Source organism: Onychomys torridus, chromosome 4, assembly GCF_903995425.1.
Source record: "Onychomys torridus chromosome 4, mOncTor1.1, whole genome shotgun sequence".
Classification (NCBI taxonomy): Eukaryota; Metazoa; Chordata; class Mammalia; order Rodentia; family Cricetidae; genus Onychomys; species Onychomys torridus.
The window spans coordinates 83,157,631-83,229,719 of NC_050446.1; positions in this window are offsets into that span (position 1 = coordinate 83,157,631).

A 72,089-nucleotide genomic window follows, 5' to 3' on the forward strand; every position below is an offset into this window, starting at 1 on the left:
TGTTTTATTATTTCTAAATGACAGTATTTTCTTATTTTATTGCTTTGTTAAAGAAACTTGCTGGGTGGTGGTAGCAGACACCTTTAATCCCAGCCCTAGGGAGGCAGAGCCAGGTGAATCTCTGTGAGTTTGAGGCCAGCCTGGTCTACAGAGTGAGATCCAGGACAGGCACCAAAGCTACACACAGAAACCCTGTCTTGAAAAAACAGAACAACAACAACAACAAAAAAAAAAAACCCCACTTTATATTTAAATGTCCATTTACCAAACTTCAGAACATTTATTCTTAAAATTAAGTTCCCTCTTAGCATGTTATGTATGCCAAACTATTAAAGAATAATAAAGGGGCCACACTGTTGCCATAAGAGCCAAGGCACTTTCTGATTGTCTACATGATAAATTTCTTTGCAGCTCACTACTCCTTGTGAGGTACTGTAGGGTTAAATATAGTCAGTATGCCTATTACACATAAAAATATGGAAAAACTTTTGAGAGAACATCACCTTCCTTGGACCAGAGAAAACACATGTCTCCAACAAAGCCATACAGTACAACCCTTACATTTGCACATACTTTCTCTTCTCAGTTACAGTATTTTCCCCAAGGAATATCTGGTTGACTTAATTTTCAAGTCTATTGCAAAGCACACAGGTTGGATCTCTTATCATTTCTTTCCTGCTCCTTCCATTTATTTAAGATTTTGTCAGTCCATGTTTCACGACTTTTAGGACTGACTGTTGGTGTCATGGTGAATGTAGTATAGGCATGACGCTGTACTGAAACCCTTACCTTTTACTGTCGACTTCCCTCTACCTTTGACTAACTCTCTAGCCAAAAGCCACCTAAAAGCCAAGAATAGAGACTGAGTAAGAGGACTTGAGTTACTGATGGTGTTATTGAACCGTACATGTTCCTATGTCATTCCCAGGTTATATTATAATAAATATAAGCCTCTAAAGAAAAGAATTTCTGTACTTGCATTGGAATGCATTTCATTAGGGCCTAATTTATGTTTTCTGTGATGTTCTTTGATTGTCCCAATTGAGGTATAGGTACTTTTATTTTCTTTATACTATGCCCTTTTAACATTGACTATACAGTTTTTTAAATGTAAGTAATGTTTTCATGAGAAGCAAAATACAAAATCTACACAAGTCAATGAACAATTATAGATCACATGCTTATAACTCACTCATGAAACAGAATATTTATAGAAACCCAGACCACCTCTTTGCACTTTCTTTTTGTCGTCTACGTTTTCCCATCCTCTACAGTAACAATTTTGACAAAGGTCAACTTCAACTCATAATTTTTTAACTTACTGAAATATCATCAGGTTATTTTGTGTTTTGTGTTATGAATAGAAGCAGAAACTATTGTACTGAGTGAGGTTACCTAGACACAGAAATACAAACCTCACATGATGTTTCTTTTTTATGGATCCTAGTGTATAGACAGGAAAACGGAAAAAAGGTGATGGACCTTAACGGGGACAGGGAAAGGAATGGCACTGCAGAAGGAAACAGAGAGAGAAGGCATAAATAACAGTTTGAAAACCATAGAAATCTTATTATTTTATGTTTACTTAAATTATATGTGTTTGCTTAAAATTATATAAATGCATATATGTTATTTATATTATATTAAAATGTTTATATATATGAGAGAGAGGGAGAGAGTTAATTACACCACAAGCACACAAACACTAATTATGCCTCCCTAAAGAACCACAGACTAACAAAAATCTCATACACCAGTCAGTCATAGGAAACCTGTTTGGGTTGTTGGTCAGGAGAGTCCAAGTGACACCCAAAACAATATAAGCTATTGACATTGATATTGGTTGCCTCTATGAAACTTAAGGTAAGACCCTGTTACTGAAGACACAATGTACTTTGAACACAGGACTTGAATGAATTAAGCTTGGCCCTCAAAGCCTAATTCTTGAGTCCTAGCTCATACAGTACTAAAAGATGCTGTGCAAACTGCCAAGGGAGAAAAGCAATCAGTAGTCTTAATCACCTGTAACACCAATGAATCATAATAATGACCAGCATAGCAAATATTTCCAAAGGTTAAATAGTGCTATATATATCTTGGGGTTATCCACAACCACCTAATTGTACTTAAAGCCTGCTCAACAGGAAGAAATTCATATGACATAATGTAAACCTAGCCCATTCATTACCCATGTGAGTGTAGTGATCCTAGTGAAACCATAGACCCTAAACAAGAACCTACTACTGACTATGGAATGTCTATATACAACTGATACATGTACAACATAACTCCTACAGCCAAGGCTATGGAAACATCATGGAAGTAGGAGCTAAAAGAATCAGATGCCTAGAATATCTTCTGCAAGAATATGTCATATATATCAGGGATAATGTTTTCATAAAATCTCAAAAATATGGTTACCTAAACAAGACTCCTGAAATTGACAACTCTAAGTGACATGACCATGTGAGTACCAGAAATCTCACATTCCTATAGAAGAGCTATAGACTGCTAAGAGAGGGAGAATCAGTCTTCTCCAGGCATTAGCCTATTGATAGGTTATCCAATCCCAAGCTTTCATTCCTAGACACGTGTACATATTATCAATATTAAATGAACTCAACAGGTTGTATTTATAAATTTATAAACATACACATATGTATATGCATATAAATATATATTAGGGATACATATACATATCTCTAACAAATAATTAAAGAATTAGAAGTAAAAACTGAGTCATATCTTAGACTGAATGAAATATAATGATATTATGCTTGATTGACCACATTATTTCTAATAACAGAGCATACCCCAACATACTAAAATAATAAAAATGATGTTAAAAAATGATTGAAACTGATATGTAGTGGATAGCCAACCCAGCATTGGCCTGGAAGTTCCAACCCCCATTGAGGCTTCAGTAATTATCACGCCCACAAGGCGGGGCAGAGGAGGGAGCCGAAGACCGAGGATCAGGAGGAGGTCGCTCTCTGGGTTCAGGGACACTGGACGCTGGAGGTAGACCGAGCAGAGTTCTCCAGAGAACACCGCCGGACTGTGCTATACCTTTGCCAGACCCTGCAACCTACCCCTTCATTTGTAAGTTACCCCACAAAATAAACCTCCCTTTTAACTACGTGGACTGGCCTTAATAATTTCACCAATATCTGGCGCCCAACGTGAGGCACGAACCCACGACCCTGAGATTAAGAGTCTCATGCTCTACCGACTGAGCTAGCCGGGCTGGTTCCCTGACTGGGAATCGAAAAGGCCCAGGTGGCTCCCTCCCTCAGCCTCCTCCCTGGCTGGCGGCTGGCGTGTACCTAAACCTGCCTGCAAAGTTCCATTTAACCAGGGGACACCTACATGGTTCCATTCCCGAAAAAGGGAACAGCTAGTCCGGTCTCAGTTCCCTAGCTTAGCCCCACGTTGGGCGCCAGATATTGGTGAAATTATTAAGGCCAGTCCACGTAGTTAAAAGGGAGGTTTATTTTGTGGGGTAACATAAATGAAGGGGTAGGTTGCAGGGTCTGGCAAAGGTATAGCACAGTCCGGCAGTGTTCTCTGGAGAACTCTGCTCGGTCTACCTCCAGTGTCCAGCGTCCCCGAACCCAGAGAGCAACCTCCTCCTGATCCTCGGTCTTCGGCTCCCTCCTCTGCCCCGCCTTGTGGGCATGATCATTACTGAAGCCTCAATGGGGGTTGGAACTTCCAGGCCAATGCTGGGTTGGCTATCCACTACACTGATAACCTTTAAAAAGCAAAAAAAAAGAAGTTTAAACATAAGAAAGTGAATTATAGTTTTTGATCCATTTTGAATTATAGGTGTAAATGACACAGATCTAAATTCATTCTTCTGCAGGTGAACATCTGGTTTTATGGGCATCATTTATTGAGTGTGCTAACAATTTTCCATTGTAAGTTTTTGATGCTGTTGTCAATGATAAAGTAGCCATAGCTCTGTTAACTTATTTCCTTGTACTTTGTTCTGTTCCATTGATCTCTCTTTCTGTTTTTTTATGTCAATACTGAGCTCTTTATTATTTTAGATTTGGTTTATAATTTAAGATCAGTTATATTTCCAGCTGTGTTCTTACTCATTAGACTTGTTTTTGTTGTTAGTGGTTTTTTGATAGTTCCACAGGAATTACTATTTTATTGAGATCAGTGAAATAAATCATTGGAATTTGGTGTGTATTGCATTAAATCTATAGTTTCATTTTGGTTATGAAATCATTTTCATGATATTAGTTCTGCCAATCAAGGAGCATGAAAGCTATTTCCATTATCTAGTGTCCTCTTCAACTTCCTTTTTCAATGTCTTTCAATGTTCATTGTAGCAGTCTTTCATGCTTTGGCTACATTAATAAATTCCTAGGCAATTTATTGACTGATTTTTGTTTTAGCTATTTCAATTGAAATAGTTTTCCTAATTTCTTTCTCTGAAATTTCATTGTGTATTTTTTTAAAAAAACTATTGATTTTATATCCTGAAACTTTAATGTGTTTATTAGACCTAAGAATTTTCCAATAAATTCTATGGAGTTTTTAAATTATAAAATCATGCCATCTGTAAATAAGTATATTTTACATTCTCCCTTTCCTTTTGCATCTTTTTCTTCTATAATTGCTACAGCTAAGACTTTGAGCATTGTAATGAATAAGAAAGAGGAGAATGGGACTCCTTGTTTTATTCCTGGTTTTAGAGAAAATGTTCTCAGTTTTTCTACATTGGATTATTGGCCACAGGTCTAGTTCATATACCCTCTGTTATCTGGATGTTAGCTTCATCTGTTCCTTATGTCTCCAGGACTTCTCTCACGGACACTAGCTTAACTTTATCAAATGTCTTATCGACATCATTGAAAATTATTATGTTAGTTATGGTTGAGGATAAGGAGTTACTCCAGAAAGTTGAGATAAATCAATGAATTACATATGTGAGTATGAATTCATGATAGTCAATTCAGATTTCAGTTATATTACTTAATCTATACCTATTTCTTTTTCTTTCTTTTTTTTTTTTTGTTTGTTTTGTTTTGTTTTTTTGAGACAGGGTTTCTCTGTGTAGTTTTGGTGCCTGCCTGGATCTCACTCTGTAGACCAGGCTGGCCTCGAATTCACAGAGATCCGCCTGCCTCTGCCTCCCAAGTGCTGGGATTACAGGCTTATGCCACCACTGCCCGGATCTATGCATATTTCTAAACTGAACATTTTTGGATGCCAAAACCACTACTCATTAATATTAGTAATATCTGTGGCTTACATTGGAATACATTGCTGTTAGACTGAAGGACTAACTTCAGAATGATTCAGATAACCACCTTTGGTGCTCCTCTCTATACAGTGAGCAGGTTGAATTTATAAATATATATCAATAATGAAAGAAAAAGAGAATATGAATTTGAAAGACAGGAGGGGAAATATACAGGGAAGATCAGATGGAAGAATGAAAAAAGAAATTATATAACTATACTATAATTTCAAAAACTAAAACAAGTTTTAAAACAAAGAGATCCAGAGTGTGCTGACCACATGAGAGGAGTGATTAGCAAAGAGTGAAAACCAAAAAGTAATTAGACTCCAATGCAGGAAGTTTAAACGAATGTTCTGTAATATCACTCTAGTGATACATAGTACAAGTAACACTATTTTGAAGTCAGAAGTTGCAGATATGTTAATATTTTACAATAATTTTTCATGACTGTGTTAGCTTTTAAAAATTTTGATATTTGTGTTACACATAAAAGTATCTATTAGACTCAGACTAGCATAGTTTTAGAATATTCAAAATTGTGGTTACATTTTTGTTATCTATCAGTTATATTTTAAGGAAATAATTGGATATCTGGAGATTCAGAATAGAAAGAAGACCAAGAGACAAAGGGATTCATTCCTTGTGGACTAGGCATTAATTAAGGCAAGAGTTTACAAATGAGCACCCTGAAGGGAAGCATCAAGCATCATGTAGAAACTTGTTCAAAATAAGATTTCCTGGCCTTTTGCAGACCTACCGAAGCAGAAATTCTAAAGGAGATTTTAAGCAATATGCATTTTTAAAAACCTTTGGTGATTTCTGTGTGCATATAATTTGAGAACTAATGGGACTGTTGTAATTACAGAACCTGGTTGAATGATAGTTAAATGAACTTAGTCATCTGACACAAGCCCTCCTCTCTACCATTTAACCCCTTATAGATCAGATAAGTCTACCTTTAGTCTGCATTACTATCAGGACTAATCTTTTTATGAATGTACTAGACCTTGAGGTAACTAAAACGTGGATTCTGGCCCAATGATAACATTTTTTCCTCTCCTAAAATTGGTCCTATCTCTTTCTATAATGAAAAAGGTAGAGGAAAGTAGTTGTCCTAAACTGAGCTTCTATCATGTCTTAGTCTCTGTACAAAATGATATCTCTTGATCTTCAAAACCATATACAGGAAGCTGCATTCAGCAATGTTAAATATGATGTCCAATGCCACATAGTAGAGAATGGTCCTCTGTGTGTCTTCCTGGGTCTGTAGTGCCTTTGTTTCACTGACATGCTCAGTATTACACAATTATAACATGCACACTACACATACTCAACAAAAGTTTATGGAGCATATGAAAAACAAATGAATGGGCTGAATTTCCTTGTATCAGGAGCCAATACTTAGAACAGACATGCCTTGCACACACGTTTTACAGAACATCTAGAAATGATGGTACTCAGACTTAAATGATGGTCCACTTAACTGAGGGGGCAAAGAAAATGCTGGAGTCATTGAAGAATAACGACGTTATTAAAATGCTTAGATCTTAACAAGGCAGACATTTCAGTCACTATAAATTCAGTCCTGTGTTTCATCAGCACTCCTTGAAAACATTTAACAGATACACAATATATTGAAAGAAGTTTTACAACTTTTTCATTGAATTTGAATTCAACCCTTTCATCTACTTGGGAGTATCTCTGGTTCGTTTCATTTCACTTACCTTCTAGATTGTATCTTAGGAAAAAAAAAAGAACTCAATTTAATTTTAAAATCATTTCCAAATTACATGAAATGACATGCGGAGATGAATGCAATAGTTGCTAATGTTTCTTTGAGGAGCCATGGGGCAAGGGAGAAAAGGAAGCAGACTAAGACTCTGCAGACGTTTGTGATTTGAATAGCAGCAGGAATGGAAAGCGCATAGGGGTAACATTTTCAAGCTGTGTGTGGGAGGCACTTACACAAAATATTTTGCCAACAGCATTTCTGCGTACACCTCTCACACACTGCTTAGAAAATTTACCCCAGAATAGAGATTCTCGACTTTTTTTTCTCTTGCAAGCTGTCTTGCCTATCTAATTAAAGTCTGCCAGCAAGATAGTATCAGGTGCTGACAAGATAGATGGGTCCCTATCCTTTGCCATAGAGGGTGAAGAGATATGCATTTTCTTTTTACTCAACCACAACAGTAAAAAATAATTTTTCTCATCTCTGCTCTGGAACACTTTCCACTGCTGGTTTTCTGCTAAGTTTCACTGCCACCTCCAGATGACATTTTCCCTCTCTATTTAGCTTATAGACAGCTACACTATCCAAGCACATTTTTAAATATTTGATCAAATGCATATGAACATCTTGAACCCTTATTTATGATAATAACTTAAAAACATGTAAAGTTCTCTCAAAGAACATATTATCTGGCTGAACCTGTTGTGAGACTGAATTTTCCTGTGTTTATTTACGGGACTTCAAAATTCAAAGGCACTGTCCTGTACATACTTAATGGTCCTGTTAATATTAAAACACACATTTGCAGACCAATCGATTAAAATCTGATTATATGGGATTTCCCCAATGCTTTGATGTCACACATACTAAAGCTTTCATTGTAAAGTCTGCCTCAGACATGTCCCCTCTCTTCCAAAAGAGCTGCAGCATAGTGCCCTATCATTTGATGTAACCTATTCTCTTGAGTATTTTCTTTGGTCCATTGACCTCTGAAAGTACCCCTCCAAAAAACTGATGAATTTTGTGTAGGTTGTCTACTTTAAACACAGGCCAAGGGACAAAAAGCCCTGTTCAGCACTATCAATTCACTCAACATTTATCAGAATTGGAGGAAAACTGACCCTTCACTGAAATGAGGATATCTTAGCCTCAAAATCAACTTTACTGGCCACATATTTCACAACAATCTTTGTGTAGAAGTCCTTCATTGTCTATACACATCTCAAGTCTCTCTAGTCACATTCACTTAGCATTATAACTCCAATTAGACAAGAAATGTCTTATGTCCTCTGGTGTCATATGCAAAACTTTCTTTTCAAAGATTCTTCATGTGACCCATTATAGCACAATAAGGCAGATGCTTAAATTATTATATAGTCACACTGGGAAATTTTAGTGAAAAGGGTAATAATTATACCAGGCTCAAAATTGTGGAACAGAATTAGCCTATGTATTTATGAATCTGTTTCTAATCTCTGCTTAGCCTTCTCAATTTCTCACTAATATACTCACCTATTAAGGCAAAAACATTTATTGATTACATATAGTACTATAATATCCATGATAGAAGATAGGAAAAATTAGCAGAATAGAACTTATATTTTGATAAAGCACAAAATCTGGTAAAGATTGTTGAATTAAAAAATATGAAATACCAAATTAAACATTTATAATAAAAAGATGAGGCAGTAAATTGGTATTTGTATAAGAGGTACGAAACCACAGAGAAGGAAATCTTAAATGCCTTACCCAATTTTCATGTGTATGTGCTTGCATGCATAAAGGGGAAGCAAGCATGCATTTAGGGTGAGGGGCTATTACTTGGCTTACTGTAGAAGAGTAATAAGAGACATTGTAAATGAATCAGAAATACAAGACAAGACTCTGAGGTCAAAGACTTGGAGGATAACTTCAGAGTTTTATAAAATTGGGGCATGACAGGGGAAATAGCAAATATAAAATACACTTAACAAGTACCAAGTTATAAGTTATACAGTGTTAAAGGATAGATACAGCAGTAAAAGACTGAGTAATAGGCATTCAAACAAAATTTCAGTACTCTACTGAAATTCTTTCTCTCCGCTCCCTTATCAAACACACACATACACACCCCACATATGGATAAATATAACTTCTCTTATAGCTGAGATGGACATTTGTTTTTTTCAGGATAAGTTATTTTCTTTAAGTATGAGCAGAATGGTCTCCATTGCAACTTAATTTTCTTGTTGTAACAAATGAAAAATTGGATATGTCTGTATTTAAAAAACTTTGCATCTGAAAACAGACTGAGAGGGATTAGAGAGATGATTAATAGTTAAGGCCACCTACTGAACTGGATTCAATCTCAAAATCAAATGGTGATTCACAGTCCAGTTTCAGAGCATCCAATACCCTTTTCTGAAATCAACAGGCACCAGGTATAGGCATCCATGCAGGCAATACTCTCATATATAGAAAGCAAAATACATTAATCTAAAAAAATGATGAGAGAGACAGAGAGATATTTAGTGCCTTAAATCTACAGTTTGTAGCCCTTGTGTTAGAGACACCTGAATTAGTAATTTCTTCCCTCCTGGGTATAGTCAAGTAAGAAAATCTTAGCTGCTGTTTACAATGTGCATTTAAGGAATGCATTTTTCCCAGAGACAGTGTCATTTTATTTTATCCTAGGTCTCATGGATTATATTTCTATTGAATATCATGTGTCTGCCATGGAAAGATGATAGTTAATGTCTAATGGTTTCCTGCAAGCCTGAGTTGGTTTTGATTTGTTGATTATGACAAATAGATAATTTTTAGAAATAATGGTATTCTCACTTAAAAAACATTTTTATTATTGCTTAAGAAATATCTGGAGTAATGGGTATTATCAAAAGAGCACATTGAAACTCAAGTTTCTTCTCATTTTAATTTATTTGATAAATAATTTTATTAAAATGTTTTTAGTCTCAAGTTGTGGGGTATTTATCACTGTGTGAAGGTGTTTTTGTTGTGATTGGTATAATAAAAAACTGAACAGCCAATAGCTAGTCAGGGGGGTTAGGCAGGATTTCCAGGGAAGGAAAGGAAGAGGAGGAGAAATGTAGGTCTGGAAGAGAAGCGGGGAGACATGGAGAGGAAACAGTAAGTACAAAATGGAAGAGAGGTAACTCTATGTTATAGAATGTAGGTTAATACCAGTGGGTTAATTTAAGTTATGAAAACTATTTAGGAACAAGACTAAGTTATAGACTGAGCTTTCATAATTAATAATAAGTTTCCATTTATTTATAGGGCTGGCAGTGGAAAAGAAAGTCCATCTGCAGTCTGAGATATAGATTGGATACTTAGATACAATTATAAACAAAATGCTATCTTTCTCTGAGAGGAAGCCACAATTCAGGAAGAGGTTTGGATTCTTTGTATAGATTCATTGTTTTTAAGCATCTTTTATATCTTACAAGGTTGAGTGCCCAAGTGAACTATTATGAAATTGAAATTAGTTTGTGACCAATTCAGCTTACTAATAGGAATTTCTGCATTTTCTAGAATCTTCAGTTCCCCAAATTCTCAGTTATAAACACATTCGTGATTCTACTCATTGTTCTACTCATCTTGAATTGCTTGATCAAAAAAACAGAGAGTGAGGCCATTCCCTAAGAGACAAAGTCTGTTAACACATATTTTTGAGTAATTCTGTCTCCTTGGATGTCTCCAGTCCTCATGAGAGAAGGGTGAAGCTTCAAAGTGGCTAGAGGTTTACTAGAAGCCCACGCACTTCAAGAGAGAAGTTGATTTGTGCCATTTTTCTACAGTCACATTTCTTGCCTCTTCTGTTCTCTTTGTAGACTCACACCAATTACTTTAGATAAATTCTTCATGATATAAACACATAATTACCTCTTTGCTAGAAAAATTATCCGACAGCAAAACTTCTGGGGTCTCAGCACTATAATCATTTTGTGTTGTTTGGTTGCTTTCGCTCTTCAGAGACAGAGACAGACAGAGATAGAGAGACATAGAGAGATAGAAAGAGAGAGACAGAGACAGACCTAGAGATTGATTCCCTTCTCTAAGCAGGTACATTGTACTGATAGTATGGTAAATAGCAGTTCCCAAGTAATTCAGTGCCTAACCATCAATTTTCTTACCTTTATTTTTTCTCTTCTCATCCCTTCTTGAGACATTTATGATAAACTCTGGTGCTGGTCCAGAAGAACCTCCATCAGATAAGCTTTTATATTTTTAAAAATCAACTTAGGAATCTCATACACCCCTAAGACTTTGCTTAGCTCCTGCATTAGCTGCTTTTCTTATCACAATGAATAAATTCCAGTCAAAAAGCTCCTTAAACATAAAGTGTGTAGCATGAGTCCTAGAAGATCTGGAGCTGGGTATTGGGGTGAGTGCTGGAAGATCAGAGAAGCAGAACAAGCTGCAGCTACCTCACCTTGCCAATTCCTCAGCTGATTGTCTTTCCTCAGACTGGAAGCCTCTCAGCTGAACTGTGCTGCTCAAAAGCCTAAAAGTTTAACCAGACTAGTTACTGGTTTTCATGCCTTTTATACCTTTCTGCTTCCTGCCATCACTTCTGGGGATTGAAGGTTCTTGTTACCATGCCTGATTGTCTCCAGTGGCCTTGAATTCACAGAGATCCAAACAGAACTCTGCCTTTGGGAGGCTAGGATTAAAGGTGTGAGTGTCACCATTTTCTGGCCTCTGTATTTAGTGGCTGTTCTGTTCTCTGACCCCATATAAGTTTATTAGTGTGTTCAATATTTTGGGGAATACAATATCATCACAGAAGTATTTATTTTGATTCACAGTTCCAAGAAATTCAGTCCATGAGAGAAAGAAATCATTGTGGCAGGACAAGCTAGAACTATGGTGCCCACCAGGATGCTGAATACAAAAAAATACCCCTGCTTAGCTAGCTTTGTTCTTTTGCCTTTTCTATTCATTCCAGGACCTAAGATCCTGGGGTGTTATGACTCACATTTAGAGCATGTCTTCCTTCCTAGGTAAAATCACTCTGGAATATATTGCAAACACTCCCAGACATGTGTCTGGTCAATGCATCTATATTGAATCAAATTGAAAGTGAAGATTGAATATTAGATGCGAAATTTTAAAATTTCAAATAAATTATTTTTGGAGACAGGGATTCTTAACTTATATTAAGCAATTAGTTCCAAGTTCATTTCCAGGTATAGTTGTTAATTCACTTGTATTAAATAATTAGCATCATTAAAAATAGTTAAATTTCTTATAGAAAAGCACCCACTTGGTTACTGAGAGAACCCACATGCTAAACTGGAATAAAAGCTGGTTGGTAAAATCAGAACTTTTCTGGAGTCTCTCGAAGACAGGACTGAGGTTAGAACCAAAGAAAATGAAGTCAAGGAAGAACTAGCCTTTCCAAGGACAGACAAAGCACACTAAAAGTACATGTTCTCTGGCAGGTACATAGATAAAGAAAATGTAATTTCATGCACAGTGTCCCTGTATTCAGTCATTTTAGGCAAAAGGAGGAAGTACAAGTCCCAAGAGTCTTGACTGATATAAAGCACATTCCACTCCCCATAATAAACACATAAAACATGTAAATGAAGCATTCAAAACTGATGATATTGGGTGTTAAAATGTGAAATTTAAGCCACAAACTAACAAAAAGCCACAGACTAGGGGCTGTACATACAGCTCAGGGTGTCATAAGTAGTACAGTTATAAAGGAATACAAATGACAAGTAAGAGAATATCTCCTCTGATGCAACAAATTTTGAATCATTGTTGAATACATTTGGCTAAAATAGGAGACAGATGGAAATATAGACCATCACATGTCTATATTATAAAATGTGAGAGACAATGCTCTCCTTAATAAATCAGAGAAAGAAAAATCAAAAGAAAGTGCAGCCAATAAGACAAAGTACAAAAACATAGATTTAATAAACAAGCATTTAACAAATCAGATCTTTCTATAAAAGATCAATGATTATCAAGTCTTTATGATGACTAAAGCCAAATAGAAAGCTCAGAACATCAACCACAAGTCAGACAAAAGGCTGTGAAGCCAGACCCTAGAGACAGTAAAAAGACTTCAAGAGAGCACATGAGCTGTAGAATGTAAATAAATTTCAAAGCTGATATAATGACAAACATTTCAAAATACAAAATGCTAAGATCACAGAGGAAGTAATATGACAGGAATAATTTTATTTGATTAAAAAAATTTATCCCAGAACTAAAACTCTCTCATTACTAAAAAACTCCAGCCTGACATACGTTCAACATTATTTTTTTAAACGGATTTATTTCTTTATCTTATGTGTGTAGGTATTTTGTCTGCTTGTTTGACTGTGCATACATTGCCTGTGGAGGCCACAAGACAGCGGATGCCAAGACTGAAATTACAGATATTTGTGATCCACCATGTAAGTCCTAGAAATCAAGCCTGGGCCTCTGGAAGAGCAGAAGGTGCTTTTAACTGCTGAGCCATATCTTCAGCACCTCAAAAGTAACTTTACCAAACACAGGAAAATGTAGAATCAACAGTACATAAACTTTTCCAGCCAATACAAGGTGAAGGCCTAGAGGATATTTGCCAACCTTTGTACAAGACTGACATATGTAGATGTAACCGGCTTGTTAAATAAGAAACATAGAACTAATTGCAGAGTTAAAAACCACAAGGTCAGAGCAAGAGCGGAAAACCTTACCCTTCACTGCTTCTGCTGTTCTTCCTTTCTGCCTGAGAGCTACTTCTGTGTGTCCTATCTTTTTTATAGATGTTCTGTTCTGTTTTCTCATTGGTTGTAAACCCAGCCACATGACCTCCTCATCACTGCCTGTTTGTACAGACCTCCAGGTCTTCTATGGTTGCTATTGAGATTAAAGGTGTGTGTCTGCCATGCTGGCTGTGTCCTTGAACACACAGAGACCTACCTAGCTCTGCCTCCCAAGTGTTGGGATTAAAGGTGTGCACCACTACCGCCCAGTTTCTGCTCTGGCTTGCTCTGACCTCAAGGTAACTTTATTAACATACAAATAAAATCACATTTCAATACAAATAAAATATCACTATATTTCCCCTTTTCTATTTTAATAAAAAGAAAAAAAGGAAAAAGTTATAACTAATATACAAAAACTATATACAAAAGTACAATAACTATATATACCATATATAAAAAACAATAAATACCTAAACAATGTCTAGTCCATTTGCATTTGACAAATTCAGAGAAAATAATTCCATTATCTATCCTATTTTGGTAAGTCCAAAATGTACCTGATTCACTTTCTATCCTAACTTATATTGCTAATGGAACTGTCTTATAATGTCTTTCAAATTTATACACTTACAGCTCTTAGTGAGTTTTTCTGAAATCCTTAACAAAGATAATTATAACTTTAACTAACCAATCTTCAACTCCCTCAGAGACCCAAGAAGGAAATAATACTACCTAAAAAAAAAAAAAATAAAAACAGGAAATGCATGCAAGCAGCTTCCCCCCCCCGCCAAAAAAAAAATGTGAGTTGACAGAAACAGCCAGCTGCCTGGACAGTCACCTGAGGTTTCTCCACAGTGTTGGGGCATCATCTTCAGCCTATAGGCTTAGCGCACTGTTTTGTGAACTAGGATGTACATAAGGTCAACAGTTTGACCTCATATTTGGTGAGAGCAGTCCATGTACCAGAAACATCTGAATTCCATTAGTGTCATGTCATGATTCAGGATTTTAAATTCTGGAAATTATTGATGTCTTTTCAATTCAGCTGTCCATTTTTCTTGGCTGTGTATATGTGGCTTCATCTTGGCATCCTGTTCTTCTCCACATCTCTCTATTAAATGCCAGTCTACTATTGAGAGGGGTGAGCTTAGTTATTCTTCAAGAATAACTGTTTCATCTGCTGTTCCATTGCACATCAGAAGCCATTGACCCACTCCCTGTTCAGCTGCCTTCGAAGAAAAAGGGTATGGTACCTTTTACAGATTGCAAAGGTCATTCACTTCAGGGATGGTGCCATATTGTCCAAAGGCTTCAGAAGATGCCTTTTGTTAAAGCCACACCCACACTTGTTTTGGCAAGAATCGGTAGTCCTTGGTTTCATGTCCTGTCTGTCCTGTTTGTCAGCAGTTGATTCAAGGATACTTTGTTGTCCAGTGGCTAACTTTTGCCACAATGTAAGTTAACTCCATATGCAGTTTCTTCAATGCCCATATTTTCTTTGAAGTAGATTGGTACTGCCAGGAGCTGACATGTCAAGAGTATATGGAAAATAAAATTACTAAAGCAATGATTACTAATAATTAGATATTATCATCCAGATCCAAAATTGACATTGATCCTCCACATCAGAGCATCTAAAAATATCACTGGTGTTAGGCCGGGCTAGGCTGGAGCTACACCAGAGCTAGGGAGCCGGGCCCACCCAGGCAGGAAGCTGGACCCACTGCCAAGGGAAGCGGGTTTTTCAATGAATTCTTGCCCACATTGGGCACCAAATGTACATGTAACCAGCTTGTTAAATAAGAAACACAGAAACAATTACAGAGTTAAAAACCACAAGGTCAGAGCAAGAGCGGAAAACCTTACCCTTCACTGCTTCTGCTATTCTTCCTTTCCCCAGAGAGCTACCTCTCTGTGCCCTATCTTTTTTATAGATGTTCTGTTCTGTTTTCTCATTGGTTGTAAACCCAGCCACATGACCTCCTCATCACTGCCTGTTTGTACAGACCTCCAGGTCTTCTATGGTTGCTATTGAGATTAAAGGTGTGTGTCTGACATGCTGGCTGTGTCCTTAAACACACAGAGACCTACCTAGCTCTGCCTCCCAAGTGTTGGGATTAAAGGCGTGCACCACTACCATCCAGTTTCTGCTCTGGCTTGCTCTGATCTCAAGGCAACTTTATTAACATACAAATAAAATCACATTTCAATACAAATAAAATATCACTATAGACATAGACAATCCTCAAATACAGTACATGAAAAAAAGTAGAGCAAATCTTTCAAATATTCATAAACTGAATATAGTAAACCATAAACATTAATACACCATTATCAAGTGGGATCTAAACCCAAAGGATGGCATTAATTTATTATAATTAAAAGTCTAACATAGAAAGACTCAATTTTCTCAGGTACCTTAAAATAGGTTTGATAAATTTCAACATCCATTAATTATAAAATAAATCTCCACTTACCAAAAGTATCTCTGATAGAGATAAGTATACTCTGATAGAGTAAGTCTATAAAACATATCTATAGCTAACATTAAGTAAAAAGTATAACTTTATTGAAAGCTCACTAATGGTGGGAATGATGCAGAAATATTTCTCTTTTTACTTAGTACAATGTTTAAGGTATTGTGCATCATCAATCACATTTAGGAACATCCAACTATCAAGTGCTACACATATTAACAAATTAGAATTCATTGTTACAAAGGAACAGTAGAGATGGATGGTAATAGTCTGCAAAACGTCAACATTGCTGTGTAAGATGAGCCCTGTAAGTACAGTTTACATTTTGGTTATAATAATGATACACAGTAGGTATAAATTTGGAAAACCATAAACCTATTCATACTTAATGGACACTCATGCTGTGTTATTTTATTTCAATAAATCTAGATCTTTTAAAATAAATTATGAATTATATATATATGTAATCTTAATTTTAATAATTTGAGACAAAAAATGATCATGTAGCTTTCTGATTACATTTCTCACTTCCAAGATAAAGTCATTATTGAATGCTAGGAAAAGATTGTTGTGTTGTCCATTAAAAATACAGTTTGCCTCTGTTATTGCTTTTCCAAATGAATGTGTCAGGTAAGATTTTACATTGTTGGAAAAAAAATAGGCCAAGCTTGATTTTTTAAAAAATGTTGTTCAAAGCAATCTTTCAAGAAAAGCCCTCAAACACTATTGCCAAGGGATTATGGGAAAGCATAAGGTCAAGAAGGTTGGAATGAGATGAGCAGATGTACCACATAGTCTCTCCTTGTTGGGGATGTATGGAAACAAGACATACAGCATGTGTCATGAACAGGAAAGTTGACCCTCAAATGCAAAAGGTTCCAGTTTGACCCCTTGTCAAGAGTATATGGAAAATAAAATTACTAAAGCAATGATTACTAATAATTAGATATTATCATCCAGATCCAAAATTGACATTGATCCTCCACATCAGAACATCTAAAAATATCACTGGTGTAATCACTTTTTTTCTACATTTGATAGAAGTTTGAAAATTATCTCATGTCACATGTTTTGCAAAAGAAAAAATGTGATATTTGTATTAATACAATAATGTCAGTGTGGGTTTCTAGATTTGTATGTTTCCTCTCTAAGAGCTATTGACACCAGCATCTTGCTGGATTTTATTTATACATTGCTTAGAAAATAAACAAAACCTCTAAAGTCAACAAAAAGGAGCAGCAGCCATACAGAGATCAATTGAGCATAAAGCTTTGGTTTCTAGATATTAAAACACAATAATTACATTTACCGTGAAACTTGCTTACTTGGCACAGCCTTTTGCAGCAGGAAAAACTTTTTTTCTTAAATTTCACCATATTTTACAAATATTCAATGCAGTATCATGACAATTATTGGCAAAACGTGTCGACTCATCAACATAGAGGGAAAGTGTTGTTTTTCTTGTATTATACAAAATCTCTCCTAGGTGACATGACATGTCATTGATACATCACTCACTGTAATATGTGAAAATAAAGCCATCAATATTTCATGTCACAAACTGTCTAAACATTTTATTCACTTTAATTTTACATGTGACATTATTCATTTCTCACCTACTGCATTACTTTTTTCTTCTCTGAGTAGTAATTTTAGTTACTAAAATATCTTGATTCTTGAGGCTTTTTACTGAATATAACATTAAAAAATCTTTTATCTGGTTTGAGAGCACAGTGCTCATCTAAAATAATCTATAGTTTTATGTGTCTAATAACTGTGAATTTTGAATTTTCATGTGTCTATGCTTGTTGTATCTGTAGGTTGTATAATTCATTGTATTACATCTAATCAGAAATTCCATCAGCTTATTTTTTCATGTGTTGCCGTCTTCAATATCTTTATATTGAATGGTCAGAAATATTTTAGTTTGATATACAAATAAGGGCATAATAACTAAATCATAAATACATTTCTAATTCAATTTTAAGATCACATTCAATTATAACTCACTGAATACTTATTGTGCCAAAATTAAAAGTAAATACAACACAAATATCTAAAATCACAGTATATAAACACTCTTTTTTTAAATTAAAAAGTCTCTCAAAACTTCTTTTTCACTAATCAAGCTTGTTTAATCTTATAAACCATAAGCACCACATAGGGAAACTTTGTGGGAAGTAATTTAGAGGTAAACACTAGCCTGATCATATTGTCCCACAAGCCTCCCATATAGTTGCAGTTATGGATGGCCTTCCTGGCATGTATGAGACACTTAGGAAACACAGCTGTACATGGATGAGAGATATGTAAAACAATGCTGAGGGAAAGCTAAGTCAATATCTGCTACTTGCAGATGTTACAGAAGGCACTCACAATTTAAACAAAATATTTTCTCATCACCATTTCCTATACTGGCTATAACAAACCTCAAAAAATACACTGCTCTAGGATGTTTGGATAAAATCAATATAATACTGTTTTTGGTTAAAACAAAGAAGTATAGAACTCAGAATTGGATGTTGACATTAGCAGGGTATTAACTATCAAAACAATTATATTTAACTCCGTGAGTAAAACGTAGACCATTTAATGGCTAACTCTAGCAAAGCCAGGTAACAGTTCAAAAAAGAAAAGTAATATTAGCATTCTTCATAGATTTCCACTAGACTTTAACCCTGTTCCTTAGGAGGTAGAGGCAGGAAAGTCAGTGATGAAGATCATTTCAAGGACTTTCTGGGCTATATGAAATATTTCTAAAATAAAAAACAAAAGTCACCATAATTCTAAAATTTAAATAAGCCAAAATAAGTGACTAGCAGAAATAATGGAAATCAATGAAATTGAAGGAACTCCTGGCAACTGTACTACCTGGGAATTAGAAAGACCTTCTCAAATCAATGCTTCATGCTATAAAAGAAAAGACAAATATAGACATTAAAATAATTCTTGTAGAAATTATATCACTAAAATATTTTAAAAATAAAAGTAAAGACAATTGCTCTAAAAAATATAAGGGGAGTGAGAGACAATGGTTTAATATGAATCATACTCAATAACGTTTACATGTTGAATAGAACAATACAGGTTGATATGAATTGCTGGTGGCCATGTCAGAGGAGCAGCAGATGACAGTTGACTTCTGGGTATTAGCCCACCGGGAGACACATCTCTGGTGGGTGAATCTCGGATAGACAAGGCCCCAAGACCACAGACTCCAGAATGTCTTTTGCTTCTGCTGTGCCTTTACATGTTTGCTGCTGCCATCTGTCTCTGGTATCTGGCATGGTGTGAATGAGTGTGGGGAGATCCCCATTGCCTGTACTGTAGTGTGTTTATCTCTTGGAAACATCCTTTCCTACTGGGTACTTTTACCTGTGGATTATTATTATTATTATTATTATTATTATTATTATTATTATTAGTGGTTTTTCGAGACAGGGTTTCTCTGTGTAGTTCTGGAGCCTGCCTTGGATCTCGCTCTGTAGACCAGGCAGGCCTTGAACTCACAGAGATCTGCCTGGCTCAGCTTCCCGAGTGCTGGGATTAAAGGCATATGCCACCGCCTCCCAGTTTACCTGTGGATTATTATAAAGATGATTTCTTCCTAAGATGTACTGTCTAGGTTGGGGATTTAGCTCAGTGGTAGAGAGCTTGCCTGGCAAGCACAAGGCCCTGGGTTCGATCCTCAGCTCCACATTAAAAAAAAAAAATGTACTGTCTAATTGATAATAATGCTCATTTAAATAGAGTTTTGATGATAAAAAATAAAGCAAGGAAGTGTCCAACAGCTAGAAAACATGAGCTTATATTGAGGAGCCAGCCTTACAGAATGTGGCTCCTAGAGAAAGGAGAGAGTCAATATTCTTTGAGGGCATAGATATTTATATGTAGCTTATTTTCCAGTGAATGGTCCACCACAATGTTCTTACGAGTGACACTATTTTGGTTTATTGAATTATTTAAAAAATAAATCAAACCTAGTGTCACTCACTTTTTATCCTAGTACTTGAGAAGCAGAGATAGGCACATCTCTGTGACTGCTAGGCCCAGCCTGGTCAACAAAATGAGGCACAGGCCAGTGGAACTAGAGAGTGAGATCCTATTTCAAACAAACAAACATACACAAAAACAGAGTATCAGAACACAAGTGATCTGATCATGGCAATGAGAAAAGAGGCAGCTCTAATAAAAGAGGAAGATAAAGAGAGAAATACAGAAAGAGGGTAAAATAACAGGAAAATATCTGAAAAAGTCATCAGGAATCATATTATTTACTTCCCAATAAAAGAATTTTTAAAATCTTGTGTACATGTAAGTGTGTGTATAAGTATACATGTACAATTTAAATGAAGTTTTCTCGTTTAGGCTAACAAGAGTTCACTCTGAAAGCCTAAGACCAGTTAAGAAAAACCCCAACACCAGCCATAGGAAGCCCTCTTTGAGTTATTGGTCAGAACTGTTCACGAGACCCCCCCAAACATTATAGGTTATTGTCATTGTCCTTGGTTGCTCCCAATTGATAGAAAGCAAGTCTCTATTGCTGAAGATACCATGCACTTCAGAAACAGAGCCCAGAGGCCCCTGAGCTACAACTGACCTGAAAGCCTCCTACCTCAGGACTAGCTTTTATGGTATCAGAAGATGCCATGCAAACTTCAAAGGAAGTAACCTACAGTCCTAGCAATCTATGACACCTATGAACCACAACAACCAACAAGGCACAATAACTCTAAGCGTATCATAGTGGCACATATATGTTGGTGGTAACCAACAGATCTTTAGTTGTTCTTAAGACCTACATAACAAGAGGGAAATATGCATAGTATTGGAAAGCTAATCAATTACCCATAGCTAATGAAGTCATGGATAATAGTAGAAGAGAGTCCACAACAGCATAATCCCTAACTATATTCTAACTATTTGTCCTTATAACCACAGATAAGTGTAGTATATCCTCTCCCTCTAGGAAACTTCTCTTTGTAGTAGAAAAAAAATTACAGAAAACCAGAACAAATCAAAATTCAGAGTTCTGGAGCCTAGTCCCAATGACTCCTGACTACAAGACCTGAGGCTCAGAAACATTTGGGAAGAGGAGGTAGAAAGATTGTAGGAGTGAGAGGATCAGGAAATATTTTGTGAGGCTGTAGCTCAGAATGTCATGTCAGAAAGATGGGAGAATAAGGGATGGCTCTGATCTAGATATATTGTGTTTGTATGAAATTAAGAGAGAATTAAAAATATATAAGAAAATATGTAAATGCATTTAATAAAATGATCTGAACCAAGGTACTTTTTAAAGACATAATGAGTGAATACATGGCAAGAGCAAAAAATATTAAAAGTAAATACAAATTGAAAATAAAAAATATTAATTATCCCCTCAATAAATTGCCAGTTATTCTAATAAGAATAATGAGACTTAACATTGGAAACAGATCACTTTAAAGCTTAATTATATTAAAGAGAAAAAAATAAAATGAGCAGCCAGGAAATTCTGAGGAGTATTTGCAGAGTACTTTCATCATGAAAATTAAAACTAACAAAGATAGTTATTAAAAATGTTTGAAAATATTGCAGAAACAAAGGTAGATATACAGAATAAGTAGTCCTAGAAACCAACCCAAATATACATGATAGTGAGTGTCAAATGTATGCATACTACTTCAATCCAAAGGGCTGAATAACCTTTAAAAAATAAGAAAGTATTACACAATCTGGAAGAAGAATGAACTTGGATGTTTTTTGTTTTCCTTCCTACATAATGTCCAGAGGTCTCAAACAAATGAATATATAAAGTAAAACCATAAAGTATGATAGGAAAACATGAAAGTATTTAGATTATAATGACACAGAAGGAAATTCCTTATTATACACATGGTATTACATTGATAAATTTACATGATAAATTCTACTTGTGAAAATTGAAAGTTATTTGAATCCAGAGAACACTATAAAAACTAAGTAAAATTATAAACTGTAAAGTGAGAGGAAGTATTTTCTGTACTACAGCAGACAGTAAATGTTTATAACATATAAAGAGCCTTTGCAAATCATTAGAAAGATGATACCGATGATATGCAAGTAGGACTCAAAGCAGGGAAATAAAACTTGAGCATATACATAAGCCTTATGCAAACCCAGTGCTGACACACAGGTCTGAGAAAGTCTTAAATTTTAACCTCATATCTATCTAGTGCCCACCTGCTTTGTGGCCCTGCAAACTCAGGCCAGGTCACATGCAGAACTTATCTCTCTCCCCTCCAGAATAACCTATATAAGTCAGAAATGACATCTGTTCTTTATAATTAAAGCCCTTGCAGTCTTTCAAGATCCTATCATACTGCTTATAGTATGATTCGCTCACTCTTCTAACATTCGAGGAACCGAAGGGAATTGGGGGTCTATTTCCTAGGACTCAGATAATGTTATCCATGACAGTTATCTCTCCTCATTAAGCTCTTCTTTTAAACAGAAGGCTTATTCTCCAACTTCAGGACTTTATGCTAAGAATGATGTCATTTCAGCTTCAGTTCTGAGATATTGCCCTCTGTAAGTTATAACAATTACAAATGTGTGTTACATTCTCTTTATCCATCCAACCCAAAGGGGGTTGGCTTTTTTTCCATTTTTTGTCTACTCTGAATTGTGCTGCCATGAACATGGATGCTCAGGTGTCTCTTCAATATCTAGCTCTTATTTCATTTGGAGATGCCCTTTATTAGGATGTATGAAGCATGTGGTAGTTTTATTATTTTTGGAGGTTTTTTTAAGGAACATATGGACTGTTCTCTATGGTGACTGCACAACTTGCATTCCCACCAACAATAGCATGCAGTAGTTTTCTTCTTTCCACATCCCTGACAGCTCTTGCTAGGTTTAGTCTTTTTGATAAGAGCATTCTCATTGTGATTGATGTTAATGCATTTTACTTCTCATTTATATTTAGATGAGGGATAGTGATGATGATTCAAACCCATTCATTATTTGCATATCTTCAATTTTGAAGATTTATTTATTTTACTTTATGTGTTTTGCCTACAGGCTCATCATGCACCACATGTGTGCATTGTCTGAAGAGATCAGAAGACATAGTTAGATCTTTTAAAACTGAAGTTACAAATGGTTATAAGCAGCCAAGTGGGTCCTAGAAACTGGAACCTGGTCTTTAGCTAGAGTTGCGAGTTCTCTTAACTGGTAAGATAGCTCTTTGGGCACTTGAATATCTTCTTTTGACAAATGTCTATTCGGGTCTGTTAAACATCTTTATTCTTGTTAAATTCTTTTTTGTTGCTGCTTTTGAGTTTTTCGAGTTCCTTCTACATTCAGGTTACAAACTGCTGAACAAACTTTTTAATGTATTCTCATTTGTCTATTTTTGTTTGTGTTTAGTATGCTCTGGGGACTTATCCCAAAGAAATCCTTACCTACTCAGTGTTCTGAAGTATTTCCCGATTATTTTCTGGAGCTTCCTAGCTTTAAGTCTTTTTGGTTGACTGTGTAACTGCTGAGCTACAAAGATCTAGTTTCATTGTTTCTTATGTGGATATCCAAATTTCTCAGAACCTTTAATTGCATACCATTAATTAATTCTTCTTCAGAGGATGTATTATAACCCTGTTAATAATTAGTTGTATTTATTTAAATGAGTTTGTTATAAGTTCCCTATTGTTTCCTTCCTTACTCTATGTACATGTTTTAATACTTGTATCACGGTATTTTGATTAAAACAGCATTTTAGTATATGGTGAAGTCAGGTACCACTTGCTTTGTATACTTTGCTCTTTGTGGCTTTGTCTATTATGTTTTAGGGTCCCATAGAAATTTAGTTTTAGTTTTTCTACTTCTATGAAGAATACCAATGTTATTTTAGTAGCAAATATACCAAATTTGTATTAACAATATTGATTCTTTTCATCCATGAACATAGGATGTCTTTCTATTTTTCTTCTTAAATTTGTTTAATGGTATTTTATTCTCTTCATTGTAGATTATTTTTCCTCTTTGGATAAAATATTTTGTTTTTCTGTCAGTTATTTTACCTGGAATAGTTTTCTGAATTTCTGTTTAAGATAGTTTCCAATTATTATCTAACAATTTTCCATTGGTGGATGGTAATACTACTAATTTTAGTTTGTTGACTTTACTTCTTACAACCTTGCTAATTTGTTTATTAGTCCTAAGAATGCTTTGGCAGTTTTATCTTTTCTACATGTAAGATATGAAATATGCAAACATTAACAAATTTGGTTTCTTTTTTTAAATTTAATGCTCATTGTTATGTTGTTGTTGTTGTTTTTGTTGTGTGATTGCTTAGGATAGGACTTCTTGAATTGGGTTGAATAAAGTGGAGAAAGTGGCCATATTTATCTTATTCTAGACATGAGAGACAAAGTGTTCTGTTTTCCTCTAATCTATACTGTGATAGTCATTGGATTGTATACAAACACACATACTCACACACACACATACACACACACACACGACTGTTTTATGCTGAAATACATTTCTTATTTATATATTTTTTCATGAAATATGTTGAATTTTATCAAATGCTTACTCTGAACATAACATGATCATATGGCTTTGATTTTTCATGCTGTTGATGTTAATATTACATAGCTTTAGATATGTAAAACCACCTCTAACTCATTGTGATGACCATCAGATGGGAAAATCAAATTTTATGTATTCATATAAATTCATTCATTCACATAATATCCTAAAACTAATATTATAAACTGGTAATGCTAGCCTTTAGGGAATGAAAATAGATAAATTATTAAAAATGAAAACAGATTATTTCTGAGGTTTACATTTTGCAAACATAGAAATGTTTGTGTATAAAGTAAAAGAATAACTAATAAAAATAAAGAGTAGTAGTTTAGCAAGTCCTTTCATCAAGTTAAGAAAGCTAAACTCAAAATAAGATACATATATTGTACTTTGAAAAAATAAATGATAGTTGCTATGTAGAATTTTTATTTTTATTTATTTTTGGTGTTTTGAGACAAGCTATCATATGATTTTTATGCATGAGTTACACTTATACCATCAATGACACATGCTTACATCCTTGATAAAAGGATCTGTGGTTTGGAGAATTTTTATTTCTAATATAAAGGCAAAATATTCATTCCACTATGGAAGCCACTAGATATAGTCATGTCAGTTATTGATACTTGCTTTTGTCATGCACATGAGAGAGCATGTCTAAGTCATAACACAGCCTCAGAATCTATCTCAACCCCTCCTTGTTAGGCAGAGATTGCATGCATCTTCATATAATTAAGCATATTCCAAAGCTGGGAGGTTTTTCTTTGAATATGGCTGTACAGTGTGTAAGGTACATGGCATTTGCTAATTTTTGTAGGCTTCCTTTGTTACTTGTTCTGAAAATAAAAAACACATTGAAAAGTACTTAATGTTGCACCTGACATATATTTCCAATCACGAATGCCTATTATCATTACCTTTGCTTTGTTACCATTAATGAGTGCCCCTGGTCTAGAACTCAGGTCTCAGTGAAAACAATGTTCACTTCATTTTACAAAATTATTAATGAAATTATATGTTAGGACATCATTAAATGACAATTTTTAATAGTCTGCCAGAAATATAACTAGGAGTTGATTGAAAAAGACGTTATTGGCTAGTAAAGGTTTTCTTCTATATCAACCACATGTCAGTTTCCCTGTCTCTGGAACATTCCTAACTGAAATTGAAAGCTTCATTGCCAACAGTTCTATAATTACATTAGCTCTGGGGAAGTCGGATATTAACAGTGTTGTGCAGCACACTAATTTTATGGACAAATTAATCTACTGGGAGGGGAAGGGTCACAATTTTGGTCAAAGACATCAATTTGTTTATATAGGCCACTGCAGAGATTTGTCATCACATCTTAAATACATTTGTTATTAAGTCTCTTGAGGGTAACCCTCACCCTCTATGTTCCAGTTTGCAATGTTAGATGTGACATCTCCTAAAAAGGAGCACTAAATGAATAGTAGATAAATAAGTGAATGAACTGGATAGCAAAGTTGAAGCATGTTTTCCTTAGCTCTTTGAAGAATGGAGTACAGATCATTCATGCATTGGGAATTTGGGATTAGCCTTGATGTGGCACAGTTGTGTGATGTTGCCTTTAAATTATAGCCAAGTTAAAACTATCAAATCAGGTTAATCAAAAGCATTCTTGTATGAGAACTGACGTTAATGCTCTCATCATATTGTATTTTAAGAATCTTCCAAATAAAAGACTGTATCAAAATCCTGTAGAAAAGTACCAGGAATTATACATGTGTAGTATGTGGCTTGATTAAGGCAACTCCATGTAGTTAAAAAGGAGGTTTATTTTTGGGGTAACTTAGATCAAGTAAAGGGGTTGGTTACAGGATCCAGGAGAGATGAGGTGCAGTCCAGCAGTGTTCTCTGGAGAACTCTGCTTGGTCTACCACCCAGCATCCAAGATCACCAGGAATCAAGAGACCCAGCATATACAGATCTCAGCTCTTAAGGGCTCCCATCTTGGCCCCACCCTAGGGGCAGGTCATAGGTAGGTGTGGCAGTTACTAGAAGCCTCACTAGGTCACTTCCAGGTCAAAGCTGGAACAGCTACCCATTACACTTATGTGCATGTTTTGTCCTATATAAGTGGTCCCTGAGGTATGCCTGAATGGAAAGAGAAATAATTCACAGAGCATTTGAAATATGATGGATCTCTGGGCATTGTTCAGGTGAAGAAATTTCACATTTTCTCATTGTTTTCATTTGCATCTTCACAACAAGACATTATTTGACACTTTTTTCAGAATTCAAATTCAGCATTCATTTGTTTAAATACTTGATTATTTGCTTCCCACCCTAGAGTTTAGGATTCTTCAAAGAAGGTTATCCTCATCCAAATACAGTCAATTTTATTACAAGCTCACAATACCCAGATGTGTATTTGACAATACATAGATATTAGTAGATAATTATAATGCATAAATGAATAAAAATGTGTTTTGTCTGTTATATTTATACTTGCTCAGAACAGCTTGGTTGTGTGTGTGTGTGTGTGTGTGTGTGTGTGTGTGTGTGTGTGTCTGTGTGTGTGTGTGTGTCTGTGTGTGTGTGTGTGTCTGTGTATTCACAATCTCATAATGGAAGTTACAGGTTTGTGGTAACTATGTGGTAGCAATCAGGGTGATTCTCCTAGAGGTTGTGGTGCAAAGACCAAGAGGCAGATGTAATGTGGCCTCATTAGCTTCTGCTATTTCCAATCTTTTTCACAGATCCAATTTAAAATGCACTCCATATGGAAAGAGGCTTTTGAGACTTCAAACCGTTGGGTTTCTCCCATTGCCCAGTTGATATTCTTTATAGTCTTTGTATTAAGTAACTTTTTCATTCGGCGTCTGTGCCTCAAAGTGGACCACCGTTGCTGTTCATTCTTTTATTTCAGTCTCACAGATTTAAATCCTTTGATTCACTCAAATCTTACTTTAAAAGATAAGGATCTTTACTGGGGGTTTTCTTTGATCTTTTTTGGACAAATTAATATACCACATGCTAATAACCCACTTCTATCAATCTACATATATAAGGAATTGAATATACTTGTTAACTGAAACATAAAGTCAAAATGAGAAAAATGACCAAAAAAAAAAAAAAATGATTATACGATGACCTAATTCCACTCCCATTGTTGAGGAGGAGGAAAGAGAAGCCAAGTTAGTGGTTTAGTAGAAGTTTCAGAGTAAATTTTCTACAGAGGTTTTCAAAAACCTCATCTTCAGACACTCAGGAAAATAAGAGCCCAGAACTATTCTATTACAATGGATTCCTTCTTATTATCTTAATGACCATTCTAACATTTCCTTAGACAAGGAAACATCTTTTCATACATCTAGTCAGTCACTAGTGAGACAAACGCAGCAACCCAGCAAACTCAGAAACAATGGCACTTTTGCAGAAAGCCCAAGATTTTTACATAGCACCACAGTGAAAAGCATGCTGGGATTGTTTTCATTTTACATATTGTGTGGGACTAAGTTAATAACAACTATTTTACTTGTTTTGCTATGATCACTACACTTAAACCAAAAATATATAAAATGCTCATTTTTATAAGAGATTTGATCACTTCAAACGAAAGGTCTATATGGACAAGACATCCAACCTAAATTCAGCAACAGATGCTTTTTTCTCTAGTGCTCACTTTTGCAATAAATTCACGTAGGAAGGAAAGTGGACAGATGGTAATGCAAGAAGATATTATTTCACTGATTAATTGCTTGGCCTTGAACAGGCTCCCTCTGCCTTTTAGCGTGGGCTTAGCTACAAAGTAGTTTTGTTTTATGGTCTTCATTCCATAGTAAGTTCAGAGTAGAAAAATACTCCTCATTTTTTGAAATGATCTCTATGTCACAACATTGGATGAAAATAAATTATAATTAAAACAATGAAAGAATTTCACAAAATCTCTAATTACACTTATAACAGTAAATGCCAATACAACAGAGAGTATGTTTTGTGCCTGTCAGTGTGTTAAAGCATTCAGGAATATAAAACTACAATAGCCTTATGAGAAATGTCAGTGGGCTGTCAAGAGTAGAAGGAAGGAAGGAAGGAAGAAGCAAGGAAGGAAGGAAGGAAGGAAGGAAGGAAGGAAGGAAGGAAGGAAGGAAGGAAGGAAGGGAAGAAATAAAAGGGTGAAAATTAAAATTCCATTTGGAAGAAAATTCATAAAATTATAAACACTTGTTCTTTCAGTTATTTTTGAGTGCTGACTGATGACATTTTCTAATTTTCTATATACTATTATTGATGCTTCAAAATTACCCTAAATTGTTACTATTCTCAAAATTGAAGTATATTGATGTATCAATTTTCAAGAAAAAAACTAAGAAGTCCATAGCAACTGAGATTGTCACAGTGGGCAATCATCATGTCTAATCTATTACTTGTTTCACACAGTGTGAATACCTGCATCAACAATCACTTTGTGACTGCTGAGCAATATTCAAGAGCATTCGGAACTTCTTGTTCTCATACCACATCTAAAATGCCCATCCATTTTGTGTGTAGAAATGCCTAAAATTTGATTTTGAAATTAGTGTTTTAGTTGTCTTACATGAAGGAAAAAAAAAAAAGACCCTGAGCTATTTCCAAGAAGTTAATATTTTCCAGAAAGTTAGTTCAGTGGCTTGCAAACTGGTTTTGGATTTTCCTCCAAAGAATACATGAAAAATGGTCTGAGGACAAATTTTATCACTGTGATTGAGTCTAGTTACTACTGGAATATCCTAGGAAGAAGCAAGGAGATGCTGAAAACCTGATAAAAGACACAGAACAGCTCACCCACCTTAACTCATCAAGTCCAACAAAAAAAAAAATTATACAGTTTAAAAATGTCTAAAAATAGATCAAGAAAATAATTTAGTATCATTTATGGCTCTGAGAAATATTTCCCCCATATATAGAGAGGATTGCAGATGGAGGCTGGCAAAAGAGATCAAAATACAGAAGAGAGAAGACAAACAATATTCAGAGTTCATACATTATTGAAGCTCCAGGTTTTGTCATCCATAAATAGAAAATGTGGCTATCAGTCACTTAAACATCATTTCTTCTTTTGCTGCATGTGAAAGAAATCATAATTTTCTCATAATTGGGGTCTGATGAAATAAGCCTTCATAGATATTCTATCATAATGCCTTGACAAGTGAAGAGATTAAATAGAATTGGGGGACAGTAGTGACAATGATGGTGCTAGGGACGATGACTATTGTGGGGTGAGTGTTTGTACCATCCCTAAGGTCATGTTTTGAGACCTTAATTCCCAGTGTGATAATAATATTAAGCACTGCCTTCAGGAGATAAATCAATTTAGATGAAATCATGAGTGTGAAGGTTCACAATGGGGTAAGTATAATTTGGTAAGACAAGGAGACACCAGATCCATTTTCTCACCATCATTTTGATTATACAGCAAGAAGGCCACCATCTGTACAGAAAGAAATGTCCTTTCAGACACCCCATATGCCAGCAGCTTCATCTTGAACTTGCCAGTCTCTAGAACTTTCAGAAAAAATGTCTACTGCTTATACTACTTAGTCCTGTGTGTTTTCCTTTAGTAGCCGGAGCTGCTGAATGATTGAGAGTGATGAGGACACCATGTGCAATGGGATGTCGATGAGAATTGTGACATCAGTCATTTTCACTCTGCAATATAACTCTCAATCTTGACACTAACTAATATAAACAGCACAGTAAGAACTAGACAGGGGAGGCCTGCTTAGATTTTAATTTCTCAAAATTGAATTTACTGCACTGGTTAATGCTTTGGTTATGGGAATATAAAGAACTTACTCATTAGTCAATAGCCCAATCACCAAGGAACAAATACGAAATGTTTTTATGCAGAACAAAATTGTTTTGCACATACATCAGAAAGTAGGTGCAACCTAAACTTAAGATTCAATATCTGATGCTTCCACTGACATATTAGCCACAGCTATGATAAATGTCCTAAGAGTAAGAACTGAACAAAATAGAGGATGTAGGATGATGAGTCTTGGTAACAAACAGAAAATTAAATATAGAAGTCAAATATCCATCTACCTGTTCAGACAGTCATTGGATGAGTAAGCTAGCTTCTAGATTTTGCACCATTTCAAAACTTTATCTGTGTTATAGATCACTGCCATTTATATTGTCACCATCCTATGGTATCTTCCAATATACTTTTAGAAATGAGTTTATTTTTTTATCCTGTGGATTCTCATGTCAAGTTCAATGAGGTTGTCATTTAATCATGACCTTTGAAAAGATTTCAAGAAAGTAATAGATTTATGGCAACTTTATCCTCCAACCACTCATGTTTTCTTTCAGTAACTACACACACAATTCCACTTCCAGCTTGAATGCTCTTGGATGTTTTCTAAACAAATCTTACTGTGCAAGTTGCTTCCATGGTGTCTGTAAAGTTGAATCAACACATGCACAAACCTCTATATTGTAATTGAAAGTGTTCAATTTTCTAATCTTGCTGATAGATCATACTGTCCCTTCTTCCAGAACTGCTCAACTTGCTCTTTCCAGATAACATAATTTTCCTTTTGTTTTCACACCTAATTAGTGTTACTTATTTGGATAACTCAGTCCTCTTAGTGTCCCATGTACCATATCTTAACACTGGCTCATTGTGTCCTGACTGAGGGGACACTCTACTATCTCTTATCACATGTTCCAGCTTCAAATTCCATTTCTAGTCCTCAGTTCAAATACAAGTCCTTGACTATGCAAAAGATGTAGCCTGTCTCTGAACTATATTCCTACCCCAAATTTTTGAATATTTAAAGATAGCAATTAGCTAATGTGAAGCCTGAGAAAAGTGCTTATGCTTTTTATGGCCTTGGTTTCTTCATTTATAAATAAGAATGGGGAGAACAAAATTCTTCCCATGGTATATAGAGCATTTTTAAAACTATACATACAAAAAGTTTAAATGCTATCTATAATGATTTTATGACCCCATTAAATGTTTCTTTTTTGTTATTTGTTATATTTGTGTTTTAATTTTACACATCAGTCATGGGTTCCCCTGTCCTTCCCCCTTCCGTCCCCACCCCCTCCAATTTGGTTGTAAGTCTTTAAGCACAGCAGCATCTTTAGGGTGACAAAATCAGAACCCAGAAATTATCAGGACATTGGTAATTCTTCTTTTCATGTAAGTTTGATACAATTTAGAAATTAAAGGGAAGTAACAATTATGTACATGGTATGTATCATATTGTATAAATTATGACATAGACTCAATAAATTTACATATAAAACCTTAAAAGTATCATTTATTGAAGATTTCTGGATGTAAATACAGTTTTATGCTTCATTAACCTCTTAAGTCTCATGTTCATATTCTAAAATAGGTTTGGTTTTTTGCTTCACTGAACAAAAAAGATGATTGAGGTTCAGTGATATCTAGGGTTTAAGAGATTCAGAGTTAAATCCAAGAGTGACAACCTTCAGACCCTTAACTCTTCTGTAATATCCCTTTTTGCCTTTATGTAATGTACATAAGGAATATATATATGAATGTTTTATTAATTATTGCTATTCATAGTCTATACACTATAATATTGAAAAATGGAGAATTAATGTATACTATTTATCATTTTATATTATCTGAAAATTTATTGGAAATGACCTTTCTATTCAGAGGTTCTAGAAGTTTCTTAAATATGGAAAGTTTTCCACATAAAGATTCCTAGTCAGTACTGATGTATTAAAACTATTCATTCAAAGGAACGTTTAAGCAAACCTCAATCTTACTGGAATGAACTCTTTGAAAAATATCATGTATCAAGAACCATAAGGAATGTGCTAAAAGCAATAGCTGATTTGCTTAATGGAGCAAGTGGAGAATGCTTGACGTTGCTCTTAACAGTAGCCAGTAAAACAGTTTCCAGTAAATCTTAAGTGAGGAGATTAATCCCAACCTATCAGTTTGCATACAGGGCCAGCTCAAATAATAGCAGTGTGATAGCTCAGAGAAAAGATTCTTTAATCTGTGCTTTGTAATATGAATGCATATGTATTATGCACTCACAGAGTAAGCTATTTCTTAATGAATTTTATAGTTCAAGCAAAAATTTAGAAAAATATTAGGTACATCCTATGGAACTTAAAATAATCAACTAACACTGATGTTAAATTCTTTTGTAATTAACTCATTCAAAATAGGTTTTTTAAGTTCTAAAAATTTTGCATCATGTACTTTGACAAAATATTCTGAAGATATCAGATTATAATTTGAAGTAGGTCTTGTACTAAAAGAACAAGTAGAATAGTGAGAAATATAAGCACATACAGATTTTAGTTATAGGGACTAGAGAAACAGCCCAGCAGTTAAGAGCACTGTATACTATTTCAGATGACCCAGGTCCAATTCCTAGCACCTACAAGACTCCTCACAACTGTGTAACTGCAATCTCAGAGTACCTAACGTCTTCTGGCCTCCTGGGCACTAAGTATTTCCACAGTACACAGACATACATGCAGACTAAATATCCATACATATACATTAATTAAAAAATTAAAACAAACAAATATTACTTAACTATATTACAGTTCCATGTATGAAAAAAATGCCCACTTGATTTCCTTCTTCCAAATTAAAGTCTATTTCCTAACCTTATAAAGAAGTGTGGTCATGCGATTGAGTTGTTGCCAATAGGGTATGGAAAAAGTATTCAACAATAAGTCAATCCTATAGAAATCGTGTTTTATTTCATTTTCTCATGTGCCTGATGAAAGGAGAAGACTGTGGGAACAATGATGGTGAAAACACAAGAAAGAGGGGATGCACACCAGAAACAGACATGAGTATCTAGGGCCTAGGGCTAGAGAGGTGACTTGGTGGGCAGAGAGTGTCGCACTTAAATGCAGGCTGGAGGAGTTGAGTTTGATCTCTAAATCCTACAAAGCAGTAGAAGAGAACCATTTCCTATGAGAACCCGATGTGCACTGTGGCATGTAAACAGCTGTTCTCTCTGTCTCTGTCTCTGTCCCCACCCCACCCCACCCCCCCACACAGAGTTAAAATACATAAGACATACTTAGAGTCTAAAGGCATTTGTATGTGTGTGTGTGGGGGGGGGATTGTTATAGCAGCTACCTAGCCCTTAGCAAATGTAAATGTAAAACTCAAACTGTCTCTGTAAGACCACTTTGCTTTCACAACACAAGCTATAGAGTACTCAAAAATAATCCATCTCTATATCCAAAAAGGACTTTTCAATATTTTAGCACTTTCTAGATTTGAATAATCCAAACAAAAATGTTTACACACAGAGTAATGTATACTCTTACACACACACACACCTCAAAAACAAAACAAAACAAAACAAACAAACAAAACAAAACAAATACCCTAATACTAATTCTAAGCTCAAAATTCTATCTCCTTTTGGTCTACCCTCATGCTTAAATTCAGGTATTATACAGCAGGCCATTTGGACCTGGGCTATCCTTTGAAGATATATTGATTGAACATAAGTACCATGGATAAATATGACACATTAAGACCTTACAGAATTTTAATGTTTTAATGATATTCTTTAACAGATAACAGCTCTTGGAGCTATCACATAGTAAGCCAGAGGAGTTCTCTAAATGGTACAGTAACTTCCAGTTAGTTTTATAGTGAAAGCCAGGTTGTTCAGGTACAGTCACTCTTTTGAGTTACTGCAGAAGTCTAAGGCAAACCAATAATTATCAATACCAACTTTGTTCATGTATAATCATCTTTAAGAAAGATAATTAGCATTTTTAATTTTAACTTTACTCCAAGTGATTCTATATTTTCAGAACTGTATCATCAGTAGTGTGGCCTATTGAAATCTGAAATCTGTGCATGTTTCTGGTACCTACTAAATTCATCAAAGTCAGCAAAACTCTATACTACTGAAGTGCTGTCAAATAACCCTTGTAAATGGAAGATGAATGCCTCACGAGCTCCAGGATTAACACTGACTTTCATCCCATGACATATCCCCATGTCCACTTCTCAAATGAAACTAACATATGATCAAAATACACTTTATAAAGTTATGTGAAACCTACAATTACCTTCTTTCAAGTTCAAAGTAAAAACTTTTAATTCCAAGACTTAAGATACAGATGCAGGCAGATCTCCATGAGTTCAAGCCAGCATGTTCTACAAAATGAGTTCTAGGCCAACCAAGGCTATACAACAAGAATTTGTTTAAAAATAATATTAAACTAAACGTGTATTTTTTTCTCCAGGATTTTGAAAATCTTACCATTTTCTCAAGGTCTAGTGAGATTCTCAGAACACATATATTCTGAGTTTTATTTATTTTAAGGATCCTTTTGCTTATGAGGCTGTGTCATTGTGTGAAGCATTATACATACCCAGACTTGGGAATAAATATATTTCACAGGAGGAAAAAGGGAATTAGGTCTGTCTTGATTTCCAAGTCTCTTTGTGATATATTTGTTTCATCTTTGCCAATTTATTTATTTATTTATTTATTGGAGTTGAGTATCGAACCCAGGGCCTTGAGCTTGCTAGGCAAGCACTCTACCACTGAGCTAAATCCCCAACCCATCTTTGCCAATTTAAAAGAAATAGTTCTCCTTTACAAGATTTAAAACAAATTAGATGCAAGAATATATGTATATATATATATATATATATGTGTGTGTGTGTGTGTGTGTGTGTGTGTGTGTGTGTATGTACCTATATATATGTGTGTTTTACAAGCACAATTTATACAACAAATATATGTGCAGAACTACAGAATGTATGATGTATAGGAGACAAAGACCATGTAACTATTTGTGGTTAAACATGAGAACTCTAGAGCAGATAATTAACCTCAAATTTGAGGCCAAAGCTTCATGCCATTTCTTGGTCTCAATTTATGAGGATTCACTGACTCAGTATGTATAAAATGCTAAGAACAGGGATCACCTGGTTCTTGTAAACCAAACCCAGATTCTCATGCTTGTGAAGTAAGTGACTTACCTGCCATGCATTCCATGCAGTTCATAAATAGCTATGTCTTTAAAACTGCACTTATCAGGCCTTGTGCTAGTTGTGGCCTGACCTATGGGTACATGAGCCTGGCAGAATTTTAATGTAGCATTTCCACAACCACTTAACCAACGCAGGTAGAATGAAGTAAGCTACATTGGGGAGCTAAAAGATTCAACTTTGTACCACATGCCATTTAAATGTCCAGTGTGTCCAAATTAGTCATATGCTTTTGTCTAGTCTAACAGTGGTTGAAGGAATGCAATGCAACCACATGATGGAAAAATACAAAGAGGATTGTTTTATTCAGGGAGCCCATTTTCAAATAAAAAATTATTCGGAAAATCATCTTGTGATAAGACAAATTTTCAAAAAATACTAAAGTAATTGTGCTGGTTAGGTTTTATTGTCAAGGAATTACAACATAAGTCACATGGAAAGAGGGAACCTCAATTGAGGAATTTCCCAGATAAGATTGGCCTGTGGCCATGACTGTTGGAGATTGTCATACTGATGATTAATGTGAGAGGACCCAATCCACCAATTGGCATCATCGCTAGGCTGGTGGACCCAGACTGTATATGAAACTGGATGATTGCCTAAGAGTGAGTGAGCCAGTAAGCAGGATTCCATCATGGCTTTTGCTTCAGCTCCTGCTTGAATTCCTACTCTGACTTGTGGCATGGAAGTATAATCTGAAATAAAATCTCTTTCTTCCCTAAATTGATTTTTATCATGGTGTTTATCACAGAAAAAGAATGCATATTAGAACAGAAATTAACAGAATAATTTTCTTCTGTGGCATTAATTCCAGGGAGTAATAATTATAAAAATCTGAATTTTATGATTGCTATTGTTAATATCAATAGTAATACATAGTAGTATAGATATAACATTTTTGTATTAAAATACTGCAATTTCTCCCAAAGCAGAATAGCATATTAAAGAATTCTCCTGTTCTAGTGAAAGTAGCTCCATAAAAAATGCAAGAAATTATTTAAAAAATAAGAGTGTGATATTATAAAAAATAATGTTAAAAACAGTAATTGGGACACAGTATGTGCTCACTAAACAACAACAACAATAATAACAATATTATTATTAATTATTATTAATGTTATTATTATTGTTGCTGTTGTTGTTTAGTGAGCATATACTGTGTCCCAATCACTGTTCATAGCATTTTTTATAATTGTTATTATAGTCATTAACATTGTTATTATTATTACCTCTGAGGCAATAGAAAGGAAGAAGTGTTACAAGGGGAAAGGGATTAAGTAAGAGTGACTAAAATGACATAAAATCATTGTATACATGTATGAAACTATCAAAGATATTTCCATTTAAAAATCCACAGGGATGACCCCAGCTTAGACTATTATCAAGAGTGGAGACAGTGTCTGAACTGGCCTACCCTAGTAATCAGATCAGTGAATACCCTAAATGTCATCATAGAGCCTTCATCCAGTAACTGATGGAATCAGATTCAGAGATCCACAGCCAAACACCAGGCCGAGCTCCAGGAGTCCAGTCGAAGACAGAGAAGAGGGATTCTAGGAGCAAGGGGCATCAAAGCATGATGTGGAAACATACAGTGCAAACCAAACTAGAGGGAACTCATGAACTTTAGACCAAAACCTGTGAAGACTCCACGGGACTGGACTAGGCCCTCTGCATAAGTGAGACAGTTGTGTAACTTGATCTGCTTAAGGGGCCTCTGACAGTAAGATCGGGATCCATCCCTGGTGCATGAGCTGGCTTTTTGGAGCCCTCTACCTATGATGGGACACCTTAGACAGCCTTGATGCAGGAGTGGGAGGGACTTGGACCTGCCTCTACTGAATGTACCAAGCTCTGCTGACTCCCCATGGGAGGCCTTACCTTCTTATAGAAGGGAATAGGTGATGGATTGTGGGGTGATGCTGGAGAGGTAGGAAGAGGGAAGAGGTGGATCTGTGATTGGTATGTAAAATGAATAAAACAGTTTCTTTGGGAGGCACCCAAGCAGTGGGACTGGGACCTGTCCTTAGCGCATGAGCTGGCTGTTTGGAACCAGGGGCCTATGCAGGAACACTTTGCTCAGCCTGGGAGGAGGGGACTGGACCTGCCTGTATTGAATCTACCAGGTTGAGCTGAATCCCCAGGGGAGTCCTTGCCCTGGAGGAGATGGGAATGGGGGGTGGTGGGGAGAGATTGGGGGGTGCGGGAGGAGGGAGGACAGTGGAATCCATGGCTGATATGTAAAATTAAATTAAATTATAAAATAAAAATACAATTTAAAACAAGAAAGAAAAATTTTAAAAACTAAAGAAAAATAATAGTATTGGGGAAGCTAAATATAAATAACGTGAATCTATGGCCAACAATGTCTGAAAACTGCTAGATTAAATAAGAAAGGCACAGTTTTACTATAAAAGGCCTTCTCAGAGCTCTTATGCTAACTGGCATTATAAATCTGTAAGGGAGTAATGTATTATAGCCTAGAATTATCCTCCTTTCCAGGATTAATATTCAGTGAATATACATTGCAACATGTTTGGTAAGAGTTCAGAAAAAGGCGGCTTAGGGGATCTAGGCAGAAGGCTTAGAGAGCCAAGCTAATGAATTCTGGCCTTTCTTTGTAGGATTTAGAAAATCAAATTGGTAAGGGGAGCCAATGTTTGCCTGTGTAAATTGATTCATTATAGTGTGTATTCAAAACATAACATTGGTCAGTTGGGAGTCATTCTCATTGAAAAGCTTCCTAGCCAGAGGACAACTGAGAGAACTTGCCAATATGCCCATTGTTCAAAAGATTATGAGCCAACATTTTAGATGTGGGTGGGACAATGTGTTTTGGAGAATATAAACAGGAAGCTAAGCCTGGAGGCCTGGCTGAACAGAACTGTTTTCTTATGTCTCTTGTTTCAACCTATTTAACTTCTACATTTATGTCATGTTAACCTAATAAATAAGTACAGTGTAGGATATGAGATTTTTCTAGTTCTGTAGATAAAATACACTCTATAGAAATCCATCATTTTAGCATTTATTATTTTTCTACTGTACCACTGGGTTGTCAATAAAAGCAGAACAAATGAGTGTTAGCTTTTGATATTTTACCACGCTATTAGAATGATCAAATTTGTAGGTTAAAGGGAATCATTTTAGGTTTCAAGAACATTTTAAGACTAAAGGACTTGCAAAGATGTCTGAGTTCCTTAAAACAAAGATGCAACTTGCTTTGCTCACATTTCAAACAAAACTTGGAAAATTAAATTGATTTAAAGAGGAATTTTTCTTCCCAGGAGAATCTATTTGTACAGCATCTACTTTCATTGCTCTTATACTCTGTGAGTCATCAGGAAGTAACAAGAAGTCACACAAGAACACAGAGTCCTCCTGGGGTTTTGAAACAAATGGATCTGAAACTGCAGAGTTGATCCTACCCAGAGGATGATATATACAGGCATTCAGCATAAAGGGAGTTGGATCAGTGCAATTAAATGTAAGCATTGCACCTGTGGAATCTGGAACATGATGCTGCATTGTGAATGATGAGGCCAGAGTGGGTGGTTTTCATTAATTCAAAGCCTTTCTATCTTTTCTTTGTCATGTGGTGAATGTTAGTACATTAACTCCACTTGCAGGTAATCAGCTGTTGAAATCAGAGTCTGTTTCAGCATCTCACAAATTTATCGAGTGCCTAATATCTGTCAATGTCCATGGTAGCTGTGAGGACTAAAAGGTGGGAATCTGTCTGGCTTCTTTAAAATACAACTAAAATTCCTGTTTTTCAGGAGGAAAAGTGTATTCTAAGCATGGTAAATACAAGCACACCTATCTATGCATAGCTTAGAGCAGATTTGGGTGTCAAGAGAAGTCTTCACTGAGGTTACCCAGCAGGAGAGGTACCAGTAGCCTGTCTGTTCTGATAGGCCTAATAATACAATGTTTAGGATAAGTTTCATCTGTCATCATGGAACAGAGCTTTTATAATCAGATATTTAAAGAGACAACACAATATTTTAGGCAATGTAAAGAAAATATGAACAAAGATTATAGTCACTACAAGCAAGATAGAGTCTTTCTGAGTAAGACTCTGATACTTCAGGAAATAGGGCCAACTGACAGGTTGAACTTCATAAAATTAAAAAAAAAACTCCTATTTTTCAAAAGAAATTGTGAATTGAATAAAGATGCAGACTATGGCAAGTTCTATATCTGACAGAGGAGTAATGTCTGAAATATACAAGGAACTCAAAAGCTAAACATCTATAAAAAAAAAACCACCTTAATTAAAAACAACAAATGGGCTGAACAAAGCAAAAATTCAACAAGAGTTCTCAAAACAAGAAATACAAATGTCTAATAAATACTTTTAAAAGGGTTCAACATCCCTATCAGGGAAATGAAAATTAAAACTACTTTGAAATTACATGTGATCCTGATCAAAATGGCTAGCTAGCATTAGGAGCTAGCAAGGCTGTGATTAAAGAGGAGTGTTTTTCATCATTGGTAGAGGTATAAACAGATACAACCACTGTGGAAATCAGAGCTGAGAATCTGCAACAAGCTAACATTTGATCTGTTACTGATCTTGCTATATATGTGTCCCTAAGCATCCATCCAAAATAATCTTCACCCTATTACAGAGATACAATAGATCCTTATTTGCTCATTCTCTATACAGTAACCAGGAAATGGAGCCAGCACACATGTCCATCAACTGATGAATGCATAATGAAACTGTAGTACTTTCACGGAGAATTTTGTTGAGTTGTAAAGAAAAATGAAACAATGAAAATTTAATATAAAATCATAGAACTTGAAAATATATGCCAAGTGAATCCAAGCCCAGAAAGACCAATGTGGTGTGTTCCCTCTTATTTGTGGATCTTAGCTATGAATTCTTAGAGTACCGTGTGTAATTTGGTATACTAGTAGAGACTAGGAAAGTCAAAATTAACCACTAGGTAGAGAGATGGGGGAAGCCCCAATAAAGGGAAGATAAAAAATACAGGTGATATGAAAGTCCAAAGAGTAAGCACTAATAAAGGTGTAGGAGGTGTTTCAGTGAGCAGGGAAAAGGGAGCATTTGGCAATAGGGGATTTATGGAGAAGAGTAATGAACATTAAAACATAAATAAAACACATATGGAAGCTTATTTTTATGAGCAAATTAAAAATTAAATTAAAAAATGAGTTTTAAGAAAAGTGGATTGCATGAGCAGGTAATAGTACTTCCAGGATTCCTAAGTTATTAAGACAAAATTTCAATGTCAGACATGAGATTCTTCTGTATAAGTTGTTGATCGGATAGGTCTCAGAGTCCCCCAAAGAAATGTAGGCTGTTGCTATTGCTTCTGGTGACTACCAAAATTTCGTCATAGACCCTATTGCTGAAGACAACAAACACTGTATATGAATAAGAAGAAATCACCTAAGACTGTGTTGGATACTTCTTCCCTGATCAATAGCTTTCATATTGTGCTCAGATGCTATACAGGCTGTTGGAGAGAAAAGTCTTACCTAGTTGTGAACAATAACAATTTTCTAGGCAATATGAGCCCACAGCAGCAGTAGCAGCATCAATATTGGGGGTAACAAACCACCTTCTGATTGGATTTGAGGTCTGCTTCACAAGATACATTTCTTTCTCAGCACTGTAAACCTACTCAACTCTAGTGGTCATGGAGTTCATAGGCCAAAGAGTGGAATCTGCTACTGCTGTTCTTAGTTTTCAGAGACAAGATTCTCACTATAGTGGGAAAGTGACAGTTACTAAAAAGATTTATAAGTGCTTCAGTCCTGAGAATGAGTGACAGTGGAGTGTTCAGACTAAATGGAACATTTGTATAACACCATCCAAAGCTCAGGGGACATCATAGAACACAAGATCTAGATGATGGATAAGAAGTGCACCCCACAAGATATCATCTGCTGATAATTTTCTTTACTTCTCAGAATCATTACCAGCATGCTTCAAACAAGAGGTTACTATAAAGAAATCACAAAGAACTTAAAGAAAATAAATACCATAGATATAAACTTCCCAATCAGCAGATAAGCTAATGAATTGAAGAGACATTATAAAACTGGAACACAAGTGTATGATAACTGTTTTTAGATGTGTTCAATATCCCTAAGCATGGGAAGTATGGTAGATATGACTTGATAAATGCATTAATGAAGTCAATGAAGTTATAGTTACTTGCACAAGACAGATCCTGGCACCATTTCATCATGTGTGATACATCGACTCATGAGTCCCTACTCCTCCCTGGAGGACAATTGATAGGTAATGAATGCTGGAAGAAGGGTGACATATTTTTCAGTGTTATAGTCAGTAACAAGTTACCCATGCTCCATTAAATAACCTCCCATGCTCATTATGTGTATGAATGAAACTGTCAAAGAATTTTAAAAGTGATAAAAATGCCAGATAAGAATTTAAAGGGTTTGGTTGAAGCAATTTTAAGTAAATATAGTAAGGAGTATACAATCAGCAGGGTTTTGTAGTAATCAATGAGGGTCCTAGTATAGGCTAATATTTGAGTGATATTGCCATCCACTGAGCTAAGAAACACAAAATGTGGTAAAGATTTAGGAGTAAAGTTAAGGAATTTGCATTGATCTATATCCTGTAACACATGCATGTTAAATAATGCACTGATGATTAAATATTCTAGAGTGTAGGTAAATCCTGGTATTGCTTGTAGAAACCAGAAACCAGACATCATAAACTACTAAGAAAGTACTAAAGAAAAAAATGGAAATACCTCCAAGAAATATGTCAGATATATTTCTAAGTGTAGTGGGGAATGATTGCTATGAAAATTGGAATTATCTCCAAGTTCATGGAATGAAGAAGACATTTTTAAGAAATTAGCATAAGCTGCATTTAAGGAGAAAGAAAGTAAAAACACAAAGTTCAAAGAAAGCTGACAGTGACCATAAAGTAGTCATGTAGAAGACAGAAAGAAAACCGATCACACAAATCATATAGGAAGAGAGATGGCGGTCAGGAATATATATTCCAGAGACCTAGATAAAATTTAAGAATTACTTATTGCATTAATTGCTAAGAAATCTGCCATTGATGCTGACAAATCCTCAAAATGATATAGCTTACAATTGTGAATCTTGATATTCTCAGGTTCCTGGAAGAGCATCTGCTTTAGCTTGTACACATGTGAGGTCACTTAAATATGCTCTGTACTTTATCTTTTTATTGGGACTACTATAACCTACAATTTCCATCAAACATTAAACGATACCATGAATGTTCAATATATCAGGTTAAAATGGGCTTTTCTTGGTGTGTAAGTACAATGAAAAATGATTGTTAATTCACACAAGCTAACATATAAGGGTAAAATGGAAATTACATGAATATTTAAAGAGTATAAATCAGAAAGCATCTACTAGATCAATGCAATTCTAGATTTACATTATGAATTTGTTGTCTTGCCCTGTTTTTAGGGCCGAGAATTTTACCTTACATGACACTAATTAAGTTCTCTATGTTTGGATATACAGCACATTGTTTTCCATATTTCATGTCTCTGACATTAGAGACATCATTTTCTATTTGAGTTTTTTATTAATGTTGTTTGTGAGGAGGCCACTGGAATATATGCTCTTATGGATGAACAGTTTTCTGCTTGTAGATGTAGGATGCCCAATTGTCATAAACTTTCTTTCTCAAGAACTTCTTAATCCAGAATGGCGGTAATATGTAAATCAAGTTGCCTATTGCATTTTCTAAGATTTGCTGAATGGCTTTGAGAGTCTAATGTAACTGACTATAATTAAGGTAAAATATTTTAATTTTTATTTTTGATATTATTATTGCACCATTTCTTCCTTCCTTTCCTCCTCCAAACTCACCAGTATAGCTCTCCTTGCTCTCTTTCAAACTTTTCTCCTCTTTTTCATTAACTATTGTTGAATACACACACACACACACACACACACACACACACACACACACGCACAACCTACAATCTACCCAGCTATGATGCCTATGAACCACAACAATGAGCTAGACTGTCATAATAACTATGAGGGTATAATAGTGGCACCTTCACCTTTGTCATAACCAACAGCACTCTAACTGGGACTCATGACCCACTCAACAAGAAGAGAATTATCATCGGTATGATAAACCCAGCCAACTACCCAAAGCTAGTGAAATTAAGAGTACAACATGCTTAAATATCTGTTTCTTCCAACAATGTATCCACTAATTACATATGGCTACTCAGCACTTGAAATACTTAGTATGGTGAGTGACTCTGTTCATACCCAGGGAGATCCAGTGACTGATCGAAGCAGATGCAGAGACCTAAGGAGCTCCAGGAGTCCAATCGGCAAGAGAGAGGAGGGATTATATGAGCAAGAGATATTGAGACCATGATTGGAAAAAGCACAGGGACAAATAGCCAAACTAGTGGAAACACATGTACTATATGAACCAATAGTGGAGGAGCCCCCATGGAACTGGATCAGGCCCTCTGGATAAGTGAGACAGTTGATTAGCTTGAACTAGTTAGGAGACCCCCAGGCAGGGAAACCAGTACCTGTCCTTAGTGCATGAGCTAGCTTTCTGGAACCTAGGGCCTATGCTGAGACATTTTGCTCAGCCTTGGTGTAGGGAGGAGGGGACTGAACCTGCCTCAACTGAATCTACCAGGCTGATCTGAATCCCCAAGGGAGACCTTGCCTTGGAGGAGGTGGGAATGGGGAGTGGATTGGAGGGAAGGCCTGGGGGGAGGGAGGAGGGAGGACAGGGGAATCTGTGGCTGATATGTAAAATTAAATTAATTATAAAATTAAAAAAAGAATCAATACAACCTAAAAAAAGAAATATGTAGTATGAGTTATGGGTCAATTATTGAATTATAAGAGAATTAGATGGCTAATAGATAGCCATATAGGTTAATATAATGGACACCTAATTATTATAATTAGTTCATCTTAGTCTTAACCTTTCTAGATAACCTTTTGGGCAATTCAGTCTGCTAGGTATCCTTTCTCAAATGTCTTCTCAAAGGGACTTGTAACCATACCACACTGTTGGTCTTCATTCTGAGACCAAGCTTCTTAATGGTTAGAAAATAAATCTGCACTCCAGCACTTATGCAAATTAAAGATTCCTCTTCTAACTGGAGAGATGAAAGATACAAACCAAAGAGTTTACAGACAACATGTTCCTTGCAAATTATGCTCATAATTTGCTTTAGTGTTTTCTTAAGCTTCTTTCAGTATTTTAAACTTTCTAAGAGAAGTAACAAAAATGATAATATACTTTTAAGATTTTTATCTAGAGTTCTACATTCTACCTAATTAATTTTCTGCTTCTGCAGATTTCATTTATTATGCTCTTAAAGTCAACTTGGAAATATCCCAAAGTTTAAATTATACAGTTTTGTTTTATATGAGACCCCATTTGGAATGGACATTATCAGTGAATTAAAATATTTACATGCTGTTTATAAAGACTAAAATATTCTTTTGCCACTGAATTGCTGGTCATAAACTCATGGCAATAATAGTTAAGTATATAATATGATAACGCCACACATTCAGTGACCTACTTTGGAAATAATTAGCAGTTAACATAGCAATTATTTATTTTCATAAAATCTGTTTTGCTATGAAACAGTTGAAGTGGGTCAGGTTCAACCAGTGTAGGTTCACTCAGCATAGGTGTATGCTTTATCCTATTTCCTGGATAAGCAGCCTAGTCCAAAAATGTTATTCTCATGTAAAGTCAAGGTTACAAGAAGAGAAACCCAGTATCACAACACTTTTCAAGTTATTTTTATTTCTTACCTTCTAAAACTACATCATCAACAACATGTAAATGTCATGGCTACGCTTAGATCCAATAGGCAGAAAAGCACAGTTCTCATTAGTAACAGGACTCCAAAATTATTGGAAAAGTGTATGTCAACAAGCTGGGTAAAGAATAAAGAGTGTTACTATAATACACTCTAACATAGTAACTGACATTATAGAAACAAGTTGGATAACAATGAAATTGAACAAATTATAAGTGGTTGTCAAGAAAATTGAAAACTAAAAATGTAGACAGAATTACTTCATAGACTATTACTGAGGTTAGAAGGAGAACGGAGCATCTTTTGTAATTCCTCTTGTTTATTTGTTTACTTATTGTGTGTGGGCATGACTTGTGGCAGTCAATTCTCTCCTGCCACCACAGGTTCCAAGGATGGCACTCTGATTATGAATTGAAGAGTAAGTGCTTTTTCCTACTGATTCATTGTAATGGCTTTAAAACCAGCATTTCAAGTTTATTTTCTTCTGTAAATGCCTCAGAAAGTACTTTTCCTGTTATTTCTAAACTGCCTCCATCAAGGAAAATCCTATCACCATTGCTGCTCATCATGTACGTAGTCTGAGAATCCCCATTTGTCACATAGTGTATGAAATCCTATGTGAAGTAACTTAGGAGCCACTGAAAGAATTCTGCTGGTGTGTTTCTGTTAAAACTCAGAATTTGTTTAGGTAATTATTACTATATAAGTAAGACCCTTCCTTCACTCAGAAAATAGCATGTAAATATTTGAATTCAACGATAATGTCTGTTCCAAATGGTGTCTCATGTAAAACAAAACTGAGACTACTTATCTGTATAACTTAAACTTTGGGGTATTTCCAAGTTGACTTTAAGAGCATAATAAATTTTTTCACTTTTAAAAAGTTTTCCCCCCATTAGAATATTCTACTGTTTTCCTGATTGGATGAAAGTTAGCTAGGTTGTAATTATGATGAACTGTGGGTCTTATATCCTGGACTACTGTGATTATGGAATTGTTCTCTGAGTCTACATTGGAAAGAATCATTCCTGGAACACAGAATTATTTTATTCTTACAAGAGACTGGTAAATCATTAAAAGTGTGTTCACACAACCAACAGGGCATGTTAAATTGAGTAGGATTGCTTGTAACTCAGGGTAGCAGATAATTCAGTTTAATACTGAATTTGTTAGAGAAATAATAGATCAGATGAAGAATAGAAAATAGTTCCTGATTTGCTTTTACACTGAGTGGTATGAGTCCATCAATGGTAAAAAAAAAAAAAAAAAAGCAAGAGAAAGAGAGGGAGACAGACAGACAGAGGGAGAGAGAATCTGGTTATATGTAAGAATAGAATTAAAGAAGATACCAACGTGGATTGCAGGAAAACAGAGCTTTGATTGCTTCTTATTATCAATTATTAACATACTATAAATAATTAATAATAAGTAACAATATTAATGAACTAAACACACAAAAATTGCAAATATAAGGCTGATTACATGTGGGCTATCAGTGACTAGAACTGAAAGTGTCCATTGCTCAGATTTGATGCTGACACTTGTTTTTGTTGATTGTATGGCTATCTATTCAGGTAGACAAAGAACTTTTTAAGATAAATGAACTATAATGTCAACTTTTTCATGAATTATATGAACATATCCATTTATAGTCAAATCACATGGAATGGATTAAAGAGGGAGAATGAGATCCACATTTTTTAATACTATGAAAAATATAAAAAAAAAAAAACCCTCAAGACTGATTACCAAATGCAAGCTCTTTTCAGATTCCCATTAGAGTCTGCATGGGACTCAGCCAATGGAATGCTTAATATTAAGTCTATTTCTTAAGAGGGCTATGGATTTTTTATAAGGAAATAATATAAGTGTAAATATGCCACCTATATTTGATATTATTTTTTTATTCCTTCAAGAAGGAATTTAGTGCCAGTAAATAGTTGGTATGAGCTGCTTTCACTTCTGGGAAACAAGAGACATGTCTGCCCCAACTCTCTTCATATTCTGCATGTTTTGTCATCTAATGTCAAATTAAACTGGGGCCTTATTATTAACACACCTCATGCTTAGGCTTTGCTTACTTGTGCTAATTTATTCCAAGGTCTCTTGTTTGTCATCTTTTCAAAATGGATTATTTCTAGTGGACTGATAGGTGCAAGGGCAAAAGGAGGGAAAAAGTTATCATGTGAGCCTGAAAACGCCCAAAGTAGTTGCATAGTGATCACAAGAGGCTCGTGATTTCCATTTTAAGCACAACATAGTGATCTTCCACAGCATGAGTACATTTAACATTTTATGGATGTGTTATTCTTAGGCAACCCAAAGGTCCCTGAAAGTTCATGTGTTCATTTATCAGAGACATACAATTAAATTACAGGTTTTATGAAGCTGATAAGAAAATTACCAAATCATTCGCCAGTGGTCCACAAATCCCTTGCCCAAATACCCTCTATCGTACATGTTTAATGAGGCAAAAGAGAACATATTTTGAATTTATAAATGTGACTACTGAAAAGCATCAGGATTGATTACTATAAGTATCTAACCAATGTTTATTAAATATACATCACAGTCATGAATAAGTAACTCAGACTGACCATCCCTCATATTTGCATTCAAGAACAACTAAAATGGATTAAAATTGCTGACCTTTTGTTATTTAATTGAAAATCTGGAAACATTTTGGAAGTGTGTCACATAGTCTGACTAATGACAGCTGATGGATTAGTGAATAGGAACTGTAAGAATAAAACTATAATAGAGTTTTCTATAGTAACAAAACAGCATTAACATATATCACAAGAAGATATTATTAGATTGGATTACAGAATAAGGTCTTAGTAGTATAACAGTACCTGACTCTGACTGGAGAGGCCAAGAGACTGAGCCACTCAAGAGTCCCAATGTAGCAGCAAAAGTCTAGAGGATTCTTGGATACCTGCTAGTCTTCAGTCCATATTAGATTCCTGAATAAACTTGTTCCAATATCACTGAAGGAATTTGCAGTGGCAGCAGTAAGCCAGTTAAATTTAGCAGCAATACTGAATACCAAGAAAGGATTAAAAACAAAAATTTCCTTCTTCCATAACCTTTCATCAGGCCCATTACCAAAAGGTGCCACCACCACCACATGTAATGTTAATCCTCCCATCTCAGTTATGGGTCAAGATCATCCCCCAAAACAAGCCCACAGGCTAACATGATCTAGATAATTCTTCATTAAGAACCTCTTCCTACTGTTGGTATTTTAATAAAAAAAAAAAAAACAGAGCCAGATATCAGGGTGAAAGCTGAAAGATCAGAGAAGCAGAATAGCCAGTCACTAGTTCTTACCTCTACAAAGTCCTCAGCCTAAAGAGAGGGAGTTCCTGATTCCTCGTGCCTTGTATACCTTTCTCTGCCTGCCATATTACTTCATGGATTATAGGCATGTGTACTTCCCAAACAAAGGCATGAGATCTCAAGTGCTGGGATTAAAGGTGTGTGCCACCACTGCCTGACCTCTCAGCCTAATCTTGTGGCTGGCTCTGTCCTCTGATCCTCAGGCAAGCTTTATTAGGGTACCCAATTATCACCACATCCCACATAATTCTAGGTTGAGAGTTAAAACCCATCATCATAAATGGTATTGTTAGAAATTTACTTTCTAGTACCAAGTGTTCAAAATATATTATTATTATAATATTTGAATTATTCAATAATAATTGAATTAGTGCTACTCTTCATAAGTGGTCCCTGGATTTAAGAGCAATTAGTGGGAAGATCTCAGTCAACTTGACTAAAATTTTCAGTATGTCATTTCCTGGATAAATAATTTGAATGATTTTTACCTCTGGGTTTTGGTTTCCTTATCTTTAAAACACAGATAATAGTAAACACAGATTTATTGAATTTCTCTAAAAACAACTGAATTACTTCTTACTTTAAATATTTATGAAATTTGTAGGTAAATATATGAAACTGTGAACAATCATTATGAATGAAGTAAGCCAGACCCAGAAATGATAAAAAAGAAAAAAAAAATGTTTTTGTTTTATTTTATGGTGTTAGCTTTGAAAGATCAGATATGTAAGCTTTATTAATAATAATAAAAGAGACCAGAAAATTAGTAATGGGCCATGGAAGAAGGGCTTGCATAGGAAGTTGGGATATAACACACAGGTATAAAGACTTAAAAGAGGAATAATGGAATATGAAAGGGCTAAATTAGAATTGGTAATTGGAGGGCAGGACAGAGGAAGAGATGAGAGAAGAATTACTGATACTAAAGACACTTGTTAAAAAATCATATAGAAACATACTACTTTATAAGCATCTTAAAACACACACATATATGTATATGTATATATAAAGAATTTAAAATGAGTTACCCTACAGCTGATAAACACTTTCAGTAATGTGGAAGGATACAAGATTAACTAAAAAACAATCAGTAGCCATCCTATATACAAATGATAAATGGGCTGAGAAAGAAACCAGAGAAACAATAGGCACATATAATATATATATAATATAAAATACCTTGGTGTAACTCTAGCTAAGCAAGTGAAAGGCCTGTATGACAAGAACTTTATGTCTCTGAAGAAAGAAATTGAAGAAGATATCACAAAATGGAAAGAGCTCACACGCTCATGGATAGGTAGGATTAACATAGTAAAAATGGCAATCTTTCCAAAAGCAATCTACAGACTCAATGCAATCCCATCAAAATACCAACTCAATTCTTCACAGACCTGGAAAGAATAATACTCAACTTCATTTAAAAAATAAAATAAAATAAAACAGAAAACCCAAGGCAGCTAAAAGAATCCTGTACAATAAAGCCACCTCTGGAGATAACACCATCCCTGACCTCAAGCTCTACTATAGAGGTATAGTTTAAAAAAAAAAAAAACAGCTTCATATTGGCATAAAAACTAACATGTGAATCAAGGGAATTGAACTGAAGACCCTAACATTAACCCACATACCTATGAACAGCTGATTTTTGACAAAGAAGACAAAACTGTACAAAGGAAAAAAGAAAGCATCTTCAACAAATGGTGCTGGCATAACTGGATGTCAACATGTAGAAGATTGCAAATAAATCCATATCTATCACCATGCACAAAACTCAAGACTAAGTGGATCAAAGACCTCAACATAAAACCAGTTACACTGAACCTGATAGAAGAGAAAGTAGGAAGTAGTCTTGAATGCATTGGCACAGGAGAGCACTTGCTAAATATAGCACCAGTAGCTCAGACACTGAGGGAAACAATAAATGGGACATCCTGAAACTGAGAAGCTTCACAGTAAATAAGACAAAACGACAGCCTATATAATGGGAAAAGATCTTCACCAACACCACATCTGACAGAGGACTGATCTCCAAAATGTATAAAGAACTGAAGAAACTAGACATCAAAATAACAAACAATCCAATTAAAAAATGGGCTACAGAGCTAAACAGAGAATTCTCAAAGAAACAGGACCCTGAGAAAGACACAGGGATGACAGAAATGGATGAGATCTACATGAACAACCTCGACGTGAGTGGGGGTAATGAAAGGCAAGGTTCAAGGGAAAGAGAGCTTAGGGGAGCACAAGATCCCAGCTGGATCAAGAACAGAAAGGGAGAACAAGGAATAACAGACCATGAGAAAAGAAGAGCACATGAGAACAGGAAGAAGCAAAGTGTTAGAGAGGTCCCCGGAAATCCACAATGATACATCCACTGTATACTACTGGCAATGGTCAAGAAAGCCTGATCTGACCTAGTCTAGTGATCAGATGACCAAACGCCCTAACTGTCATGCTAGAAATCTCATCCAATAACTGTGGAAGTGGATGTAGAGATCCTCAGCCAGGGCCCCAGGTGGAGCTCCAGGAGTCCAATTGTTGAGAAAGAAGAGGGACTGTAAGAGTGTGAATTGTTGAGACCAAGATTGGAAAAGCACAGGGACAAATAGCCAAATGAATGGAAGTACATGAACTATGAACCAAAAGCTGTGGAGCCCCCAGCTGGATCAGGCCCTCTGCATAAGTGAGACAATTGAATAGCTTGAACTGTTTGGGAGGCAGCCAGGCTGTGGGACCAGAACCTGTCTTTAGTGCATGAGCTGGCTGTTTGGAAACTTGAGCTTACACAGGGACACTTTGCTCAGCCTGGAAGGAGGGGACTGGACCTGCCTGTATTGAATCTACCAGGTTGAGCTGAATCCCCAGGGGAATCTTGGCCCTGGAGGAGATAGGAATGGAGGAGAGGGACTGGAGGGAAAATGGGGTTGGGACCAGGAGGAGGGAGGACAGGGTAACCCATGGCTGATGTGTAAAATTAAAACACAAATATAATAATAATAATAAAAGAATCTCAAATGGCTGAAAAACATCTAAGGAATTGCTCAATATCCTTAGTCATTAGGGAAATGCAAATCAAAATGACTCTGAGATACCATCTTACATCTGTCAAAATGGCTAAGATCAAAAACACTGAACACAGCTATGTTGCAGAGGAAGTACAGCAAGGGGGACACTCCTTCACTGATGATGGGAGTGCAAATTTATACAGCCACTTTGGAAATGAGTATGGTGGTTTCTCAGAAAAATGTGAATCTTCCTCAAGACCCAGCTATACCACTCTTGGGCATATACCCAAGGAATGATCAATCATACCACAAGGACATATGCTCAACTATGTTTATATCAGCATTATTCATAATAGCCAGAACCTGGAAACAACCTAGATGCCCCTCAACCAAAGAATGGGTAAATAAAATGTGGTATATGTACACAATGGAGTATATTATTCAGAGAAAAAAGCAATGACATCATGAAATTTGTAGGCAAATGGATGGAACTAGAAAATATCATCCCGAGTGAGGTAACCCAGACTCAGAAGGACAAACATGGTATGCACTCACTCATAAGTTAGATATAGATATAAACCAAATGATAAACAGACTACAACCCACAACTCAAGAGAAGCTAGTTAACAATGAAGACCCAGAAAAGGATGCATAGACCACCCTAGGAAGAGGAAATAGATGAGATCTCCATGAGTAAACTGGAAATGAGGGGAGGGCAATGGAGGGTAGGCGATAGGGGATAAGACCATAAGGGTATGGGATGGTTGAGCTGAAACAGGGATGGAATTGAAAAGCAACAAAAGAGATACCATGATAGAGGGAGACATCATGGGAATAGAGAGAAATTGGGTGCTAGGTAATTTCCAGGGTTCCCTAAGGATGACCCCAGCTTGGACTACTAGAAATAGTGGAGAGTGTGTTTGAACTTAGCTGGTTTACCCCAGTATTGTGATTGATGAATATGCTAACTGTTATCACAGAGCTTTTCTCTAGTAACTGATGGAAACAGATTCAGAGATCCAAAGCCAAACACCAGGTAGAGCTCCAGGAGTCCAAAGAGAGAGGAGAGGGATTCTATGAGCAAGTGCACCAAGGTCATGATGGGGGAATCTGCAGAGATGACCGAATCGAACTAGTGGGAACTCATGAAAATTGGATCAATAGCTATGGAGCCTGCATGAACTGGGCTATGCCCTCTGCATGGCAAGACAGTTATGTAGCCTGACCTGCTTGGGGGTGGGGGGAGGGGTCCCCTGGCGGTAGGATCAGAATCCATGTTTGGTGCATGAGGAGGCATTTTTGGAGTCTGCTACCTATGATGGGACACTTCTGTGCAGCCTTCAGGCAGGGGGAGGGGCTTGGACTTGCCTTTACTGGATGTGCCTGGGCATTAAGATCCTATTGCTTAAGTCAGCATGTACTTGAGTGATAGAACATGGAGAAATCAGGTTGATACTGACCTGAAAGTTCCACTCCCTACTGGCTAGCTTTCATCCTGTAGAAAGGTGCTATGCACCCCACCAGAGGAGAAAAGTTATCACCTATATTAACCAGACTTGAACTCTGAGATCTACTCACCTAGAAAGACATGCCCACTGGAGCAATTGTGACATCAGTATTATGATAACCAACTTCTTTCTGATTGGACAAAAGTCTTGTTCCGCAAGATGGAAACAGCATCTGGAATCATTATTGGGGTCAAGAATCTGTAGCTATGCTGGTCGTAATGCCTAGGAGCGAACCTACCATTATTATTCTGCTAAACAGACCTAGTATGAAATTTACTCCTTAATATTATATCTGTAGATCAATTCATCTCTCAATCCCTGTCAGAGAAGTTTCTATTGGCAGTAGCTAGAGATTTTCAGAGACCTACAACTGGTCAAGTTGCAGAGAATAAAAGACTAAGTAATACTTCTACATAAATGGAAAATCTATTATGCATCTCATCCTTGAAAGGCTCAAGGATCCTTATAGAGTGGGATCAGGAAGCTGTGAAGCCAGTGGTAGTAGGTGATAACTAAAAGACTGAGTTTCCCTGACATAGTAGGGAAGTAGTACATATGTGCTCACAGTAGCAGTGACAGAATATGCAAGACCTTCACAGGCTCAACCCAGACAAAATCCCAACATAGAAAGAAGGAGTAAACATGCAGAGCTCTCCTCCCAACTGAAGAGTTGTTGGTAATTGAGGAGTGTAGTGGGTAGCCATCCCAGCCTTGGCCTGGAAGTTCCAAACCCCATTGAGGCTTCAGTAATGGTCACGCCTACAAGGCGGGGCTGAGGAAGGAAGCTGAAGACCTAGGATCAGAGGAGAGGCTTCTCTTGGTTCCAGGACCCTGGACGCTGGAGGTAGACAGAGCAGAGTTCTCCAGAGAACACCGCCGGACTGCGCCATACCATTCCCAGACCCTGCAACCTATCCCTTCATTTGTAAGTTACCCCACAAAATAAACCTCCCTTTTAACTACATGGAGTGGCCTTAAAAATTTCACCAATAGAGGAGAGTCAGTTTTTTCTAAGTTTATGGTCCCTGTTATATCAAACAAACTACAGCAGAAGACCACACATCCAAGAATATATGGGCAGCAAAAATTGGACTTTATAGGTTTAAAACAAAGAAAGAAGGAACAACATTGGTGGGTATGGACGGGAGAGTGGATCTGTAAGGAGTCAGGGAAGAGTGTGTGAATATGGTAAAACATACTGTACAAATTCTTGAAGAAGTAAGAAAAACACTGAGAGTAGTGTCCGGCATATTAGAATCTCTCTGAGATGACAGCTACTTTTATAAGCACTTGGTTCCCAAAGTCAGATGATTTTTTTACATACCAAAGTAAAATCAACATAACTGCTTTACTGTGCTGAGTAGGGTTTGAACAGACATAATGATGAAAAAGGATATTAGAAACCCAAGCATGAATTGATGTTACAGTTGACAAAATTAAAAATAGTACCAGGAGCAAGAGATGGATTATATTCAAGAATTACCTTGAAAGTATATGGGAAGGACTTATTGGTCTCACTTGCATGGTTATATCATTGAGAAAGGGGTGGTTAAAAGGATCCCTTCAAGCAGATGCAGTCGTACCATGGAAGGCACCAGGACAAACAGATGTAAGACTTTTGTTTGGGGAATATTAAAGTTAATGTATCTGTAAGGCATTCCAATGGAGAAGATACATTTGCTATATCATCCTTATGGTCAAATAATGGTCTGGAGGACAGATTAAAAACTCTGGAGCTGTCTTCTTATAGACAGTATTTTTAAATCATGCAGAGTAACACATTCAAGAAACCAAGTTACATGAAAGAGAATAAAGGTCTGAATGAGATTTGATGAAAGATAAATTAGAAAGAATCAGATAGTCCACTTGCAACATTTAAGGATTATTTTTGAAAATGTTGTCAGTTGAAAAATCAATGTCAAGATCAGAAATGGCAATTCAACAAAACTTTATAACCTCTGAAGTTCCTTTAAATTTATAAGAACTCTGAAGTCATAATGGCTGACTAGAGAGTAGATATTAGCCAGATTAGGTTAGTTATGTGTGCCTCACATGTTGAAAGACTAAGAGATGGTAGAAAGTGATTTCCCCAGGTACTTTACCATGTTTAACATGGATGGCTTGTTCAATCAGAATCCATTTGTGGAACTTATACCAATAAAAGATACTGCATCAGGTGGGATGATAAAGATGGATAGATTACAGATACTTGATCTTCATAAAAATGAGATTCTAGACATCCAGTTAAAAGGATGACAGCAGGGCTCTAATGTTTATGCACACTTTAAAAGTACAAATTATGGATTTGCCTTGCATACAAAACCTGACAGTTTCAGAGAAACATCACTTCCTCTGTATCTTAGTAATAGATCACCATCCTGTAAGTATATAAGAGAGGATGGATGCATGCAGTTAGACAACAATTAGAACAGTAACATTAAAAATGATGATTGGGATGGTGGATGTTGCAGCTAGCAATGCTGATACCACAGAATGGACTTCTCATTATTCCTTATTTTAATCCCACCAATGGCTTCTTATGTAAAAATCATAATCTTGGGGGATCTGTATGGTGAGTGACATAAAGTATTTGAGCAATAGCTGCTAAAACAGTTGTAGGTTCAATTTCTCTTGCTTCAAATTTTCCTATCCCTTCTGTGTACCTAATCAACACTCACTGGCACAGAACTGTAGTCTTATTTGTGTATTTTTTTAATCAATTAAAGTAATTATCTTGTCCATGTATCAATATCTAAAGAGACTTGTTATGATTCATCAGAACTTCATATCTAATAACTGCTAAAAGTAAAATGCAAGAGTTTATGAAGGGGTATTGATTCACTAAACCCTAGCATATAGCAACTTCATCAGAGAAAAAACACTAGCAAAGGTCTCTTATCTGCCTCATAGAAGGACGTGTGTGTGTGTGTTTGTGTGTGTGTGTGTGTGTGTGTGTGTGTGTGTGTGTGTGTGTGTGGCCACACACTAGAGAGTTTTCCATTTTCTTTAGGCTTGGAAAATTAGGTAGCTGCCAATGTCATCTAATGAAACCAGCAAGAGCTATTGATGTGTTCACTACCTCGTAAATTGAAAAAGAGGTGAAAGCAATAAAAGAAACAGTTGATTACTTTGTTGACAAAAACATCACTTTTAAAGTATGAGTAGCACTTGATTGTATCATGATAGTCTCTTGTATAGTCTTTTTATATTATTTTTCTCCATATAACTCTGTTTTCTCTTGTTTGACAGGTAATCACAGAATAATCTTTCTAAAGCACTGCTCCATACCATTGTTCTTCATAGAAACTTTGTTGTGGTCCCTTTTGTTCAATGAGTTAATTATCAAGCTGAGACTGGTATTGAAGACATTATACAATATGATCTCAATTATCATGTCAACACTGCTATTCCCACCCTCTTACATAACTAGTTCTTCTGTTTAGTACAGCACCATTCTAACATCTGTATACCTAAGGATCTTTTCAGCCTTTCAACTAGACTTTTGTAATCATGCAAGTCTGTATAGATGCTGTGAATATCACTCTGTATGCTGTGAATGTGTTGCTCTGGTTGGTTAAATAAATGAAGTGCAGATTGGCCAGAATCCAGGCAAGAAGTATAGGCAGGACAAAGAGAGAGGAGAATTCTGGGAACAGGAAGGCTGAGACAGGAGTCACCAGCCAGATACAGAGGAAGCAAGATGTAAAGATACCAGCAAGCCATGAGCCACATGACAAGGTATAGATTTATAGAAATGGGTTAATTTAAGATGTAAGATCTAGCTAGCAAGAAGCCTGAGCCATTAGGCCATGCAGTTTTAATTAATATAAGCCTCTGTGTGTTTACTTTGGTCTGAGTGACTGCAAGCCCAGTCAGGACTGGAGAAAACTCCAGCTACATATAGATATATTTTTGTAAATGGAATGACAGGTATGAATGGATTTTAAGTCTTCTTCTTACTGAGTTTTCATTCAGACAACTGCCACCCCTACTTAAGCAAAGAACATTTCTACCCCTCAGAAATTTCCTTCATGCTGTTTCCATTAAACCTCTATGTCTCCCAGGCACCTACAAGTAGAAATAATTTTGTCTGTTCTGGAACTTTGTATGCATGAGAACATCTATTGCTTCTGCTCAACAAGTTTTGGAGACTTTTCCATGTTATAATATGCATCAAATGGTTTGTTATTTTATTATTTCTGAATCTCAGTTGATTGTGTGAGTATACTATTACACTTCTACCTTTTAATTTTTAGTTTTTGTTTATTAATTTGGCACAAAGAAAATGATACATGCTGACATTTATCTATATAAATAATTAGTATACTTCGGTGTTGAATTCACTGTACTGCATTATATTTCTTGTAGAAAGGAGTAACAAGGAGGAAGGCTTTGTTCCTGTTATATACTAAATTTCATGAGAAGTTAGCTCCTTTAAATATTCATTGCAACCCTATGAAGTAGTCATTAACTGTTCTACAAATAAGGATGGAGGGGTTTTAAAGCAATACAAATCCTTGTAGTCACAGATTAAGTGGGAGAAGCAGAAATTTAATCTCCATATTCCTGCCTCCTAAACACATTTTAATTTCTGTGTCATGATTTTCTTTTTGTACAAAGTATTAGAACTGTGACTCATATAAAGCTATTAAAATGGGATTGTATTTTTTTTTATTTGTTTGCATGCTTTTCTTGGTTCTGTTTTCATTGTCCTTAGGAAAAAACAATTTTTGGAGAAAAAATACAGAAAACAGACCTGCACAAAAAATAGGTGATAAAAAGTGTCCTCACTAACCACCAGTACCATCCCAGTGAAGGCAGAGTGACAGCTGACTGGAAACAGAAAGGAGTCTCAAAGCCCCATCTCTAAAGCTTCCAAAAGATAGTTCCATTAGATGCAGGCCAAGCGTGTAAGCTTACAAGCTTGTTGTGGGAGACACTTCATCTTCAAAGCATAACCAAACACATGCAGTTGTTCTGACTTACCATCTTTGTGTTTGGATTAACTGGTTAACTTTCCTAAAGCCTCAATGTCCTTATTCCCAAAAGAAGCATTCTAACATTTACTTTTCTGTATCATTGAAAATTTTGTGTAGACCTATACTGTGTTGTTTCTTTTCTCACATTAAGTATTTTCCATGATCAAGAAATGGGGGTTCTTACCAAAGGACTTTGATTCCTAGAGATCCATACTTAGAGTACTCTCCCTAAAGCCTGGAGCATAGAGCACCTGAGATCAACCTATCCAATAAACATGTAATACAGGGATCTGCTAAAATGGTTAATGAAAGCAATAGTAGATCCCAAATCATAAAGTTTTCCACTTGGTTTCCTTGAATAAGATTCAAATGATTGTTATTTAAATGTTGTCAAGTAGTAAATATCATTGAGCTGAAGAAATCTATTTAGATTATCACTTGGAAATGAGCTGCTACATAATAGATGCTACTGCTGTAGGAAATACTGCTAAAGCTTCATAGAAGCTTTTAAAGAAAGGAACATAAACAATCATGTCTTCATTTCTTTTCCTATTGCTGTGATAAAATACCCTGACAAGAGCAACTTACAGGAGAAAGCGTTCATTTTGACACACAGTTCAAGGTACAATCTATTATTGTGGGAAGTCAAGGTAATAGGAACTTGAAGCAGCTGGCTGCATTAGATTTGTATTGAAGAAGAAAGAGTAATAAATGTATTCTCCTGCTCAGTTCCTTCTCTTTGTTTATACAGTCCAGGGTCCCAGTCAGGAAACTGTACCACCTACAATGTGTAGGCCTTCCAACCTCAATTAATACCATGAAGATTATCCTGCACTGGTATGCTCAGACATCTGTTTCCTGGTTATTCTAAATTTTGTCAAGTTTATAGCTGACACCAACCATCACAAATGGATCTCTCAATAAAAACACAAACAAACAGCACTTTTTATTAAATAACACCTCTCAAAAAACATAAACTGGTGTAAAAGAAAGATCAAGACAGCACTCCTCTCAGCCGGGTGGTGGTGGCTCATGCCTTTAATCCCAGCACTTGAGATGCAGAGGCAGGAAGATCTTCATGAGTTTGAGGCCAGAGTGGGTTACAGAGTGAGTTCCAGGAAAGGCACAAAGCTACACAGAGAAAGCCTGTCTCAAAAAAGAAAAGAGAGAGAGAGAGAGAGAGAGAGAGAGAGAGAGAGAGAGAGGGAACTCCTCTCATTGTCTAGCTCATTCCCCACTCTGGGAGCATTTCCTGAGATTTATGCCTAATACTGAAATGGTCTGTGAAACCATAAATGCATGCATACACACATACATACATACATGCATACATACATACATACGTTAAAAAATTGAATTAAAAAAATCTCATTATCTCAAGCAAACAGAACAGGCACACAGGTCAAAGTCTATAGGGAAACCTGTAGACAGATGTTTCAGTAAAGGTCCAGAAGAAAAGTTTTAGGATTTTGGATTACAAATGTGTGTTACCCATTGAGACAAGCTTAGATTGTATTCAAAGTGAAGAAATGACCACTAGGTGCAAAATTTACCTAAGGCAACTATATCAAAGGAATTTCTAATGCTGAACAAAGAGGCAACAATACAAAGGCAAGTCATGGTAAAATAAACTATGATGAGCATCAGTCCATACCACAAAGGAGTTTCTGATTAATTTGATTTATCTATTTATTTTTTATCCCATGCTATGGACTCAGAAGAAACTAGAGCATACAATGAGAAAAATGTTATTACATGAAACTTGTATTTAAATGTGGAAAAACAGAAAATAATTAAGAACACAAATACAATAAATTCTCATGATGAAACATATTTGGAATCTGATATAAGAGGTCAAGGTGGGTAACTGGATGGAGACAGAACAATATAGTTGGCCAGAGAGAAGTCCCACTAAAACAGTGATGTTTAAGTTGGGAACTACATTATGAGCATCATCAATTACATGAAAACCAGGTAAGTGAACACAGAGAGAACTAAGGACATATAGTAAGAATGAAATTTCAGAGACAAAAGAAAGTGAACAGGAAAATATGCCTGAGGAAAGTAGAGAAGAAACTTTCAAAGAGAGGTAAGGTATATTCAAAGGCCATTCTTATGAAGAAAAGGCCCTGCAATATTTTAGACAGAGAAAAAGATGAAGACTATGGTTTGGAAACAGAATTTGTTAACAGGTTTGATATAAATATTATATAAAGAAAATAACACATATGGTCCTTTGTTTTAATGCTTGAATGACTGAGTCCTACTTAAAAACGAAATAGGCAGAGTGGAAAAGAATTTGTTTTGACAATCTCAGTGGAACTAATAAGATGAAGGATGTTGGCCTCCACAAGCTCACATATTTGAATTCTTAGTCCCAAGTATATGGAGCGGTCTGGAAAGGATAGGAAGATATGACATTGTTAAAGGATGCATGTTGTAGGATAATGCTCCTGCACACTGTAAAGATTTGTCATTCCTATTAGTTTAATAAGATGTGGATTGACCAATAGCCAGGCAGGAAGTATGGGTGGGGTGACCAGACTAGGAGAAGACTGGGAAGAGGAAAGGCAGGAACAGAGTCACCAGCCAGATAGAGGAAAAGTAAGGTGAAAATGTTGTACTGAAAAAGGTACCAAGCCACATGGCTAAACATAGAAAAGAATTATGGGTTAATTTAAGTGTAAGAGCTAGTTAGTTATAAGCCTGAGCAATGGGCCAAACAGTTTATAATTAATATAAGCCTCTGTGTGTTTATTTGGGACTAAGCAGCTGTGGGACCGGGCAGGACAGAAACTTCTATCTACAGATGCATGTCACTGGAGGCAGGTTTTGAGGCATCAAAAACTCAAGCTATCTGCCTCATGCTTGTGGGCCAAACTGTATGCTCTCAGCTACTGCTCCAATGTCATACCTGCCCGCCTGCTGCCATGCTGTCCACAATAATCGCCATTGACTATAACCCTCTGGAACTGTGAGTCCCAAAATAAATTTGTCCTTCTATAAGTTGAATTGGTTATGATATCTGGTCACAGCAATAGAAAATAACTAAGACTGTAAGTGAGTTGGCAAACCAGAGGGAAGTTAAAATCAGGAGGCCAAAGTTATAGAATAGTATCTAAAACCACAAAGATAGCTTACATCTAGGAAAAGTGTGTAATTAGGAAAAAGTAAAACCCAGTACTAAGCCAAGAGAAAAGGTGTTCATTAGAGACTAAATAGAACAGGAAGAAGTCACAAAGGAAACAGAGAAGATGTCATCTGTAGGAAGAAAAGCCAGGTAATAGTGGTACCGTATTAATTAAAAAAAAAAAAGAATAAAAATAGCATGCTTCCCAATGTATAACATACTGAGAGATCAAACAAGGATGCAGAGAATGACCTGGATTTAGCCACAAGGATTGATTACTTTTTAAAGAGGAGACAGACGAACTATAAAGCTGAGTCCAAATGCATGGGGAGATGAACTATCAGGAACTGAGGGCATGAATAATCTGGAAACTTTATCAAAAGAAAGGTTAAAAAAAGAAATAGGAGAGAGAATTAAACACAGAGGATTGTCCTTTTTAACATTTAATTGCATGCTATTTGAGATGAAACTGATAAAGATTAGTAATTCTTATGATTTATTTTTTGATTAGTATAGGAAAGGATATACTGTAAATATGCTTCCTGATTGTCTTTGCAAATCTTCACAAAGCCCTCTAAGATAGGGCGATTTTAATTTCTGTCTTGTTACTGAGGATGCTGAATCATGGAGAGGGAAACTGTGGTTCTTCACATAGTGAGTGTCAGAACAAGTATTTAAACCAAGACAGTAAGATTTTACAAGTCACAGTTTGGGTCAGTCCTATGAACTGCCCCTTTCTATACTTGTCTGTCTCTACTAAGCATGTTATTCTTCTGGTATAGGATACCAGCACACTGAGAGGGAAAAAATGACATTACCAGAAAGAAGGTAACATGGCCCAAAGGAAATCTTTGAGAGAATATAAGTAATGAGATAAGAAGCAAAATTGCTTAGGAAAAATGAGACAATTTCTACCCAAAGAGATAGTTGAAATCATATGTCCTCGTGAAAAGAGCCTTACAAATTTGGTGGTAGGAGGATAAAGACATTAACAGTTGTATTTTCATTTTCATCAAAAATCAAAGCGAGAAAAGGGGTTATTGATGTTCTGGAACAAAAAGTGAAATGGAGAATATGGAGACACAAGCAGCATAAAGCAGAGAATCTTCATAGGATATCTTAAGAGAACTGAGTTTCGTTTTGAGATCAGCTTATTTACATGTATCGGCATACTTACACTTTTTTCCAGAAGACTCCAATACCTTCCTGAGAACACATAAAACGTAAGTAAATTATTAGGTTTATAAGGTGATCTATGATACAAGAGAAAAAGGACCCTGGATCAAGAAAGTAAGTAATAGTGCAAGATGAGTTTGTTTGTTTGTTTGTTTGTTTTGGGGGGGGGTTCCTTTGTTTAATTGTTTTTGTTTTTGTTTTTCAAAAGCAGATGCAGACATGAAATTGTGGTCCTGGAGATTTATTGGGGATCTCCACCTATGATGAGGAACAGTGAGATTCTGAATTCAACAGAAATGAGTCCAACTGTAATATTGACACAGGAAAACATGAGGTCAACCAGGGAGGAATCAAAAGTAGGCCACGAGGCAGAGATGGCTGGGACTCTTTGGTGCGCCTACTTTGTTGAGTCCACAAGTGGGCTACCCAGGAAGAGAAGAGACTTTTCTCTGTAAATCAGTATATGGAGATTATTGGCTGGCTAGTTCTTCAGTGCTAAGGATCTTCAGATTAGGAGGTTGCCTGATGACAGTGTTTCCTTAAAGGACCACCTCATAAGTGTAATAACCATAGAACAAGAATGTAAGTCCAGCTATGAGAGACAAAGGATTTCCTCATACTATGTGGGGCTCAGTATATATACACCATATAGAAGGGGCCCCATGAAAGTGCCAAGTACTGGATGGTCCCCACTGATGTACATTTTGTTTAGCCCAATGTCAGTTTGGAAATCTCAGTGTGTCTAAAACCTCAAATAAATCTTAGACCTTCAAATTCATGCTTGCATATAATAGTCTTTCCTAGCATACCCATCATTCATGTTTATCAAAGCCCCATAGAGATGCTCTGAAAATCCCGATGTTTTCCTGGAGAAAGGCTAAAACCATCTACTCAGAAGTAAGGGATTTAAGATGACTTTATTACCTGAAATGATTCCAGTCCTGGTCTGCAATAAATGAAGACAACCAATGTGGTGTGAGTGTGTGTGTGTGTGTGTGTGTGTGTGTGTGTGTGTGTGTGTGTGTGTGTATGCATGTGTGTGCCTGCATATGTGAAAGTGTCAGTGGTCAATGTTAGCTGTCTTCCTCTATCACTCTCCATTTTAGTTTTTGAGACAGGGTCTCTCACTGAGCCTGGAGCTCTAGCCAGTTTATAGCATTCAAGTGTCCCTACATTTCCTCAAAACTAGGATTACAGATACATCCATGTTTGGATTCACAGACACCTCCATGCTTGCATTTTATGCAGGTGCTGGGTGCTGGTGGGGATTCAACCCGAGTTCCCCACACTTGTGATGCAAGCACTATACCAACTGGACTATTGTCCTGACTCTATTTTATCCTTTTAAAAACATACTTAATTTATTTTTATTATGCATATGTCTGCATGCCTGAGTGTAGCAATGTTCATGTGATAGTGCAGGTGCCAGAGAAGTTCAGAAGAGGAAATGGGAGCCCTTGGAGCTAGCGTTGAGGACATATGTGAGCTAATATTAAACACTGAAGTTGGGTCCCCTGCAAAAACTGTAAGCACTTTTAACTACTGGTTTATCTCTCTACTCCCTGTACTTTACTTATTTTTAATGTACATGTGTTTAAGGAACTAGAGCAAAGCGACAAATTTGAATATAATTTATTATAAACATAAAATTACCTTTTGAGAGTAAAGTAACCAGAAACTAATATAATGAAAAAATTTCACCTTTCTGTCAAGAAAGCAAGAGTTTTAGCACTCCACATCATTAGCAGGTAGAATATGTACCATGTCACAATATCCCTCAGATACAGATAGCTGTCCTTAGATGTAACTGCAGAATCACCTGGCTAGGGACCCAGTTACCAGTACAATTTCTGCTAACCACATTTTGGCATTCCTGTAACCACAAGGGTCTTCACATTGTGCTGGTGTCATCTGTTAATAAGTAGCAAAAGATTCTTTACTGCCCGGTTAATTTTCTGAAAATTGCATGGCTAAAATCAATGGCTTTTGTTGCTAACAAAAGACTTTGATCTTACTATGCAACAGCTATACACACAGGAAAAAAAAAAAGGATTATAGTAATGACAAATTTAACAGCATGGGCTATTAGAAGCTAAGTTTAGAATGAGTCTTTATCCTAGTTACTATGGTTAGACTTGGAAATGAAAATATTATTTTAACATGGAATATGAATGTTCGCCATGTTTCTCACATGGAAAGAAGCAGTTGCTGAAAAGAATTTGAATTGGTTGTGAATACAATGCAATTATTTTATTGAAAACATTGGCTAGATAACAAGTGTTCTAAAGATAGGAACTAAGTAGGCTAGGGCTTCAGTAATATTCCTTTTTTTCCTCAAATAGACTCCAACCACCACCACCAACCCACATATACTCACAAAAAGATTGAAGAAATTTGATATTCTCAATTGGTCTATTGCAGAAAACTATTGAGTATTGGCTTGATTCTCAAAGGAAGTTAACATGATGAATGGGGCAGGGGGTAGCTATAGCCACATTTATGACCCCCAACCTGTAACCTGGATGGTCTCACTTGACCAATAAAAGTCCTTTCCAGACCATATATTCTACCATAATGCTTTGATAGAAATAACACAAACATCTGTAGAGTATCTGCTTGCCACTAAGAGCATCTACTGAGTGAGTAAAAGGTCTATTCAGCAGAGGTAAGAATCAACAAAGCATGGAAATGTCAATTTTGAGTGTTTGCACAATGCCAGATAATATTCAAAGCACTTGACAAGCATGCCTTCTTCAATCTCTATCAAATGCAGATAAGAGTGAACTCAGTATCAGATAAACTAAAGGTCAGATTTTCAAACAGCAAACATGTTTTCAACTGTGGCATTTGAACCCTCGACAAGAACACATTGATTTTATGATTTAAAGCTCTCTGAAGCACATGCAAATTTGCCCTTACTTGGAGAGTAAATTAAATCATTAAGAATATTATATGAGAAATTTATTTTATTTTTGAAACTTACAGATATATCTTTGAAATAAAATATTTCAAAATTAAAATATAGATGTACTTGAGAGTCAGTGAACAATGGAATTCAAACTCTGTAAAATTCATTTAAATTATCTAAGCCTTAATGTTCTCTATAAAATGAAAAAAGCATATACATCTAAGTAACACTCTGTAGACTGAGCAAGTCATATTTATACATTTAAGAACCTATGTAACAACAATTAAAGAAAACAAACCCAAGGATTTGAGAAAGAGAGCAAAGGGGTTATACAGATGAGGGGCTTGAAGAAAGAGAGGAAAACTGGAACTAATGTATTTTTATTTTAATTTCAGAAAATAAATAATTATGAATAATAGCATTCTAATTACTGTAAGTGGCACTTGAAGGTTGAATACTAAGCTTTTCTTAATTACCCTTTCATATATTCTATACTTGTTAAACTTTGCTCATTTATTAATTCCTGCACACATTTATTATTCTAGATTATAAGCAAAATGAATATTGTGGTTTATTAAAAGAATACAATGAAGAGAGCAATCCACCTTACATTTCAGTTGGAATTTCATAAGATCAAGCATGTAAGTTACTCACTTTTCCTTCCTATCTCTTTCCTTAGAATCTACTCTATGAGTTCCTTAACATAAATGTATTATAGGTGCACAATGCTTAAACATCATGCAAAGACAAATTTCCAGTCCTTGAGGACCTGGCATGGGCACTGCAGAGACAGTTGTCATGTAACTAGCGCACAAGTATGTTGCAGGTTATATTGGGACAGCAATGCTTACACAATCCCATCTACACTCATACAAATACTAGTCTACTACACCATTATGAGGTTGGCAAAGTGTCGTTATTCTGATCAATAACCAAAAGAAGACATGTTTTTCCTTTTTATTTTGTTCTATTAAATTTTTATCAAAAAATTCCATACAATATTTTCTGATCATGACACCCCCTCCCACAACAACTCCCAGGTCCTTCCCTCACACCCAACTCTACAACTCCTTTCTCTTTTTAGAAAACAAACTGGTAAAGTGCAATTAATTAATTAATTAATGTAAACTAATCAAGAAAGTAGAATAAAATAACAAAGAAATTTAACAAGAAAAAAGCATAAGAAACATACAGGCGCACACACACACACACACACACACACACACACACACACACCCTAAAAAATAAAAACACAAAATCAGAAACCATAACATACAAGCAAAAGACCAGTATGACAAAAAAATTCACCAACAAAATGATATCAGACAAAAGGTCTACAAAAATACTGAGTTCATTTTATGTTGGCCTGTGCGGCCTGCCTTTAAATGTGATTAACATACCCAATGAAATACTACTGAAGAAAACTAAGTTTTCTTTCACAAGTAGATGTCAATTGGAGGTAAAGAAGATGTGTCTATATCACTTTGATTGAATGAATTTCGAAAAGGGACAAAGCCTTCTGTGTGCGCTCTTTCCTGTCTATGTAACCCTGGAAACCAATTTTAAGTATGGTACCCTGATAAGGAGGAGGGACCTCTTTCAACTCAGATTTCTGAAGGACTGACACTGTGATGCAAAGTACCCTATCAAATGGACCAGACCTGTGAGAGAGTGAAGAGTATATTGTAAGTTATGTCACTAGGATTTAGAGATTTTGTGTTATAACTTATTCATGTTGCAACAGATGCCTGTTCATGATTCAGAGGGAGCAAAGCTCAGTGAGTTATGCCTGGCCTGAAATTCTACTTGAAGTATTTACAAGGAAGGATGCTCTTAATTTCTAAAAATTAAGCAATTATATTCACCATGAAGCCCTGAGGCTTAGGGGGTTATGAGCTATCATTTTAAACCAAGATAACAGTACAATGAAAAATATGAGATTATAAATGAGCAGGACACAGCAAATTGCAAGTAGCTGAACTTAAGAGTACAAGGTGTGCAAGTATGTTGTTGCCAGCAGGGCCCCAATGGGAAATGATGTCTCACAAATGTGTGTACTCTTTCCTTCTGTGATGAAAGAATGGAAAGGGAAGGAAATAAAACTGATGGAGGTATAATTACACTAAAGAAGTTCCTTAGCTGGGCAGTGGTGGTGCATGCCTTTAATCCCAGTACTCGGGAGGCAGAGCCAGGTGGATCTCTGTGAGTTTGAGGCCAGCCTGGTCTACCAAGTGAGTTCCTGGAAAGGCACAAAGCTACACAGAGAAACCCTGTCTCAAAAAATCAAAAAAAAAAAAAAAAAAAAAAAGAAGAAGGAGAAGGAGAAGAGGAAGAAGAAGAAGAAGAAGAAGAAGAAAGAAGTTCCTTGGTTTGTCTCTGAATAAAAGCCAGATGATCTTAATTTTATGACTGTATTTTTTGTTTGGTTATATCTATGGAACAAATATATACTCACAACACCCCCAAATCCCAGTGCAAGTGTTTTCAAGCACAAACTTCTAGTGTTCCAAAATGGCTTCCTTGTATACCATGTCTGTATTTCACTTGGGGCTCCTGGATCCCATAAAACTCATTTAATGTATGAGCTTAATTACATGGAGATGGATCAAGGGCCTCAGAGGTGAAAGGTTAATAGGGCATTAAATCTTGAACCACTTAACAGTTGCCCTGACACTTGGAAGAACAGTATTGTCAAATAGTGTTTGAAATATATTTAAACTCAAATAAATAAAACATACTTTCCTGCAAATGATGCCAACTCCTGCCAATTAAATTCAGATCTATTTAAAAAAAAATCTTTAGCTCTCAACAAATGCTGGCTGCTTTTTCCCACTAAAAGCAATTCTGAGCATCCAGGCTCTCACTTTTTCCCTGTACCATTATGCTGTGTTCCTCTTGTTAATATTTAAAGCTTCTGAAACTGTTTTCCCCATGCTTCTGGAGTAGAATGCAAAACTGAAGTTTCCTGCTTTACAAGAGTGTAAAAATAATCTGAGGCTTATTAACAGAAGATATTATTAAAAGAAACATATGTGAAATCTTACTAAATACAGAGTTTAACAAAACTTGGAAAGCCATGTCTTTCTGCTTGTACAATGTAGTAGTAAACCTTATTAGGATGATGATACAATGATCACAATAACCTGAGGGGTTTGATACATCAGGTGGGTTTGTAATCACTTTCCATATAGGCTCTATTACATTCTCATATGTATCATTCAACTATTTTTGTCATGGGAAGAATGTGAGTCTGTGATCACTGAAACAGGCACATGATGTCAGAGTTTTAAGCACTTTGACTACAATTTCTACTCCATTCCATCTGACATTAATTTAAAATGATATGCTATTTTGTCTTTAAATTTTATAGTTGGTTTAGTTAATAAGATAGGATAACTGAAACCACAAAGTATATATTAAGTATCTGTTGCAGAGTCAATGAAAAGATCATTACTCTCTTCTTTGAATTATATATCCAAGTTTATGGAATTAAAATATTTGATAATCAGAGTCAGCTTCTTGGACTCTAGATGGATTAACAATGAAGTTGAAAATTTTTGAGATTTTTAAGCCCTAAAAACAATGCAACTCATTTGTTTCAGATACAACTTGGTAGTTAAGAGCACTGGTTGCTCTTCCAGAGGACACAGGTTTAATCTCCAACACCAACATGGTAGCTTACAACCATCTGTAACTCCATTTCTCGAGTTTCCTTTGCCACTTTCTAGCCTCATATTCATAAAAGCATATGAATCTCAAAAAATTTACAGAAGATATACTTTCCCTATCTGGGTAGAATGAAGATTCAGCTAGAATTTAATGTGATTTTTTTCATATCAGTTATGATCGCATTTGCAAACATTCTGAGAATAATGGCCCTTAAATTAGCGTGTGACCCATGAGGATGAGTTCCTTCTGTCATTGCATACACGTATGGGACGCTATCATTCTCAATACACATGACATCACTAACAATGGTATCTTTTTTATTTGTCTGTACTTTTAGCTGTCCTAAAATTGTAAAGTATTATAAATCTTCAGATCTTTAAAAAATCCAGGTGAAATAATCAATTAAAATAAATGTTTAATCAGGAAGATTCGAAATAAATGGAAAACCTTACCAGGTCTTCCTTGACCTGGTTTTAAGACAATTCTACTCAATAATCTAGTATAAATTGATAGTATAAGAAGAAACTCAAACATCTTTTAATAGATATAAAAACTTATGGTGGCCTTGAGACGTTAGACTCCTCTCCAATAATATTACCTGAGAGCATACATTTTGTATTACAATAAAACTCAAGCTGTTTAGGGATATCTTTTGTTCAGAACAATTTTATACATGTAATAAAGTTATCTTTTATTCTTCTTTTGGAATGCCTTTAGTAAAAGACAAGAACATCATATCAAGAATACTTAGTTTGTCTAGTATTATTTTTTTCATTAAAGGTATATTCCCTTTAGTAATACTCTGATCTAATATGATCCCATGGCAAATATTTAAAGTTGCAGACTTTTACTTGCACTTAGGAACAATGCACTTGTAAATGACATCAGGTATCATTCCTCTGTGCCTACAAAGATAGAGAAAAATAATCTATATTGGTATTTTTCATTATCCAGGGTATGTGTCCACCAAAACCATTAGGAAAATGTACAATAAAATGATTATAATTTTAGAAATAGTGCCCCAATAATTTTTTCAGGACTTCTTCCCCTTGTTAATACTGTGAAGAAAACAATTTTGTGTAAACAGCATAAGTAAATAACTTTATAATTTTTCTGATGACTTTAGAGTAACTAAGATAAAATTCTACTTTGAATACAAATAATTGTCTGTTGTACATAAAGGAAAGTGAAAGTAGATAGAAAATGAAAAGCCAGTATCTTATAGTGTTGAAAGCTGACTTTAGTTTCAGAAAGTGGTTCAAATGGGGGTTTCATTACTTCCTAGTTAAAAAAACAATGAATAATGACAAAATATTTAATTTCCCTAAATTTTATCTCTGATATAAAGAAAGTATATGAAACCCTTAATATATACTTTTAGAATCATTTGGTACTATATTAAGCATAGTCACAGTACCTGGCATAAGACAAATGCTTGTTAGCTGGTGTTTAACAAAATGCAAACAATTCTTTCATGCCCAAGATATGTGAAGATGTTATTGCTATCCTACCCTTTCCAACTACTATAGAGTTCATTTGTGAACTATTTCAGCTGCATCAGTAAAATTACCAGACACAATCAATCTCTAAAATGAAAATATTCTCAATTAGTCTGTGGTATATGAAGTTACTAGAAGGCTACTACAGAGTCACCATATCCCTTTCTCCACAATAGAATTTTGACAAGAGGGGGGTATTAATATTTCCTTATACTGTGTTTCCTTAAAGAATTGTGACTTCATATGTCATTTTAAAACCTGACATTAAGGAGAATAGATTTTATAAATCTGAATTAAAATTAAAGTTATGACTCCAGTGACTTCCTGAGAAGCCATATAGTACAACCTCATCACAAGTGGAGATGTAGCTCCTTAAACTCATGGCTTCCAAATATGTTCTTTCAGTGAATAAAGAAGCAAAGGAATGGGGGAGGCATACATAGAGGATGCAGAGGAGGGAATAAAATGTTTGCCAATCTTAATGTCCACATAAATTCTATGGCTAAAGATAGTTTGATCACTTTTGAAAACAACAAAGAAGCTTCACTAATATTTTTTTATAAATAATTTGTCCTTCTAGATTTGATAAAGCATAGTAACAGCTGTATGCTAACCCTTTATTATATTTATTATACAATTTTGCCTCCTTTTCTTCCTCTTCATGAATACTATTCTGTAGCTGGTTTGTCTCTTTACTCAATTTAGAAATATTTTATAGTTAGACATTATTCTGAGTCTTTAGCCACTGAGCCAAAGACAAAGGCCACAGTCTCTCTAGAGCATTTTACATTTTAAATGGGACAGATAGAGTATAATCAAGAAAAAAACACCTAAAACCATCAGAAATATCAGATATTTACATTACGATTTATAACAGTAGCAAAATTATAGGTATGAAGTACAGCAATGAAAATAATGTTATGTTTGTGGATCGCCACAACATGAGGAAACTTTAGGAAGGTTGAGAACCATGGCTTTAATAGAACTGCCATATAGTATTTTACCATAGGCTAAACCACTTTTCCTGACATTTTCTTACAGAACTACTCTCTTGTTTCTGCAATTACACTATTGAAAAGACTATAGTATAAATTCTTTTCTATCTTTTTCATGTGTGTGTTTAAGTTCATATATGTAATTTATGACATAAAAAGCATGAATTGTCACTACCACTATGTATATTTTCAATGTATTTGTTAATTGTAAGTAAACTTCCAGCTTTAATGTTCCAGAGTACATGAACAAACCTTACTTTCATACTCTTACCAAAAATTTGTTTCTTTAATTTTTGCCATATTTAATTTTTGCCAGCCTT